This window comes from Vitis riparia, chromosome 15 (assembly GCF_004353265.1).
Source record: "Vitis riparia cultivar Riparia Gloire de Montpellier isolate 1030 chromosome 15, EGFV_Vit.rip_1.0, whole genome shotgun sequence".
Classification (NCBI taxonomy): domain Eukaryota; kingdom Viridiplantae; phylum Streptophyta; class Magnoliopsida; order Vitales; family Vitaceae; genus Vitis; species Vitis riparia.
In genome coordinates, this window is record NC_048445.1 from 16,170,121 (window position 1) to 16,232,445 (window position 62,325).

Consider the following 62,325-nt stretch of genomic DNA (forward strand, 5'->3'; position numbering starts at 1 on the left):
CGTGCATAGTGCCAGTGCATGGGAGAGAAACTTTTGATGGAGTGTCTGTATAGGAAATAGAGTTTAAAAAATAAAAAAACTAATCTGGGTAAAAATTTAAGGAATATAAAATATTGGAAACCTAAAATTTAATTATGTTAGGATTCTAGAATGAATTAAATTAGTCTAAATTAAATAAATTAAATTAAATCGATTTAATTTAATTTAATTTAGATTAGATTAATTATAAGTGAAGGAATTTGAAAAGTTGAGGACAATAAATTCAAGACAATTAAGAAATGGCACATGATATTTTTTTTTCCCCAAATGAATGAATAATTTATATATGTGTTAATATATATATATATATATAATATTATTATTAAAATATTAGTTTAAAGAACTCTTCTAATTTCTCAGGTGATTCATAGGAAATTATACCGCTTTGAGTCCAAGTAAGGGGACAAACTAAAAAATATTTCTTTTATATTGGTCAAGTATAATTTTTTTTTGAAAGTTTCAAAAATAAAATAAGATTGGTCAAGTTTGTGAGATATTGAAATTGGGAAATAATTTTTCATATTATATATTTTTGCTTACATGTGTGATATAAATTTTTGTTTAAAAAAAAAAATAGGACTAGTAATCTGACCCTTGTTAACAAGGGAAAATGTATTAACTTTCATTTAGTAAATAATAATTTGTAAACTCAGTCAATAAGATAGTTACTAATTTATGGTATACCATTAGATTGATTTTGGTTTCGCCCACCATCATGTAAGGAACACATGAGGCTAGCCACTTCTGTAAGTCCCATTACAATGGGCATCTCTATATGTCTCAATTTGATGGGCATTTTCTGTAAAATTCCAAAGTTGTTCATTTAATATGTATGTTTGCAAAATAATGTTATGCTTAAATTATTCTGAAAATGACACATGTAATATTAGTTGTTTGTTGTATATGAAAGCATGCTATAAAGATTCTCTATTTCATTTCTGGAAACACATATACTTGATCTTTATACCCCTTATTGGGCTTTAAGCTCACTCATTTTTCTAAAATGTTTTCAGGTACACCTAATTCTGGCAAGGAGTGATTTGGGTAAGAGGGGTTTTTCAGAAGTCCATTTAGTTCTTAGTTTTATGTTTGATGTCATAGTAACATTTTATGATTAGTAGTTTAATTTGCCACTACTATTTTAGATCATTTCTTATATTTTGATTATGGATTTTGTGTAAAATGATCATTTCTTATTATTTCTTGTAAGTTTTGTATGATCATTTCGTATGATCATTTTGGAAGTTTGCTTGTAAAATGACCTTGGTGCTTAGCTTGTGAGTCAAGGTCGTTACAGAGTGGTACTAAAGATATAGGATATGGTCTTTTAGACTTCTTATCATAGTTAAGGTCGAGTTAGATTATGTGTGACAAGAATCTTTATTCATTTAATTATTTTTTATCATTATTTCTTATTTGTTTTGAATTTTCAAGTTCTTTTAGTAATTAAATTATTTTATTCCAAACCCTTTTAGTATCCCTTCCATTTCTAATCCTCTCATAACTTGAGATGAATAGATTTTTATGGCTCCTAGATGTACTACTTCATCTCATGGTAGTCAAACATTAAAAGATAATGCACCATTAAGAACAATTGGAAATGTAAATGCTCCACCTAGGAACACTGAAGAAGTAGTGATACCTCCCCCAATAGTTGAGGGAATAACCCAATTTATGGGAAATTGGGAAAGATTGATTGAGCGCTAGACTCGTGCTATAAAAGTTCAATCTCAGGTTGCTAAGGCTCAAGCCTGAGCTGCTAAGATCCAATCATAGGGTTAATCATTTATTTCTAGTGAGAGCACTTTTGAGCAATTTAAGAAATTGGGTCCTCCTTTCTTCAAAGGGGAACTAGACCCAATAGTGACAGGGTCCTGGATTCTCGACCTAGAGAAGTATTTTGATGTTTTGGGTTGTTCTAAGGAGCAAAAGGTGATGTTTGCTATCTTTATGTTAAGAGAAGAGGCAGAACACTAGTGGAGAATGGAGAAAAGGCTTTTAGGGAATCAAGAACCTTTATTTTGGGATCAATTTAAGGAGGTTTTCTATAACAAATATTTTCCTAGGAGTGTTCGACGTCAAAAGGAGATTGAGTTTACACAATTGGTTCAGGGTGATATGACAGTGGTTGAGTATGAGGCTTAGTTCACCAACTCTCTCGTTTTTCTCTAAATCTTATAGCCAATGAGAAGCGTAAGGCATTTCATTTTCAAGATGGTTTAAATCCATTTTTTAAGGATAGGCTTTCTCTTCTTGAGTTGGAAAATTACTCAAAGTGGTAGACAGTGTCCTCCTAGCTAAGAGAAGTAGCAAAGAGCTTCAACAGTATAGGGAACATCAACGTAAGAAAAATAGATTTGATAATTCACAAAGTGGTTAAGCTTAGAAAAAATCTAATCAATCAGGAAATAGGAGTAAGAAGCCAGCTCAAGAAATAAACCAAGGATTTCATCCACTTTGTACTAAGTGTGGTAAGAGGCATGGTGGTACCACATGCTATAAAGAGACCAGTGCATGTTTCAATTATGGGCAGAAAGGACACTTGTTTCAATTATGTCCACTGAAAAAGGATTCTCAAGCTTAGAAATTTGAAGGAGGGAAATCTAAGTCAAAAGCTTAAGCAATAGTATTTACCATGTCATACTAGGATGCTCAAGCTTCATCAGATGTTGTCACAAGTATTGTTTAGTTCCATTAACTAATTTTTTTTATTTTTATTTTTACCCAATAGCTACTCATTCTTTTATTTTTACATCACTTGTTGATCTGTTGAATTCGTCTTCTAATTTGTTAAAGTTTGATATGTTTGTTTCCACACCAATTGGGAAGTCATTTCTGGATACTGGGGTTCTCAAAGATGATCTTATTTTCATTAGGGATGGAGAATTTCCTGTAAACTTGATCCTTTCGAATTTAAAAGAATTTGATATTATACTATAGATGGATTGGTTAGCAGCTTACCATGCCCTAATTGATTGTTTTAACAAGAAGGTAACCTTTCAAATTTCGGGTCAACTTGAATTTTGTTTTGAAGAGGGTTCTATTGATATTCCAGTGCAATTGATTTCAGTTATGAAAGCTCAATCTTTGCTAAGGAAATGGTGCCATGGATATTTGGCTTATGCTATGGATAATGACAATGAGGCAAAGTTGGATGAAATTCCTATAGTATAAGATTATGATGTTTTTCCTGAGGATTTACCTGGACTTCCACCCAAGCGAGAGGTAGAGTTCATTATTGAGTTAGTACCAGGGACGACTCCTATTTCAAAAGCACCTTATCGCATGGTGCTTTTAAAACTCAAGGAGCTGAAGTCATAACTTCAAGAGATGCTTGACAAAGGCTTTATAATGTATCACCTTGGGGAGCCCTGATGCTTTTTCTTAAAATGAAAGATGTCACGTTGAGATTATGTATTAATTATAGGGAGTTAAATAAGATGACAATTAAAAACAAGTATCCATTACCCTGAATTGATGATGTGTTTGATCAGTTGCAAAGTGCTAGTGTTTTCTCTAAGATAGATCTCCGATCTGGTTATCATCAACTTAGAGTCAAGGGTAAGGATGTACCTAAGACTGTTTTTCGTACTAGATATGGACACTATGAATTTCTTGTGATGCCCTTTGGCTTGACTAATGCACTCACAACTTTTATGGATTTGATGAATTAGGTATTTAAACCCTACTTAGATCAATTTGTGGTTGTTTTTATAGATGACATCTTGGTGTACTCACAAAGTAAGGAAGGGCATGAACAACACTTGAGGATTGTCTTACAAGTTTTGAGATAGTAAGAACTCTTTGCTAAGTTCAAGAAGTGTGAATTTTGGCTTGACAGAGTTTCCTTTCTTAGTCATGTAGTTTCTAAGAATGGGATATCAATTTATCCTAGCAAAGTGGAGGTTATGGTTAGTTGGAAAAGGCCTATCACTGTAACTGAAGTCAAAATCTTTTTAGGATTGACTGGGTATTATAAACATTTCATAGAGAGATTCTCTAAGATTGCCCTACCTCTAACTAAACTTACTCAAAAGAAAACTAAGTTTATATGGTCTGATGAATATGAGTGTTGTTTTGAAGAGCTAAAAAATAGATGGGTGACTACTCCAGAATTGACTATTCCTTTAGACTCAAGAGGTTATGTTATCTTTAGTGATGCATCAAACTAGAGACTTGGTTGTGTATTGATGCAACATGGAAAGGTTATTGCTTATGCCTTTAAACAATTGAAACCTTATGAGCGAAACTATCCTACTCATGATTTGGAGTTAATAGCTTTAGTTTTTGCTCTCAAAATTTGGAGACATTATTTGTATGGTGAAACATGTGAAATTTATACAAACCATAAGAGCTTGAAGTATTTATTCTCTTAGAAAGAATTGAATATACGACAAAGAAGGTGGATTGAACTCCTTAAGGACTATGATTGCACTATTTTGTATCACCCTAGTAAAACAAATATAGTTGTTGATGCTTTAAGTAGGAGGTTTATGGGATCTTTAGTAGCCATAGCAAGAAGACAACCACATTTATTGCATGATTTAAAGAACTTAAGAGCTCAATTTATAGTTCGGGATTCTGGGGTATTGTTAGCTAGAATTAGTGTACAATCCAATGTGGTTAAGAGAATTAAGCTATCATAAAAGGATGATCCAAAATTTATACAGATCATGGATAGTGTAAAAAGGAACACAAAGCCCAAGTTTGTACTTTCAAATGATGAAGTCTTGAAGTTCAGGAACAGACTTTGTGTTCCCCAAGTTAGGAATTTGAGAAGAGAAATTCTAGAAAAAGCTCATAACCCTAGATTTCAGTTCATCTTGGTGGGACAAAGATGTATAAAGACATGAGAAAACTCTATTGGTGGCTTGGTCTAAAGCAAGATATTGCTTGTTTTGTAGCACAGTGCTTAACTTGTCAACAAGTGAAAGCAGAGCATCAACACCCAATATGGGTGATTGTTGATAGGCTAACAAAATCAGTTCATTTCTTACCTATTCGAACTACATATCCTTCAGAAAAATTGGGTTCCTTATATGTTAAGGAAATTGTAAGATTACATGGAGTTCCAGTATCTATTGTTTCATGTAGAGATACCCACTTAACTTCTAGATTTCGAAAGAGCTTACAGAGAGCTTTAGGGAGTCAATTGAGTTTCAGTACTATCTTTCTTCCACAAACAGATGGTCAATCAGAAATAGTGATTAAGATATTGGAGGATATGCTACGAGCATGTATCCTAGAGTTGGGAGGTAGTTGGGAAGATCACATGAATTTAGTGGAGTTTGCTTAGAATCAAGCTAGTATTGGTATGGCACCATATCAGGCTTTCTATGGTAGAAGGTGTAGGTCCCTAATTTGTTGGGATGACATTGGTGAGAGGAAGCTCTTAGGTCCAAAGTTAGTTCAGGTGACTATAGAAAAAGTTGCATTGATTAGACATAGATTGAAGATTGATCAAAGCTGATAGAAAAGTTATGCAGACAAATAAAGACGGAATTTGGAGTTCCAAGTTGGGGATCATGTATTTCTCAAGGATTCACTATGAAAACAGTAATGAGGTTTGGAAAGAAAAGAAAGTTGAGTCCTAGATATGTGGGACCTTTTGATATTTTGGGAAGGATTGGCACTTTAGCCGATTGAAATGCCTTACCCCCAAGTTTGGAGAGGATTCATAATGTCTTCTATGTTTCAACTTTAAGGAAATTTGTGTATGATCCTTCTCACATAGTAGAACTTGAGCCCCTTTACCTGGAAGAAAACTTGAATTATGAAGAGTTACCTCTTCAAATTGTTGATAAGATGGACAAGGTTCTTTGACATGCAATAGTTAAGTAGGAGAAAGTTCATTGGGGTAATCACTTAGAAAGGGAGGCTACTTGGGAACTAGAGGAAGAGATAAAGGATAAATTTTGAAACATCTTTCATACTTCAAGTACGCAAGTTTAGAGGACTAAACTTTTTTTAAGGAAGAGAGGATGTAATACCCTAAGCACAAAAGGTTTTAATATTTAATTATGGGCTTAGGCTTAAAAGAAGTAGATAAATAATTAATAATTAAAACATAAATAAGTAAATAAATAATTAATAATTAAAATATAAATATTAGACTCACATTCTAAACAACCATTTCTAAACTCTCAAATGCCACAAAGAACATACGTAGAGAAATCTAGGGTTTCAGATTTAAGTGAAGAGAATGAGGATTTTGATCTTATTGTTATTCTGCAAAAATTTCAGGGTAAGTGATACTTCTTAAAAATTCTTTTTTTTATTATTTTATTTTAGTTTTTCTTCTTAGAAACTTTAGTTTCCTAATGAGATTCAGAAAGAATTAATGAAAACAAGAAATTAAGAAAATAAATTGAAAGTAATAAAATGTATAATGATGGAATAATAATAATAATAATAACAATAGAAAGCTTGATGCTTTGTTGTCAAAACCTAGAAGAAAATATCTATGTGAAGTAGTGGAGTTTATTTTTTAAAAATAATAGGATTTTTGGTAGAAATTGGTATCCTTGTAACTAGAAATTCTTATATGCAAGAGATAAGAATTGTATTTGGAAAATAAATAAACAAATACAAAAATTAAAGGCTAAAACTTAGAGATTGGTATTTGTACAATAAGATTCCAAGTATACAAGAAGTAAAATTACATGAAACCTAGAATTTGTTGCACAATAGGATTCCTTATTTAAAGAAAATAGAATTAGTTGAGAGATACATGGATTGATTGTTAAGCTAAGGCTTTTGTGTGTGGTATTGTGTATTGGTGTGCATGCATGGGAAAGAAACTTTTGATGGAGTGCTTGTACAAGAAATAGAGTTTTTTAAAAATAATTATAATAATAAAACACTAATCTGGGTAAAAATTTAAATAATAAAAAAATATTGGAGACCTAAAACTTTATTATGTTAGGACTCCAAAATGAATTAAATTTGTATAACTTAAATAAATTAAATTAAATCAAATTAAATTAATGTGATTTAGATTAGATTAATTATAAGTGAAAGAATTTAAAAAGTTTAGGACAATAAATTCAGGATAATTAAGAAATGGAGACATGATATTTTTTTTCCCAGATGAATGAATAATTTATATTTGTGTTAATATATATATATTAGAACATTAGTTTATAAAACCCTTTTAATTTCTCAGGTGATTCGTAGAAAATTCTATCACTTTGATCTTTGGAGTTTGAGTCCAGGTAAGGGGACTAACTAAAAAATATTTCTTTTATATTGGTCAAGTATAATTTCTTTTGAAAGTTTCAAAAATAAAATAAGATTGGTTAAGTTTGTGAGATATTGAAATTGGGAAATAATTTTTCACATTGTATATGTTTGCTTACATGTGTGTTATGAATTTTTTGTATTTTTTTAAAAAAAATTAGAACTCTGGTAATCTGACCCTTGTTAGCAAGAGAAAATGTTTTGACTTTCATTACCTTTGGTGGAGGTAATAATAGTTTGTAAACCCAGTCAATAGGGTAGTTACTGACCTATGGTATCATTAGATTGGTTCAGGTTCTGCCCACCATCATGTAAGGAACACATGAGGCTAGCTTCTTTTGTAAGTCCCATTATAATTGACATCTTTGTATGTCCCAAATTGATAGGCATTTTCTGTAAAAATCCAGAGTTGTTCATTTAATATGTTTGTTTTCAAAATAATGTTATGCTTCAATTATTCCGAAAATGACACATGTAATATTAGTTGTTTGTTATGTTTGAAAACATGCTATAAAGATTCCCTATTTCATTTTTGGAAACACGTATACTTGATCTTTATATCCCTTATTGGGCTTTAAGCTCACTCTTTTTACTAAAATGTTTTAAGGTACACCTAATTCTAGTAAAGAGTGATTTGGGTAGGAGGGGTTTTTCAGAAGTCCATTTAGTTTTTAGTTTTAAATTTAATGTCATAGTGACTTTTTGTTATTAGTAGTTTAATTTACCACTACTATTTTAGATAATTTGTTATATTTGGATTATGGATTTTGTGTGAAAGAATAATTTCTTATTATTTCTTTTAAGACATATGATCATTTTGGAAGTTTGCTTATAAAATGACATTGGTGCTTAGTTTGCGAGTCAAGGTCGTTACAATTATAGAATTTTAGTATAATTTTATTCTTAATTTTAAATTTTTATATAATTTTGATTAAATTGTATATGTAGAATCATATAAAGGTAGGAATTATCTTAACCTGCAACTATGAAGAACGATAGAAAACATGATAAATTTTCATAGTTTGAAGCTATTAGCTTATATATTCTTCAAAAAATTATTATATGACCTATATCCTAAAGCTATATAAATTTTATATATTTTCATAACTGGAAGTTAAGATGGAATTATACGAATATTTCATTTTTGAATCAAATTATTGAAATTCTTAATTGCTACAATTCAAATTTGATTTGATTATATCTTCACTATTCTCTTTGCTAGCTATGGAGGTTGAAAACTTTGAAATTGTAAATTTCATTTTGTGAAAAATTAAATTACATTTTTAATACATGCATATGTCATATTTATTAGTTGTGTACATATAATATCAAGTGTATGATATGTTTATTCCATGATATTTGTCTCATCAATTATGCAATATATGTAATAATTGTAACAATTGATGTTAATATATCAAGTAAACTTTATTGCAAGATCTAGAAGAGATAAAATTATGCCACTAATGACATAAAATTTCATGTGAATTACACTTTACATTTTCCTAGATTTAGAAGAATTCGATATGATCAACATGGTCCCTCGGGTAAATAATAATATATCGACTCATTACAAGTCATGTAGGCATATATTATGAAACCCAAAGTTTTTACCTAATAGTAATTTATCTATGCCCTTAAAGGGTAGTTGAAAAACCGAAAGTCCAATAGGGTAACACCTAGAGGGGGGTGAATGGGTGTATTTAAAAATTTTAAATAAATATTTATATATTATAACTAAATTTTCCCTATGAGTAGTTAAGGATTAACAATTCTTTCCTTAAGAGGCAATGCAAACAAGATAATAAAGATATGAAATGAGGCACAATATTTTTTAAATGGAAAACCCCCACATTAACTATGGAGATTAAAAAAAAAAACCATGAGGACTAAGATCACTAATCTAAATCCACCATATGAGATCAAGTTATATAGATTTACCTAGCCACTTTACCTTAAATATTTACTCTCTAGTACCTACAACTTGATCCACGTTCACAACGCAGCAACCATCAATTGCTCTAGTGAATACACTTCAGCCTCATTGAAGAAATGAAGGTCTTCAACCCAAGATTCAAAGCTTAAATCCTTTGAATGAGACATCGAGAATGGTGTGGCTTGTTAAGCTTTCTTCTCAATGAAACCCTTTCAATAAATTTTTTATCTCTAACCTTAAAAGGATTATAATGAGGTATTTATAGGTAAATATGCCGAAGAGGTTCGACATCATAAGGTTTCCAAATCCAAATTGCGTGAAATTCTAAAAAATACTCTCCGAATCTAGATAGAAAAGGCACAAGTCACTATCTAAAAAGACTTCTATGACCAAACATTAATAGGAACAAAATTGCCAACATAAAAACAAGACTCAATGTCCTAATAATCTCCCTCTTTGGCAATTTTGTGACAAAATACCATTGCATAAACCCACCCAAACTCTCATAAAGGCGTTTACATAACACACATTAATGCTCAATTAAAAATAACTTAAGGGAATGCATTGCATCATCTTGTAGTACTTATCTTCCAATCATTTAACTTGCACACATAAAGAAAACTATACCCAAGGTAAAACAATGTGTGCAATAAAGTAATATGAAGAAAGCAAAACAAAATAGTTGGAGATTTTGATTGATGCAATGTGAAAGCATGAAGAAGGAACAGATTCCTCTACCAACACCAAGTACAAAGCAAAGTTAGAGAGGAATATATATCATGCAAATCAACCAAACATAATAGAAACTTGATAAGACAATAGATTAACAATAAAACACAAAGGTCTTTCACCAAACATGATATATGTAGTGAAGAGCATGGGAAAAAGATTCTATGACTTAGAATAGTTTTATAGAGATAGACAAATCAAAAAGAAATATTTTCCAAGAAACAACTATGTCAAGAATCTCTCTTAAACTTCTATGGCATGCTTTCATCAATTGATTTGGTTTCCTTTAATGTCTCAGGATTAGTTTTCTTCCAATAGTTCAATTAATTTTCCTTAAGAATTAAATGAATTAAATCTATAAAAAAATGAATTAAACAACCAAAAGAATATCTTCCCCCCTTTTTGTCAAGACCTTTTTTTTTGTCAAGAAATATCTCAAATATCTTTTCTCAAAAGCTCTCAAAAGTAATATGCTCCCCTCATTTAAGTATGCTCCTCCTATTTAAGTGAATCAAATATTGTCAATGATCTCCCTTTTTTTTCATAAAAATGGCAAAGTATATAAAATATGAACTGGAAAACACACAAAAGACAAAAGAAAAAGATATCATATATATATATATATATATATATATATATATATATATATATATATATATATATATATATATATATATATATATATATATATATAAATTGATTCTAGATACAAGACATATAAAATGATAGAACAATCTAGATCAATAAATACAAAGATAAATATAACTAAGCATCAGGAGGAGGCGGATGAGGAGCAGAGCTCAGGGCGCCTTGAGAGTAGATCCACGAGATAATATATGAAAGCTGACCTTGGATCTCATAGAGCTGAGTGTCCTGTGAGTCCATCCTCAAGTGAAAATAGGTCATGGAATCCAACATCTCTTTGGTAGTTGGGTCAACTAAAGCTGATGCAACATGAGAAGCTCGAGAAGAACTAACATGACCACGACTAGAGCGAGTCCTCAGAGCTAGCTTTGGAAAATCTACCTGTGGAACTGGAGCATCTTGCTTCATCACTTGGAGCTCATCCTCTACAAAAGCCTCTTGTGTTGCCTCCTAAGCTAATGTGACTAGAGCAGCATCTTCAAGACCATGGGGGTGCAATGGGTGCCATGGGACTGTACACATGGCTATAGTGCTTGGCCCAAGAGCTCTCATTCAAGTAGGCATAGGAAGCCTAGACCCCTAAGGCGATATCAATCTCAAATCCAACGTCTTCCAAGATATGAGAAATAAGAATGAATGTGTTATCATTTTTTTTTAATGATTGGAGTAGAAATATTTAATTTTTCATGTTTAAATGAATTATGTTACAAAAAAATTAAGAATACAAACTAAAATTATGATATTAACTATACCTCTAAATTTAGATAATTTTAACTTTTTATTTACCTCTTAATTTTACATATTTATTTATTAGATAAATATTATCATATAATGATCATGATTTTTAACTTTTTGTTTATGATTTTAACTATACTATAGTTCTAACTTTTTGCTTGACTAAAATATTTAATTTTTTATTTATATAAAATAAAAACTTAATCATGGTTCTAAACTTTTGCTTGATTAAAATTTTTTTTTTATTTATATAAAATAAAAATCAAATATATTTTTAATAAAATTATATTTTATATTTTATATTAATTTTTTAATTCTTTTTTCACAATTTCATCCTTCATATTTATTGATTTTAATTATTTATGTACATTTCAAACACAAAATAATAAATAATTAATGAGAACAAATTTAATATAAAAATAAATACATAATGAACAAATTTAGAGATTAAAGACATAAGATTTTCTATATTTTTGCTAAATAAAATATTTATTTATTTTATAAATATTATTACATTGTCATATTATTTTATTATTTATATTTTTTTTAAATTATATTTTCATATGAAAATCAGAGTCGATGATGGTTTTAGCTTTTTGCTTATAAATCTAACTTGATTGTGGTTTTTACTTTTTTCTTGATCAAAATGTTTGATATTTTTAAACGAAGAAGATAAAAACTTGGTTATGATTCTAAAATTTTATTTTATTAAACTTTTTGAGTTTTTATTTATAGAAAATAAAAATAAAATATATTTTTCATAAAAAAAAATTTCATTTAATCATTTTTATTGATTTTTCTCTTAATTTTATTAAAAATTAAAATTTTTACATACTGAAGTTGTGCATCAATAAACACAACTCTTAAAAAAGAGAGTAACACTCTTTTATGAAAAAAAAAAGTAAAATTAAAGTGTATTAAAATTATCACTAAAGCATGTTAAAAGTACCACTATGGTGGGTAAACACCACTATTAAAAGTACCACTATGCTAAAAGAGTAATATCATTTTTTTTATTAAAAAAAATATTATTGAAATGTGCTAAAAGTACCATTAAAGTGTGCTAAAAGTACTATTGAAGTGTGTTAAAAGTACTATTGTTAAAAGTATCATTGTGCTAAAACTACCGCTATACCAAAAGTACTATTATGTTAAAAGTATCACAATACCATTTTTTTTAGTGCAATGATACTTTTAACACACTTTCAATGGTACTTTTTGAAAGAAAAGAAAAAGTGATATCACTCTTTTAGTACAACTAGTAAGTGCCCACGTGCATTGCACGTGAGCTTTGACTTTCCATAGCAATGGATGAATCCTTTATAGAACATACTATTCATGCCTTCTTGAAAACATCAAATTAATTAAATTGGATAATAATAATTTTTTTCCCCTTCTTACTTTATTAGAAGTAAAAAATAGTTTACCTTTTTTTTTTTTTTTTTTTTTGATAAAATCAATTACATGATACCTAATGAGTTTTTTAGCAGCATTGAACAAAGTTAAAGCAGCTTGGTAGGTTACATCATCAATTGTAAGTCTAAGCATATACCTATATTAATATCAAAGTTAATAAGGAATCTTGAAAATTCCAATAAATATCACTAAACTCCAATAAATATCACTACTAAAGTCATTAATCAATATGCATAAAATGATATTACCTTAGGCAATGATTTGTAGTAGTGTTGCAACATTTTGTAGATTCTACTCCTTCATCCTTTAACAACACTTTCTTGTTGCATTTTCTACATGCATTGCACCAAGGTTCATCCATATTATGAATATGGAGTATTGTTGCTTTAAAGGAACAATGCATTTTCTACACATTTACATACAAAATATTAATATTAATTGGACTATTGTAATGAATGAAATGTAGGTATAACACATTATATATATATATATATATATATCACAAATTTAAAATTCAGATAATGTTCTTTCTATCAAATTAGCAAGTGTTATTTGTTCTGAGTCAATAAACTTTGATGAACTACAAGCGCCTAACAAACTTGCACTTAAAATAGGTGTTGACCTAAAAATTGAGTTTGTTGTAATATTAATTTTAGTGCTTAACAAAATGAAATGAAACAATAATTTTTTTAAGCATACCATTCTTTGAATTTTTCAACTTCTTCAAGATTTGGGTTGATGTGAACTGTGGCAATTGCCAATGTAGAAAGACACAAATTCCTAGCATTATGAATATGGAGTATTGTTGCTTTAAAGGAACAATGCATTTTCTACACATTTACATACAAAATATTAATATTAATTTGACTATTGTAATGAATGAAATGTAGGTATAACACTTTTATATATATATATATATATATATATATATATATATATATATATATATATATCAAACACTTAAAATTCAGATAATGTTCTTTCTATCAAATTAGCAAGTGTTATTTGTTCTGAGTCAATAAACTTTGATGAACTAGAAGCGCCTAACAAACTTGCACTTAAAATAGGTGTTCACCTAAAAATTGAGTTTGTTGCAATATTAATTCTAGTGCTTAAAAAAATGAAATGAAACAGTAATTTTTTTAAGCATACCATTCTTTGAATTTTTCAGCTTCTTCAAGATTTGGGTTGATGTGAACTATGGTGATTGACAATGTAGAAAGACACAAATTCCTAGCATTATGAATATGGAGTATATTTGCTTTAAAGGAACAATGCATTTTCTACACATTTACATACAAAATATTAATATTAATTTGACTATTGTAATGAATGAAATGTAGGTATAACACTTATATATATATATCACAAACTTAAAATTCATATAATGTTCTTTCTATCAAATTAGCAAGTGTTATTTGTTCTGAGTCAATAAACTTTGATGAACTACAAGCGCCTAACAAACTTGCACTTAATATAGGTGTTCACCTAAAAATTGAGTTTGTTGCAATATTAATTTTAGTGCTTAACAAAATGAAATGAAACAGTAATTTTTTTAAGCATACCATTCTTTGAATTTTTCAGCTTCTTCAAGATTTGGGTTGATGTGAACTATGGTGATTGACAATGTAGAAAGACACAAATTCCTAGCATCTTAGAAATGAAATATGTTTATTATTATTATTATTATACACACACTTACCAACTAAATTATTAGTCTCTTAATGATGTTGAATGTCCTTAAGCTCGATGAAATTATATAAACCATGTGATATATCAATGTTAGTTGTAGCTTCCTCCACTTGACTATAGACAAATAACATCAACTCAAGGGTGTCATGTACATTTAGAAAGTTGTTGTTGACTTGCTTTGCTAATCCATTTGAAATGAAATCTATTTTCCCTTTGATAAAATCATTCTCAAACATGTCATTCACATCATTGAATAAGACAACTTGCATTTGTGTACCCTATAAGAGGATAAAAATATATTTTTAATGCAAATATGAAGTATGCAAAAGGTAAATGAAAGTAATATATATATATATTGGAAATCAACTAAGATTAAAAATAGGAGGGGGAAAGTGTCATTATAAATAAATTTCATCAAACCTTATCATCCATCAGTATTATCTTCCAAATTTTTCCAAATCCCTTTGAATTTTTATACTGCTTTATTGATCCTTGGCGGAGCACAAGCACTTTTATGGTCCAATCTCTATGAAAAGGTTTCAATAAGTTAAGAGGGATAAACCCTCGAGTATCTATTTCTTTGTTAGACATTATGCCTACATAGAAAGTGAAGAAAATAACAAATTAGTTTGAATAAAGATTATATTGGCATGTAATAAGAGAAGTAATTAATTAAAATAATGAAAACTTTAAAACATTCATGAGTCCATTACCTTTATGGAATCAGAGCTTTTTTGTACATCACATTTTTGGTAGAAGATCTATTTACAGTGTTGGCTCATATTGGATTGACATATATTTGATGAGGACTTTTGTTATTGACATTGAAGTTCCACGTGATAATGCAACATACAATTAACCATGTGAGAAGACATGTTGAGGTAAATAGACTCTAACATATGGAATTGTTTGACTTTGTGCTTTATTTATAGTCATTGCAAAACAAAAGCGAATTGGCAATTAGGCATGTCTAAAATGGAAATGATACCATTCATTTTTTGCTGGTAAAAGAGGTATTCTTGGCAGTAGCACTTGTTTTCCAGCATGTTGCCCCATTATAATTTCTGCATGTATTACATTTGACTCAAAACCTTTGCAAATCATTCTAGTCTCATTGCAAAGCCCATTTGATGGATCTAAGTTCCTTAAGAGCATGATAGGGCAATTCTTCTTTAATATCAACTTATGAGGAGAAGACCATTTGGTGTTAGCATATTCAAAAATTCTTCTTGATAATAATTTTGAGTATCATCCACTATAGAGTCAAAACTATAATATATTCTAGATTCCCCAGGGAACATTTCAATAAGCTTCTCATTTAGCATATCAACATTATCATTTGTTGTTGCAAGGATAGTTCGTTGTATGATATATTAAGCTAAGTGTGCATTCTCTTTTAGTGAAAGAAAGATGTCGTTAATCAAACAATCTTCAAGATTCTCATCATCATCATATTTAATTAACATTTCATTAGGAATCTTTATCATGTCTTCACTTGTCATGGGCTCTTCACCATTCCTAACACGTAAAAGGAAGTCAGTACAATTGGAATTAGAATGGGTTCTCATATTTATACTTAATCTTAACTTTTCCATTTTAGGCCAAAGGTAAGTGCTCACCAAACTTACATTAATACTTTTTTCTTTTGTGCCACAATGAACAACTGGAAGTACTTGACGAAAATCTCCTCCAAATACAATAACCTTTCCACCAAACAACAATCGACTATCCATAATATCTTTTAAAGTCCTATCAAATGTCTCGATGACCCATCGCTTTGCCATTGGTGCTTCATCCCATATTATTAATTTAGCTCTTCTCAGTAATGCTGCTATCCCATTTTGCTTTCTTATGTTGCCCAAACTTGAATCATCAGCGTTAATGGGTACTTTAAACCTTAAGTGTGAAGTTCGACCACCAGCATAATGGAAAAAGCTACGCCTAATGTTGTCATTGTAATAGCAATCATTTGTCTTGATCCTGTAATTTCTAATAATACACAATATAAAAATGTTTTTCCCATGCTTCCTAGACCATCGATAGAGAAAACACCACTCACACCAAAGTTGATTTGATCAAGGATAGTTGAATATGCAATTAGTTGTTATAGATTTAAAATAATCGATGCATGTAAATCCTCAAGGTTGATACTTAAAGTCAACTCATCAGAGATCTCTCTATTCTCAATGGTATTTGCATTTGGGTCACTTAAATCCATTAATGGTAAGTCATAGTCAATACTATTTTTCCCCATGCTCTATAAGAAGAAGTTTACACTTTAATGTGCTTAAAATTTGAGTTTCATATGGAAATTGATGGATGGTTCAAAAATCTTCTGACATTGAATCAAAATGAGTATCCCACAAGTTTCTAACATTAGTAGGTTGACAATAAACTAATATAGTATCAAAGAGATGACACATTGCTAAGTGCATTTGAAAATATGTAGCTTCACGTAAACATTCTGATAAAAAGTCATCAAATTGTAGCAAACCTCATTTTTGTGCAGCCTCCTTAAATGATAAATATTGAACTCCATTGTAACTTAATAAATCTTGAAAAGATGTTGGTCCTTTAATATGATTCAACAAAAGTCTCAAATAATATTGTTCGCCTTCTAATGGATTTGCTCCATTTACTCAACCAATTACCTCTCAACTTTTTCTTTTATTCCAACACTTACACTACTTATTCCAAACATAATACTCTAAGAATTCTCTATATAAATACATTTTTGCTTTCTCATCTTGAGAACATGTGTTGAAAATTTCTGTAAGCATTGTTCTAGATGCAACATCAGAGTAAAGAACATTTTCGAAATTTTGGTTTTCCCAATAAAAGACTACTTGCTTATTTGGAAAATGCAATTGTAAGTTGATAACTACCAGATATATTCCATTTAATTCAAATTCAAAAATCCTCCAAACAGCTTCTTGTGCTAATACCCATTGAGAATCTTGAAATTGTTGAATTTCATCAACTAAAATGTCATCATTACTATTAGCTGTATAAACCACAACTCTGTCATGCCCCTTATATATGTATTTGTAAAGATACTTAACTGCCTTGATGCTTGAACATACTTCCACATTAATATGATAATTATATCATGTTAAAAGATATGGACTATAAGGCGCTACCCAATGATTATCTAATGTTGCATCTATCATCTCTTCTACGGTAAATTGGATGAGAGTCTTTACTTTGCATTGTTTTATTGGAAAAAGGGCGATGATAATTGTTTCTGCATTTACCATCTCGCATGCATGGATTATTTTTCTTCAATGCTCCACAAGGACCATGCATCATGTGTTTTACAACTTTTTCCTGTAAAATTGGATATCTTATAGGATCTAGGATTTTAGCACTCACAAATTTGTCATATTGTTCAACACTCATAATTTTATATTCTGGTCTTAAAATTATCAAAATGTGTACATGAGGTATTACTCTTTTTTGGAATTCTATCACATGAACATGTGCTGTAACTTTTCCAAATGTGTTTTTCTTAAACAATTGGTCCTTCAAATCTTGTAACTTTGCTCGAACAACCCATGAAGTTAAATCTGGTCTGTTTTATGGGATTTGATTTTCTTTTAATTCATATTGAATCTCTTGTCACTCATGATTGCATGTCATTGTTATAAAAAGATCAGGTTTTCCAAATCATTGAAGCAAAGAATAGCATCTAAATATCTACGACGCATGTCTCTAGGACCACCTACAAATGATGCAAGCAAAACAATTCTTTTGTCAACTTTACTTGCCCTACTTTCTCTAGCTAGCACACTATCTACGATTCCTTGGTCCAACTCCACTGTATTTTTTTATCAATGTCTTCTATAATAATCTAATCTTGTTGTCTCAAGCTTGATATACATGTCAACTACGTATTGTTGCAATAAATGACCAAAATACAATAAGATAGACTAATCATCTCTTATTTGTAATTTATAACAATAATATTGTCGACATTATACCTTTTGGTTTCCACCATCATCTACACATCGTTGTTTTCGATTCATAATATCTTCCATAGATTCAAAATTAGCCACTCGTGAATCATCATGTGTTTGTGCTACATCATTGCTAGTCTTAGTAGAATTCCTTTCCAAGATATTTTGATGCCACCCAACATCTCCTTTAGGAAATAACAGAGGATACTGTAAAGGATCATAACAACCATAATAGTGTTTAGTAGTATGTTTGTGCCCTAAATGTGTATGAACTATAATATCACATTCATGAGAAAGATTAGGATTATTTCCTTCAACCTATATAGTAGTCACTTTATCAACTGATGAGGAATTGTAAACTCTTTGATCCAATTTAATGTCACTACGTGTACGAATTTCATAAGCATTTAATAGAGGATTCTTTAATCAATGAAAAAATTGAGCATATGGGTTTTCTAACAATATCCTCATCAATCGCTGAACAATAACCTCGCTAAGTGCAACATCTTTTAGGACTCATAACCTATTTTGAACTTCATTATCAATATCGTAGAAACATAATTGAAAGAAGCATGGGAAATCATTTGATGGTACTAAACATTGGAGGTCATGCTATATTTGTCCTTGGGCATGAAATGTATAACCCCTTTTCTTGAACTTGCGAGATCTTTGTCCATCTTTACTCCAAATGATGTAAATGAAAATATGCTATTATAAGCTTGAATATGCTAAAGAAACTCTAAAGCTTCTTTACTTTGAGAAATGTATAAATTGTATAAGTCTTTAGGAACTTGAGGAGTAAAAAATACACTACTTGCCCATTATAACAACAAATGTTTGGTGGCTCATATTGGAAACACTTCGCACCACAAAAATGACAAGATTGTTTTTTACTTAACTCATGTAATGGAGAGTATATGATGTGAGATGTTATTTCACCTAATTCAAAATATTTTAGTGTTATTTCTAAGAACATACATGTAAATAAACAAAAAAATTTGTGTAATAAATTTTTTTTGTTATGCTTCTTCTAGAATTAGATATGGTTCATTAGAGGCAACCAATTTTATTCCATCCACAACAATTGTCAAACCATGCTCCTACAAAGTAGCTTCCATCAATGTCACACTTGTCTTTCTATTTTTCTGATTATCCATAACATGTTGTATATATTCTTCTCATTGTTAAGTTGTTAACCTAGCATAGCGACTTCTTTGATAATTACTTTTTGGAGCACATCTGATCTACTATTTTGTCATACATTTAGGAAAATGCAATATATTAGTGAATTTTTAATATAGTATGATTTTAACTATTATGTGAAAGGCATACTTAATTTTTATACCTTCTTTAGATTCCATTTTGTAGTTGAGTTGAAAGGATGAGAATTTTTTGTTGATAAGTTGTTTATATAATGAAAATATATATATAAAGAGATTAATACAAGATTCTATTTTAAATATTAAAGTAGGTTAAAGTAATGAACAAGAAACAAAAGAGGGCCCTCCCTTAATATGACGTACGGGGGTTTTGACATTCATACGAACCCCATGATATCAAAATTTGGAAAAATAAGTTGATTTGAAGGTAGAAATATATAAGCAAAATGCTATAAGTTCCATCATAAGTGACTAATAAACATATTAACTACTATTAAAAAGTTGTTAAGAGGTACAAATATATAAGCAAAATGTTATAAGTAACTAATCCATACATTAACTATTCTTAAAAAAAATTCTTAAGAATATGGTAATAGAAAATGATAAATGAATGAGGACAAAACTACAAAAAGAAAAAAAAAAAAAAAATATATATATATATATATATGCATTATATTCAATAGAGAACTTAATTATAAAGAGCTTGGAAACTAACCAAAATAAGAGAGCACTAATTGAAAGGTAGAAATATATAAACAGAATGTTAAAAGTTCTATGATAAGCTCTCCAGTTTCTTTATCCTTTCTTATCTAGAACATTACCATTCATAACTCTCCACATCAAATGTTGCATTGTTTTTTAATTTTATTTCCTGATTTCTTTTCATAGTTGATAATTGAATTTATTTATTTTTTATTGCCAAGTGGGTTCTACAATTCTACCGTCATGGCCAAAAGTGAAATAATCAATTGACTTGTAAAAGTTGTTTTCTATCCCACTTTAAAGTCCAAAGGAAAATTTGCTTTTATTTGTTGTACCCTTTTTAAAAAATATTTCTATTTGTGCTAACTTTTCTAGCTTCATCAAAGAAAATATTTAGTATGTAAAATTCCTAAACTTCATTAATGTAAGGAAAATGGGGAAAAAATGAGGGAAAATGGTATAATTTATATTGGGTAGGTAATAAAATTTATTATCATAATTATATTATACACTAATGATAATAAATATTATATTATTAAACTAAAAATGTTTATGATATGTATGAAATGGATAGAAGTATAAAACATAATTTAAAAAAACAAAACAAAAAACAAACCCTAAGAAACTAGAGGAATTTTTAATGTTTGCTGAAAAAGACAGAACATATGGCTAATTGGAAGTCGAACCTTGTGGGCATGGAGTCATGAGTGTCTTAGAGAAGCATTTTTGTTCTTAGAAAAAAATGTAATTGTAGTTTTTTATGTCCTTAGACAGTTACCTATTGAGTTCTATATTTGAGAGAGCTTGACTATTTGAGATTTTTATATTAAAAGAAGGAATTTTTCAAGTTGTTGCAACCAGTTGTCCATGCTCCTGTAGTAGTAAACTGGTAAAGGTATTTTGGTTTTTGGGTTTCTATGAGCAGAGTTCTTATTAATGGTTGGGTTGAGTTTAATTTTGAGGGTTGGATTGATTGTTTATGTGTTTTATAAAAAGGTTGTAATAGTGTTTTCCTATTTTTTTTTAAATTAATATCAAAGAAACCAATTAACAATGTCTAGCAAAAGGCATAAGACAAGAATTCAAATTTATAAAGACATTGTAGAAAATATCATTCAAACACTAATATCATGAAATAGACATAAATTAATGCTTTTGCAAAAACAATTTCATCATAGAGTTGTTTGGAATTTTTTGTTTTCAACTCTTGCTAAAAATACTCACACATGCATTTTAACCATCAAACCAAAACTTGAGTAAGAAATCAAAGTACCTCCAATTGTTGGCAAATGTTTGGTTGTGGAATCAAGCTTAACAAATTGAATATAGCTCCGAAATTAGCACTCTGAAATAGAAGACAATAGAAAAATGTGAAAACATGATAAATAATAATTTTTACAAATTTACATTTAACAATAAAATATCTGAAAGATTAAAACATGAAGTAATCAGTACTAATTATACTAACAGATGGGTATTAGTAATATTGCAAATAACTAAACACCATGATCCTTTATCTATATATACATATATAGTACCTCTTTCCTGTGTTTCATCCTGATGTAATATGTAATATATATATATATATATATATATTCACCCAACAACTCAAACCACTGAAAAAACCTATTTGAAGGTGATCAAACATACACTAACTTAGGTTTGCACAAGTCACAAAGTGAATAGGAGATGAATAGAAAAGTGGGTGATGTGGGTATTTAATTACATGGTTGAAGCTATTGAACATGGAAGTTGTCACACCCCTGAAGATCTCACAAAATTTTTCACGAGTGTGCGGTGCTAAGGACCCTTCCTTAGCCAACCTTCCTTCCCAGCTTATAGAAAAACAGAGTAAAAGCAACTCAAGCAAAGTAAAAGCACAGTAATAAAGACACTAACAAATTACAGGAAACCTTTCCCAACTTGTATTAATTCACTCTACAAGACAAAATTGTTCCCCTGAATTAGAGTACAATGCTCACACCCAAGCATTACGAGAAGAACCCTTTTCCCAATCTCTCTCTCTCTCTCTCTCTCTCTCTCTCTCTCTCTCTCTCTCTATCTATCTCTCTCTCTTTGTTTCAAGGCTGCAGGAGCCCTTTTAAAAGACCTGGCCTGCAGTTACATATTTGAATTTCCAAATTCAAAAGTTAGAGCCAATATGGTGGTTATGCAACTGGCCAGAACTGCCCATAACTGCCTTGCATAACCACCCACCACCCAGATAGTGGCCAGCACATGCCACCCACTTGCACCAACCATCATCTCCTCAGCCACCTGCAAGTCAATTAGCTGCTTGACTTGATCACTTGATGTCTTAGCTAGCTGCCACTAACTAGCTACACTGCCACTAGTTAGCTGCACTGCCATCTCCTCAAGCCTTGCTCACCAAGCTATTGGAGAGTCCCCCTAACAAGTTGCCTCCTTCCCCGCAAGGTGCCTCTTGTGATCGGGTGCTCATCAGCGTGTCTTTGATCAAGGCCTTCTTATCTAGGCAGCATGCACCAACCAACTGACCAGGTGTCTGGTGCATCAGTGTGTCTTCCCCACACTGATGGTGAACCCTTGCCATGTCTAGGTGCTCATGTCTTGGGCTTGTTGCTTGCTTCCCCTGTCAGGTCCAGCTCATAGCAACGAGCCATGGCACTACGACCATGGCGGATCCCTCTTGGTGCATAGGGCATTGCGCCCATGTGATGTGCATAGGCATCATGGTGCGAGTCAGCTGTTGTCTGGTGCCCTATCAGACCATGGCATTGTGCCTATGGCTTCCTCAGCTGGCTCACCGCACAAGGCTTAGGCGCCCTCGTGCCTACGCGGGGAGGGGGTAGGCCGCACCAAGCCCCTTGCCGTTGGGGCCACGGGATGCACACCACACATGTTGTGGAGCCCATGTGTGCGTCCTCGAGTCGCGTCCGTGTGTCTTAGGCACGCCCAAAGTCGTGCCATGGTGCCCCCTTGGTGCGGTTAAGGCTTCCCTTGGTGCTCCCTCATTTGAGTCACCTACCCCCCCCCCCCCCCCCCCCCCCCCCCCCCCTCTTTAAAAAGCAATACGAGCCTTTTTCATTGTTTCTAGAGGAGACATCAATATGTCTGAGGAGACATAATGGAATAATAAATAAATATAAATTAAAATTCCAAAAGTCCCTCAACCTTCATCTGCACCACCTAAGTCAGGTTCCCCCATCTGGTGCGCATGCGGTGCACGTCTGGCTCACCCGCGACCTCCTCACTTAGCCCTTGGAGTTTGAACCACCAAACCTCCAGGCTTTCCTTGCTTTCTGCCTAGGCTCTCATGGGTGCAAGGCCTACCCATGAGGCCTTTTCCTCCATGGTTAAGTCAAGAGGCTAAGGGGCTGACAGAAGCCCAATAGGGTTGTGTTTAAAGTTAAAACCTACTTGCCTCTAACAGTCCTTCATGAAATTAATATAAAACATTCATAACAAAGGGAAAAAAATAAAGCAACATTTTTATTCTTTATCAATGTTAGTAATGGCATAGAAGAAAGAGTGTAATTGAAAGGTTGAAAATTACACTGCAATAATGCCTATAAAAAAATAACTACAATAACACTGCACTACATGAGAAAAATGCATTTCTATTGCTCTATGTCTTATACATTGAACGACATTTTTAAAAATATATTTTAAAAAATGATAATTATAAATACAATTTAAGATTTATAATAAATGAAAAAATAACAATTTATGAAATAATTTTAATTTAATTACAACTCTAGAAACAATCAGAAACAATATCAACAATATAATACAACCCAGTCAACTCCTAAACAATTGCTTGCCCATTATGAGGTTTTTTTTTGGTTCCCAGACCCTTTTTTTAAAACAGGATTTTAGATGAATAGAACTTCGAATTTGTCATTAAAATTAAAAAAAAAAAAAAAAAACTTTTTTTCTTTCTATAAAACCATTCCCACTTCATATTCCACATATATCACTTTCCACAATTTTCTCATCAACCAAACATGAATCACCACCATTAAACATACCCATAAAATGCAATATCACTTTTTATTTTAAAAAAAAAACAAAAAAAAACATGATCACACACATAACAACAACAACAATTTAAGGAAGGGAAAAAACAATAATTCTGATTCTTTAAATTCAATAGTGCATTAAAGATCAAAAACCAAACCTCAAAAAATTTACTAGGAAAAATGACATCAAGATAACATGTCACAATACTATTTAATTACCAAAAACTAAAAAATAACATGCAAATTTTCCAAAAACACAATCAAAATTTGTTTTCCAAAAACCCTCATTTAAGCATTACTCAAGATGACAAAAGATTTATATGGAGGAATATTTTCCATAATTTTCTCGTCAACCAAACATGAATCACCACCATTAAACATACCCAAAAAATGCAACATCATTTTTCATTTAAAAAAAAAAAGAAAAAAAACACATACAATGACACACACCAACAACAACAACAATTAAAGGAAGGGAAAAAAAACAATAATGTTGATTCTTTGACTTCAATAGTGCTAAAGATCAAAGAACAAACCTAAAAAAATTTACTAGGAAAAATGACATCAAGATACCATGTTACAGTACTATTTAATTACCATAAACTAAAAAAATAACATACAAATTTTTCAAAAACACAATCAAATTCTAGCACTAAAGCAACATATTCAAATTAAGTAGATATTTATCATTGAATAGAAAATTACCTCGAATTGGAAGTGGGTGTTCGTTTTCAAATTAGAATCAATGGTTGTCAAGAAAGAGGGGAAAAACAATCAAACCAATAAATAATAGATAGATAGTGGATATATATTGTAATTGAAAGTGGGTAAAATGTGGGAAGGTTGGAAGGAAAAGATTTAAAGCATGTAGTCATTTGATCTTCAAACAAAAGTATATATACATTAGACATTGAAGAGGCAAACCATAACAGATGCATGATGAATCATTCTCATTATGATGCATATCATGGAAAATCAAGTGGTTTAAATGGATAAAAATTTAATTTGAAACGGTCACATGATTAAAGAGTAATAATTGAGAAGATTGACCCAAACAAAAATGGGTATCGAAACCCATATCAGAACCAAACATTCAGAACATATCTAAAGCAAAACAAGTTTTTAATTTCTACAAATTACCACACTTTCCCTACAACTAAACAACCCACACTCTAAAGTCTGAACTTTATAATGGACTTACTTGAATCAGAAAAGCCAAAGCCTTTCCCAAACCAGTTTCTACTGCACCAAGAATATCTTGGATACAAACCATGTGGTAGCCAAGCTCTTTGAATCTCAATCATAGTCACATACTTTGAATCCTTCAATCCATCTTTTGTGTTTTACGATAGCAGTAGTAGAGTGAAATTATTCACAACCAACATATGGAGAGTATGAAACATCGCTACGACAAACGTATGTTGACCCATGGGTAAAAAACAAGATAATGAACTGAGACAAGGGTTGTGGTTGAAGAAGGGGTACTCAGTTGGGTTTGATGACGGTGATGCTTGGGATAAGCTGGTAAGTTGATTTTTTATTTTTTTATTTATTTTAAGGCTTGGGCTTGCTTAGGATAAATTGGTAAGTAGATTTAAAAAAAAAAAAAATTTAAGGATTAGGCTTGGGCTTGGGCCTGGGCCTAGGCCTAGGCATAACTATAATTTAGATGTAATGATACTGGGTTAGGGTAATTTGATTTAAGTATGGGGTAGGTTACAAACACCTGGCATAAATGATGGGTTGAGGGGTATTTTTGGAAAAAAAGAAATGGATAAGGGTAGTTTTGGAAAGAAAAGATGTAAAACATCTCGTGCTTTTATAAGTAGTACAAATGATACTTTTAATAATGATACTTTTTAAATATAAGAGTAGTACCAATTTTCTTAAGGGTCGTGTCGATCGGTGTTATTGTGTAATAACATTTGAATATGTAATGGGTAGTAACATACTTTAACATAAACAAAAGAAGAGTGATACATCCTTCCCATCACAATAATACTTTTTTCATAAAAGAGTGATACACTCTTTTCTAAGGGTTATGTTGATTGTTGGATAACTTTAGTATGTAAAAATTTTAATTTTTAATAAAATAAAGAAAAAATAATATAAATAATTAAATATAACTTTTTTATGAAAAATATTTTAATTTTTTTTTGTATAAATAAAAAATTAAAATATTTAATAAAGCAAAATATTAAAACCACAACCAAGTTTTTATCTTCTTTAATTAAAATTATTAAACATTTTAACCAAGAAAAAAATTAAAATCACAATGAAGTTAGATTCATAAGCAAAAAGTTGAAATCACATGATTTTCACATTAAAATTTAAAAATTTTTAAAATATAAACAATAAAAAAATATGACAATATAATAAGATTTATAAAATCAATAAATATTTTATTTAGTAGAAATATAGAAAATTTTATACCCTGAATCTCTAAATTTGTTCATTATGTATTTATTTTTATATTAAATTTGTTCTCATTAATTATTTATTATATATTATTATTTTATGTTTAAAAGATCCATAAATAATTAAAATCAATAAATATGAAAAGATGAAATGCTAAAAAAAATAAAATAAAATATTCCATGAAACAACACATTAAAAAAAAGGTAAAAAAAAAAAAAAAAAGTACTATGGAGGAGAAAAAAAAAAAGAAAAAAGAAAAAAAGAAAAATCATGTGACATAGTTGGTTGCCATATGTCAATTTTTTTTTAAAAAAAATTGTGGTTATTGGTGGCAAGTTGAGGCAATGTTTTAAAAATTGGAACGGTCATTAAATAAAAAAAGTTATCATTTCACGGTTCACTAGTCAGATCGGTGATGTCATAAATATATAATTTATATTTTATTAAAATTAAAAATAATTTTAAAAAATTAATCTATATATATATATATATATATATAGACACACACATATATATTGTTGAAAAATAAAATAATAAGGAGAAGAAAAGATGAGAGAATAAACTAAGATATTCAAAGAAAAGTATAATAGAATGTAGGAAGAGAACGGGATCAAATTACCTCTCCCTTTTATAGGGAGTTACAAAGAGATATACATCAATATGGATGATCATCCACAAGTTCTCATAATCTGATAAATTCTCATATTTTATAACACTCCCCCCTTGGATGATCATAAGAATATGCCTCATTAAAACCTTACTAGAAAAAACTTTATAGGAAAAACCCTAATGAAGGAAAAAGAGTATAATATTCTTTTGGATTACTATAACTGCTTCATTAAAAACCTTGCCAATAAAACTCAATGGGACAAAACTTGGACAAAGGAAAAAAGAATATAATGTAGTGATATTTTTATCAATTAGTTCCCCCTTATATTGATATGATTATATTTTCTCTAGTAGCACAACATAGAGATCTTTGAGTCAACGTATTCCAATGAGCTTCTTGAGTATTGCAGTTGACAATGCCTTTGTGAATAAATCTATTAAATTGTCACTTGATCTTATTCGTCGAATAATAATTTCATCACTCTTCTGGAGTTAATGAAAGTAAAAAAATTAGGCGATATATGCTTAAATCTATTACCCTTGATGTATCATTCTTTAATCTATGCAATGCATGTGATATTATTAACTTGGTAGCATTACCTCTGATGGAGGGTAGTCCACATGTTTCCATTATTTGCTTGATTGATCTCCATGATATTGTAGTACCACCATAGATAGATACATACCTCATTTGAGATTGAGCTTTGTAGGGGTCTAAAAGATAGTCAGCGTCTACATATTCAAGCAATTAAGATTCTAATCCTTCAAAATAACATAGACACGTGTTATTGTAGTACATGATTGATTTTATTCCAATGTCTCTAAGTTGGTGCAGAACTATATCTCACAAGTAAATTAACAAGGAATGCAATATATGGTCGTGTATAATTTGCAAGATTCATCGGTGCACCAACAACACTGTAATATGGTACTTCTGGAGCAAGTTGTTCTTCATTATCTTCTTTAGGATAGAAGAGGTCTTTTTTCATTTCAAGTGAATGAACTATCATTAGAGAACTTAACGGATGTGATTTATCCATATGAAAGTGCTTCAAGACTTTCTTTGTATATGTTGACTAATAAATTAATATTTCATTTGAAAAGTACTCAATCTATAGGCCAAGGAAAAAAAATTGTTTTCCAAGATTGTTCATTTCAAATTTACTTTTCAAATAGTTAACTATTTTTGTAAGCTCTTCAAAAGTTCCAACAAAATTCAATGTTCCACATATACTATAATAATTGCAAATATTCAACATAATGCATATGCATAGACAAATAAGGTAATACATACATACTTCTCATTTCAAATATTCATTGAAGTGATCGTACCACATGTCTTTGGATTACTTAATTGATACAAGGATCTTTGTAGCTTAATTGAGTATATGCTACAATGTTTTGAATTAGTTGCTTTAGACATTTGAAATCCTTCAGGGATTTTCATTTATGTGTGTGTGTGTGTCTGTGTGTGTCATTATCTAAAGATCCATGTAGATATACAGTAACAACATCCATGAGACGCAAATCCAGTCTTTCTAAAACTGTTAAACAAATTATATATCTAAATATGGTTGCGTCCATCATAGGAGAATATGTTTCCTTGTAGTCAATATTAGGTTTTTATGGGAAACTTAAGCTATGAGTATGTTTTATATCTTGTGATTTCATTTTTCTCATTACACTATCTTATAAAAACTCATTTATATCCAACAAGTTTAACAACTTCTGGCGTCTGGACTACAAGTCCTAATGCTTCTCATTTTTCTAATGAGTCTAAATTTTTAAGGATGTTTTCTTTCCATTTTGGCCAATCTTTTCTATGTTTACATTCATTCATAGTTTCTACTTTGGGATCCTCATCATTTCTTATGATGTCAATAGCTATTTGGAAAAAAAAATATTGTCAATGACAAGAATATTTCAATCCCATTTTTCTCCATATATAAGTAAATAACTGAGATCTCATCAATATCAAGTACTTGTACCTTTTCAGGAGCTAATTGTAAAACATATGCCTCTCATTGGGCTACTTTTTTAAACTATGCCTCTTTAAGGACTACTTGAGACTGATTGGTCATTTTAATAACTCACTTTATATGCAACTTCTTCAAGAGTGCCACATTTCATACATCTTTCCTTATGTTTTCCTCTTCTAGGGAATGTGTTTGCCTTTTCGGGGCCTACCATGCTTTAAGCATGCCTTAGACTCATTATTTAATTGTCTTTCAGGGACATTAACTCATTATTTAATTGTCCTTCAAGGACATCAACGCATTATTTAATTATCTTTCAAGAAGATCAACACCTTATTTAATTGCCCTTCAAGGACATCAATTCGTACTAGAATATTCTAGGTAAATGAAAATGATTTTATCACTTTCTTTGCATCAATGAAAGCATTTGGTAGTTGATTTGCAAGTTCTTGCAAATAAATAATCTTTTAAACTTCTAGTTCACATTGATTAGTACGAGGATTAAGATAAGTCAAAGTCAATGCATTCCAAATAACTTCACGTCGTTCTTCTGGAACTGGCTCTTCTCCTCCTAACGGCGAGAAATTTGTCTCATTAAAATGGCAATCTGCACAACATGTCATTCTACCTTTTAAGTGCATAGGTAGACTAGTCACTAGATAAAAACTTCTAGTTTTATAATGTACATCCATACGACCTTTTACCCCGAGGGACCAAGTTGGTCTTACAAGATTCTTCTAGATCTAGCATCGTATAAAGTGTCAATCACATGGAATCAAATACTACTAGTGACATAATATAAACTCTTCTGAAGCCTTTAATTAGGTTTCTATCACTTGATATAGTATTAACATCATCTGTCATCAATGTTGTGTAATTAATAAGACAAGAGTTTCATCAAAATAACAAGTCATAAAACATGTCATAAAGACCTCACCTTTACAGAGTTGAAGAAATATTATCCTATAGAAAGAGTTAAAATCAATGGAAAAATATTAATCATCGATGATAACTTAATAAGTTGTGTAAAAGCAATGAGAGCATATATAACACAATAAAACAATATGAAAAAGATAATTTAAAATTATATATTTCTTAAATAATCTCACACATTTGATTTTGTAAGTGTGAAGCAATTTATATATGAAATAACGAAGAAGTATTTCAATAATCAAACTAATTGTAGTGATGGATCAATAATTTTATTCAAAATATTATTATGATCTAAATCAATGTGAAAAAATTAATTCATAAATCAAATTTTCAAGAGAACGTATCATGATTTAAAGCATCTTGTTGTCTCAAAACTTTAATTGAAATACTACAAATTCATCTAAATATATATGTAAAGATATAACATAATATATTGAGAATAATAGTTGAACCTATTGTAATTTCAAAATTATTTTTGGATAATGAAATTATTGCATTAATAAAAATATCATATGTGGCAACATGCAATAATATATATTATTTTATATAACTAAAAAAATTTCAATCATAAAAACATGCTATAAAGAAAATTGACATGCAAAATCATTTTATTAATCATATGACCAAATTATATATTTCACATGTATCCAAAAAAATCTCAATTTTCTAAATCAAAAGATTATTGTGTGTATTGTGGCACAATCAACAAGACATGCATATACATTGGATGTTGCATGATGTATCAAGGTATGAGAAAAATTCATGTGTCTTCAAGTATAAATAAAGAAAATAATTTAAATGAAAAATAATAAAATATGAAATAAACTATAAAAGATGAATAATAAACAAAGATATTCAAAGAAAAACATAATAGAATATAGGAAGATAACGTAATCAATTTTTGTTAAAGGTATCTCCCTTTTGTAGGGAGTTACAAAAAGATATACATATTTATAAATGATCATCCATAAGTTCTCATAATCCGACAAATTTTTATATTTTATAATATATATTATAAAATGATTTATTTTTATATAAATGTATTAATAAAAATATGTATAATATTATATATATATATAATTAAAATCAATAATATTTATTTTTTCATCTATATAAATGTATTAATGTTTTAAATTTTATTAAATAAAATATGTATAATATTTAAATATAAAAATATATATTGAAAATGAAAGAAAATTTGTATTATGTAATTATATATATTATTTTATAAAAATTCGAACTTCATCTCATCTAAATCAGTTAATTTTAAACCTAATTTTAAACAAGGACTTAAATGGATATGGTACAGTTGATGAGGCATCCACCGTCGACATATGCTGCCGCCTTTTACTCTTAACCCTCAACATTCGACTCCGCCTTTCATCGGCCTGATTTTGAGGCCACCGCCTCCTCCAAGGAACTATTCAGGTAAAGATTAAAGATTGATTTCTTTTGCATTCTTTGTTTAGAAAATCTTGTGATTGTAGAGAATATTAGGGTTTAGATTTTGGTTTGAAATGTGTTGATGTTATGGCGATAGAGTTAACTGCAAAATGGAGATTAGAAATGTGATGGAGTATGAGACAGTTGCAAAGGAAAAATTGCCTAAGAAGGTATAAGGATCCCCAGGGAATCAAAATCTGGTCCTTGTCGCTCTTTTCACAGAAAATGGATAGGTGGATTAATCTCTTTATTGGATCCGTGGGAGGTGGGCAAAACTTAGCAAAATTGTGATGTTTAGTTTGACGGGTATCATCTGCTCCTTGCTCTTTTCGCAAAATCTAGAATTCCTGATGATTCCATTTCCTTCCATTCCCTTTTGTTAAAAAGTTTAAGAATTGATTGGAGCTTAAGTGAATAAAACAACTGCATTGAATCTAGCTGTTTCTTCAAATTTCTCCCTGCAGATTGTTCACAGTTCAAGAGCTAGGGATCTGATTTTTGTTCTCACTCTTCATAGTGAAGCTTCAATTCCCTTTTTTGTTCACACGTTCTCATTCTTTTCTGTTTTTGATCTTCATTTTGAATTTTTAATCACATCAATTTTTTGTTTTTTTTTTTTTTTCTGTACACTTACTTTTTTCTCGAGGCAATTGTTTTAGCAAAGTATGTAGCTAATTGTGCTATTTTTACTTTCAAATATGGATTTTATGTCCATTTCCCTTTTATCTAATTCGAGAACTGCTTGAATTTCAGGTATTTTTTTGCTGTGGTTTGTTGCCAGCGTATTGAGATCAATGAAAGGTGAAAACATGAATAAAAGATGATGACACCTTCCCTCTCCCTCTCTCTCTCTCTCTCTCTCTCTCACACACACACACACACACACACACACACATATGTCTATAAATACATGCACAAAAGAGAAGAATTGAACTGTTTTTAGGGGTTGGGGGGGAAGAAGAAGCTGAATTGAGCCACTTCAGCGGACTTCTTGGCTCATGTATTTGTTGTGCTCACTTTATTCACTGATTTGGCACAGTGTGTACTTTCTTTAGTTGTCATAACTCATGATGATTCTGATCAGTCTCATCATAATTGTGTTGATTGAAGTACCAAATCCATGTTCTATAGGTGTACTGGTAAACCAACTAGCCTTACCCAAGTTTCCTTCCTTCAATGCCTTTCCTATAACAGCCTGCAATTGGGCACTAATCATCAAAAAACAAAGCCTTTTGATTTTAGAATCTCCAACCCCTTAGCACCCGATCAGCCTCTGTAAAAGAAGCAAACTCAAACAGGAACAAGGCTCCAAATCCAGTTTGCAAGGGTAATTCTACAAACCACATCTACGGACAGTTTTATCTGAAACACAGTTCTGCAATGAATTGTTTTAGTTCCTTTCCTGTGCTTTAGTCTCTTTGGGTTGTTTATACTGCATCATTGTTGTTTTCTGCTGCTTGTATAATTATTTGAAAAGTTAATGCTGATTTTGAACCATGCCTTCTCACAGGAATGAGGTGACTTGAGGAGCTCTTTAGAGATGGAGATGACAAATAAGATTGAAAGATTTTGCCATGTCGAAATTTTAATGCATCAGTTTGGTTAGCTATCTATTGAGCATATGTGTCAACTCATTTGTAAGTTTCGTTTTGTGGATTATGTATTATTTATACGGATGAATTATATGGTAATTGAAATGTAAAATAATATAGAAAGTATGATAGATATTCATTTTTCTAAATAAATTCTCTGTAATTAGTTTAATTTATAAAAATGTTATATGTTTGAGAAACAACATGTAAAATTGCGTTTCACATAATTAGACTTTCTTGATGCAAAGTGCCAAGTCCTTCTTGATGTAAGTTGCATAGCAGCAGCTAAATGAACCATCTCGTGAATCTAGGCATGAACATCTATGCTATTTTTGGTTCTTGAAAAGTACTAAGGGAAAAAAAATATTAAGGAAAATGATTCTTTCATGTTTGGTTTACCATGTAAAATACAAAAAAAAAAAAAAAAAAAATCAAATATAATTAAAATTAGATAGAAGCTTATGCATTTTCAAATTACTTAAGCTTATTACAAAGAAAGAAAAATAAGTTTGAAGAAACATGTAAAAATAATTTATTAACTTTAAATGTACTTTTTATTTTTCTTTATTTTTTCTTTCTATTTGTTTTCTTGCATTTCTCCTTAAATTTTCTAGGAATCAAATATAAGGCTACAGTTTTTATAGTGGTACTTGATGTCGGTGAAATCTAACACTAAGGCACATGTAGGTAGGTTTTGGATGGCGCACCAATCCACTACATCATATATATATATATATATAGAAATCAATAAGAATATATTAGGCAAATAGATCGACAGAAAAAGAGAACGGGTGGCTTCTTAAGGCGGCAATCCATTTGACACTATTGATTGAGTTTCTTAATCAATATTTCAATAAATTTCTATTTGCTGAATTATGTCTCTATCAGATTGTTTGCCATTACTTAATTTATTGAGGAGATCATTTTGTTTGATTTACTTTTACAAATGAGATGGATGTTATCTCTGGGCTCATTACTAATTTGGAGATTTTTTTTTTTAACAGATCCTAGATGATTATCCATGACTCAACCCTATCGATTCACCATGTCATTTACAATGTTGTGGGAATCAACCTCCTAGAACAACAGAATCTCATGTCTATTCACACTGCCACTCTCATCGACAATGTGGGAATCAACCATGGACAACAATAAAATCTCATGCCTACTTACCTTAGTGCCATTCTTGCCCTTCTTACTATCAATGTTCCACTACTCATCAACCTCACTGATTTGAAGTTTCGGAAAGAGGCTGACTCTGTATTTCAAGCTCACCCCATAAACACCAAGGTGGCTGTTCTTAGCTTACTAGCATTTGTCTTGGCATTTGGAATTGAGTTAACCTTCCATACGCGTCATCTCTCTCCTACTTGTGTTGCTCTCCTCCGTACTACCATGGTGTTTTTCAGTTCCTTCTCATTGGCTTCATTGGCATCGCTCGTTTCTTGGTGCATTATGGCCCCTTCTATTTGTCATCTATGCCTTGCTAGCACTTTGCAACATGCAAAACCTAGTCCAGAAATGGTGTCTCTGGGTTCACCATAAACTCATGTACAACCTTGAGACTGTATTAACAGGTATGTGACAATAGAAACTGCTTTACTTTTACCCCCTAATCATAATGGGTACACATCATAGAGTGTTTATTGCTACAATTTCATGGGTTCCCCCTGTCTAATTTCTCAAGAATTTTGATTGTAGTTTTTGTTAGCTTGAGTATACAATTAAATAAGTAAAAAGAATTGATGCTTAGTGAAAACTAGGCTTGATTTCCAAATATTTAGAACCCAACCCACTAAATCTAGAGAAAGAAGCGTGGATTTCTATAACAAACATGCAGCGACTTTGTTTGGTTCCTGACATACCACTCCCATGCCACATCGAATTGTATTTCCTTAGTGGTTTGAAAGAAATGTTGGAGTGGTAATGAAATTGTATGTTGTTTTAATGGAGAGTTCTACTTATGCATCTAGTCCTTAATGATCTTCAAGGAGCCTAATTTCTCCATAATGTTTGCATATATTTTTTTCCTATTTGCTTCCATGATTGGGTAAATTAGATTTATAAGTAGAAGTGTAGTCTAACATGATCGCTTTGGCTTCAATGTTACCACTATGAGATAGAGGCAAAGAGTGTACAACCTATTGTGTTTAAGTACTTTGGTATACATCTAATTAAGATCTTAACTAAAAGGGTGTTTTTCTCTAGCCAAGTTTGAGGGGTCCTTTTCAATGCAACCCTTCCACTGTTACCTAATAGTAACAGGAACTTTATAGAGAAATGGAAAAATTAATTTAATTTAAATATGAAAACAGTTAGTGCTTTAGATGGATTGGCAATTCTGGATCAATTCCTATATATCCTCTCAATTTAGTCTTTCAAAATTTTCCATTGGATTAATTGCCTATGTAAAGGTGATTATGCTTAAGGTTGTTAGAGGATAAGGCAAATGGTTTGAGATTGGAGATGGACAAATCGAACCAATAGTTTTTTAAATTATGGGTAGATGGTTAAATTTTGTAATAAAAGATCAAGGGTGTTAAAAGGTTTCATTTTTTAGCCTAGTGTTTTTTGCTCTTTCTAATTGATCTAACATCAAAGTTGGATCTATCAACATAAAAAATTCATTGAAAATATTCTAAATGATTGTAAAGATTGTAGCTGGACAAATTGAATCAACAGTTTTTTTTTCTAAATTATGGGTATCTTGATTAAATTTTGCAATAAAAGATCAAGGGTGTTAAAAGGTGTCATTTTTTAGCCTAGTGTTTTTTGCTCTTTCTAATTGATCTAACATCAAAGTTGGATATATCAACATAAAAAATTCATTGAAGAAGACGGGGGCCTTCCTATGTTCCCTAGTGAAAGAATTTGGAGGGCAAGGGTGCCTCCCAAGGTAGCTTTCTTTGCTTGGGAGGCTTCTTGGGGTAAAGTTTTAACACAGGAGCAACTTTAAAGGAGGGGGTTCTCTTTGGCAAATAGGTGCTTTCTCTGTTTATCTGAAGAAGAAACAGTGGATCATCTCCTACTGCATTGTGTCAAGACGCGGGTCCTATGGAACCTCCTTTTCTCTCTTTTTGGAATATCTTGGACTCTCTCGTGTACAGTGAAGACTACCCTTCTTGGGTGGAATGGAGGGTTTGTGGGAAAAAGACGCAAGAAGGCTTGGCAAATGGCGCCTTTATGTATTTTTTGGTCAGTTTGGAAGGAGAGAAATAGGTTAGCATTTGGGGATGAGAAGCTTTCGCTTCAAAGGTTGAAATATTCTTTTGTATGTAATCTCTGGTTTTGGGTCAGGGGTTCCCTAGCAGAGAGTCATTCTTCTCTTGTAAGTTTTGTAGACTGGATAGGCTCCTAGTTAGGGAAGGTGGTGTGCATACTCCCTGTATACTTAGAGGGCACTGATTTTTGGTGTTTCCTCTTTTAGTTTAATATACTTCTTTTACTTATCTCAAAAAAAAAAAAAACATAAAAAATTCATTGAAAATATTCTTGCTGAATTACAATCATTACAGTTTCTACTATTTAAAGCTAAATTTCCAAATTAGGGTTTGAAGAAACAGAGTGGTCATTAAGACTCCCTTTTTTAGCATCTTCTTCTCACCAAATTGGCAGTGTTTGTTTCCTAAGAAAATCTACTCCTGTTTGAAGCTGGAAAACATGTTTTAGTTTAGTTTTCTTTCAAAAAGGGGATTGATTAATCTTGTCATTCTATCCTTTCTCTCATTGTTGTTTGTATATTGGAATGAAACCCTTACTTCTTGATTGGGCATCAAGAAGTTACCAAGATCAAGCTTGGTGGTAACTCCAAGTTTGGCCTTGATGAAGGTGTATAGTTGAAGTTCAAAGGTACTTGTTATGTAGTCCAAAAGAAGATTGGTAAACTTGAGTTAGGTAATACCTAGTTAAAAGGCTATTGAGGCTTTAGTTATTTTTTTTTTCATAAAGGAATTTTTAAATCGCTTGTGAGCTTGTGGTTTTTTGTTAATTTAAAGATCTTCCACATAGTGTTTTAAAAGGCTATTGGGGCTTATGCCTTAAGGCTCATCTCAAGACGAGGCTCTATAACTTAGCCTTGAGGCTTATAGCCTTAGCCTAAGCCTCAAATATCCAAAATTCAGCCTTTATAGGCTTTTGGTATATATCTTGTAAGATCCTTAAGTCTCAATATTCGATGAGTTTTAATGGGTTCTATCATTTTTGCTTTTGTGGGCTTTTGATATAGATTTCATAAATTATGTATTGAGTCTAACTTGGTTACAAAATAAGGTTAGTTGACTTCTAGTTAACAATTTAAATAGAAGGGAAAAAGAAAGATCGAGAAGCATTGGGGCATTGACTGCCCTAATGGCTGATCTCATGTATAATCACTATCTTATTATTGATAAATAAAAAATAATACTACCACAATTGGTGGACGAAGAAGAAGAATAGGAAGATATTAACACCGATAGAGAGCATAATATAGCAATTGGATGTGATTATATTCCTTAGGGGATCCTACTAGTGATAATGATAGTAATGTTAAAAATTAGTTGATAAAACTATGAAAGAGCATTGGATCAAAAACAAAAATTAGAAACTATTAACAATGACAAATAATTAATTTTATCATTATAAAGTTTATACCTTTTTTATTATTTAATTTTCTTGCGACTTTATGAGTAATTATTTTTTAAAATTTTTTGATATAATTTTTTTTTATTATTATTTACTTGTTTAAGTTGAGGTTTATGCCTCATTCTACCTTATTTACCCTTTGCCTCATTTGGGAAAAATTCTTCTAGAACACCTTTAGCCTTTAAAGCATTGCTTCCACATAAAACCCTTGTGTCATTATCACTTTTTTTTTTCTTCATTTGGTTATCTTTATCTATTTATCTATGATTGTGAATTTTCAGCTGCTACAATGATTTGGATTGTTGATGACATTGGCTGAATTTTGTCAATTGTGCTCTAAAATAATTTCATATTTGTCTAAGGATTGGTTGGGCACGTGAATATTTGATGCTTCTCATTGAAAGGTTAAATAGCTCTTGATTGGGGAGTGTTGGTTCATTGCATGTGACTTGCATTTCTTTAATTGTGAGGAGAGTGTTAGTGCATCCATTCTTGCATGTGTTTTGATTGTTTGCTGAAAATATAATAAGGTAAAAACAAGGAAAAAAAAATCAAGGGAGTGATAGCCCTTTCATTGGGAAACATCCCAAAGTTCAAAAGGCGCTTATTTACCTCTATCTAGGTGTAATCCATAGTTGATATTCATCTACAAAAAAAAAAAAAAAGAAAAAAAAAGAATTGATTGCTAATACTTTTCTTTGCAAAAACATTATATAGAAATAAAAAAATAAAAGCAAATGGAACCAAACAAGTTTAAATAGTAGAGGTTAAAGAAAAGGCCAATCCAATAATTTATGGAACCTTCTACATTATTGTTGCTTGCAAGGTCCAAAGAGACTTGGAGAAGAATGGAAACACTAAAAGAACTCTTCACATGGAATAAAGAACTTGGAGAAGATTACAAATAGGCACAATCATGTAAAGAATTTCAGTTTTCTCTAAGGGGAGAGAACATACATGTGTCTAAGCTTCTAATTATGCTGTACTTCTACTTTTCTTTAAGTGTTGTGAGATGAGCAAAAACCTCATCATAATCCGGTAGCTTTAGATGTATGTGGTTCAATCAGTTCAACATGTCTAGTTTAGAGGAAGTTGCATGAATATGACCTTCTATCATCTCAGTTGAACTAGTTGGTCCCAATAAAATCAGTGCTTACTACCAGAGTTTCTAGCCCAAAGTTGTTCAGAGAATGTCCTTCATGAAGGGTGTGGTTCTTTAATCATGTGAGTCAACCACCAAAAAGGGATAATTGATCTACAAGGTTGGACGATATTCCTTGGAGGCTGCAAACCTTTTATCATGACCTCCAGAGATGGACCATTGTCAAAAGAATGAGAATTGAAGCATAGGCCAGTTCGATACATCCTAGCCATCCATGCTCATCAACAACATGAAAAAAATGAATGCCCCTAAGGGGCAGGCATGGCAATGCTCAAACGATCTATGAAATTGGCTAAAGGGTATTAGGCTGAGATAAAGTGATGTTGAGGAATATGCTAAGGGATGACTGGCTAATGGGACTACGCCATATTGACAAGCAGTGAAGTCAAACCAATTGGGGTTGGTCCATTTTGAATAGATTTGTGATACTACCTTCTGAATATCCCAAGAGGTTTGCACCTGTACAGGGACATTGCTGTCAACCTCTTGACGGATACTACTCTTGATCAACATAGGATACTACTACTCTTGCTACCACTCTCAAACTATCCATCAATATTTTTCTTTGACTTATTTAAGGATAAATTCGACTGCTAAAGATGTTTTTCTTGATCACTCGAATAGAATTATTATCATGAGTTGCATTAAATAAATGCAAGACATGTTGAGGCCATTGTTTAAGTCGTGATTTACAAGTCTAGGAGACTTGCACTTGATGAATATGTGGTCAAGGATGGGGCAACATCAGATGGTGGTCACATGAAAATATTCTTGAGCAGAAAGAGATTCCAAGTGCCTTAGTGTTTGCTTAAAGTAGATTTTGTAAGGTAGAGCATACCCTGTGTTGTGCCTATTGCCCAAGTCCAATTATATTTGATGGGACCTTGTCCATTTGGTTTCTTAGAACCTGAATTCTGCAGGAGATGGTGATTGCAGTAAGCCACTTCTCAATCCTGAGAGAACTGTGGACAATGTAGGTCCTCCAGAGTTTTGGTCTAACAGAACGACCTTGATTTTAATGGAAAAGGAGGCAAAGGGGGAAGATTTTATGTAGAAAAGGGAACTGAAATGGAAAAATTATATAAATAACTACAACACAAACATCCTCTAGGTGCAAAACTCTTTGCATGCTACTTTTACATTTTTGTTCTTCATTCACTTGCTCTATTGCTTTAGGTTTTGTTGTTCATTTTCTTTTAGTTGTATAATTGACATGTGTGTACTCCTAGGATTTGGGCAATTCCACACTTGGGGCCTTGATTCTAATGGAGAAAGCAACTCAATCAGGAAAAGACGAAAGCAAAGTACATTTTCTTTAGAACCAATGGAACCTGTTTGTTCATTAATACTGGAGGGGGGAGCCAGCAATGCGACATGATGCCAGCCCAAGAAAGCACCAACTCAGCATGAGCAGCATGAGGAACTGGGCTCTCATACAGGTATTAGATCTATCATCCATCAGTATACATAGTATGCATGCATATTATATTTTAATAGTGATATTAGAAGAAAAATTATCTGATACTGTCCTTACACATCATAATTTGAGAGGTGGTGTAATCATTCATTTCCAAATCCCAACTAGGTGAACTTAGCTCTCACAACTTAAAAAAATAAGTAAAAAGGAAAATTATTCAGATTTCAAGATAATTAAGTGAAATCTTTGCTATTAGATAAATATTTTTCATCCACCTCTTTTACTATATTTTATATCATCCACTTACATGGTAAGGATGACAACGGGGCAGGTTTTCTTTTGACAAGTAACCAATCTACTGTTAGATATAAGAGTCATAAACAAGTTAAGGACAAGTTCAAAAATTTTTGTTTATTGGGAAACCAAACTCAGGGAACCTGCAACTATATGAAGTCAGTAACATGCATCCATGATGGTTAAGGGTAAAGTTGGAGGGCTTCTTCTCATGTGCCATTGTTGCATTCCGGTGAGTACAGTCTGTTCGTGCCATCCTACGCAAGTTGTCAACAGAGAGAGCATGACATAGGTGACATATAGAAGGGGTCGCCTTGCATTTGATGCAAGAAAACCCATGAAAGGGAATTAGAAAACACCATGGGAGTGCAGAGGGGAGCAGCAGAAGAAGAATGGAAAGTGAAGTCAATTCCTAATGCCAAGACAAATGCTAGTAAGTTAGCAACAGCCACCTTGGTGGTTATGGAGTGGGCTTGAAATGCAGAGTTTGGCTTATTCTGAAACACTCCAAATCAGTGAGGTAGGGAAGCAGGGGAAGAATAATTTCAATGTCCAAACTATATCTGGTTAAGGACATACTTTCAATGTCCAACCTTATAGGTCTTATAGGTCGGGATATACCACAAAATCATTTCCTTTTTATTTCACTTTTTCGAAATTGCTCATTTCTAACTTTTCAACTCTCTTTACAATATTTTTTTTTATTATCAAATTTAAGATAAATCATAAACCCTAAATTGTATTCATATGGCATATAATATTTTTGTGTAAATTAATTTTTTTTTTTTAAATGTTGGAATTTACTTTGAACTTATCTCAAAATACTTTATTGAACAAAAATTTGCCCTAAGATTTGTTATTAAGAAAAAAAATTAACAAAAGAAGGTAAATGTGGAAAAGAATAACAAGGAAAGTATTTACATATATTAACATTTTTTAAATGAATGTATTAATGAGATTAATGTTTTAAAATGGATCTATAAATAGGATGGATGTGTAAAGTAAGTATGTTTTTGACTGATTTTAGTATTTTTAATACTTGAAAGATAAAAACTTTTGAGTATAATAAAGATTAAAAATATTTCTTAAAATCGATAGTAAATACATTCTAAGTAGGTAGATGCAAATATAAAATTTTGTATGTAAAGTGTTTTTAAAAATAGTTTTTTAAAATTATTTTCTAATATTTTGTAAAATAAAATTATGTTCGAAAACTTGAAATGTCTTGATTTATTTTTTATTTTTTTATTTTATGTTTTTAAATATATTTTAGAAATAACTTTAAGTAGTGTTTTATATTTAATCATTTTTTATAATTATATAATTATTTTGTAAAGTAATTCTTTAAAAACAAGTAACAATGTTATTTGAAAACACTTTTTTCAGAACAGAAAATTATTTTTTAGCAATAAAACTTGTTTTTTTTTTTGGAGAATAAAAAATGATAGTAAAAACATTTTCCAAACACCGGGTAAATCAGTGGGAAACCAATTAGTCGGTAAAATCAACCGGAAACCCTTTCTTCCATTGAGGTGAGGCCTTGTGTAGTGTTTGGCAAAGGTTGCCACATTTTAGTGGTGGGGTCAAACAGCAAATTCGCTTTCCACCAGGGATTTGTTCAGGAAATTTATCACTTTGTGACTCACCCTTATTTTTGTGAAGGAATCATAGTCGGTTGAAACGATAAAGGCAATTCAGACTGTCATCTTTTTTCCGATGTGGGATTAAAAAATTTGTCCTATGTTACAAAATTTACTCCACAAATTTTCCAAATTATTAGGCCTTTGATAATATCAATTAGTGCTGAAAATTTATAAAATAGAAGCACTCCTATTTATTCTATATATTTTGATAATCAATTGAATGAATCAAAGTTAAGAATATATTTGACAATAATTTTATGAAGTGTTTTTAATTTTTCTAAAGATAAAAAATTTTAAATATGAAAAAAATTAAAAATATTTATTAAAATTTTTGTCAAACACATTTTAAGACAATGATAAATGGTTTTAAGATTTTACGATTTTACAATTTCATTTTTACCTTTATGTTAAAATTTTCCTTCCTAAATACTTCTTATTTTCTTATAAATTTGAGTTTTAAACCATAATTAAATTGTAATCATTTTAGAATTGAGCTTGATTTTAAAATCTTACCTATAAATACAAATAATAAATATTTATTAATATTAAAATGAGAGAACTTTGTTAAGAAGAATTCTTAGATTTAAAAATAAAATAAAATATGTCATCATGTGAGTTAAACAATGTATATTAATGTATGAAGATGCATAATATTGAAATGGGGATTAATGGAAACAATGTACATGAAGTAGATCAATAATAAATATGATAATTAAACAAGTGAAAATAGGTTCAACTAGTCGAGATTTTACACCTAATATAATGAGTTTATTTGGAAACTATTTTTAATCACAGTTTCTTGTTCTCCATAACAAAAAAGTAAAAAAATATTTTTAAAAAAGAAAAATGATGTTTTCTGATAACATCTTTTAATTATTTTATGTTATTTTAATTTGTTTTTTTGAGAGCTATTTAAAAAATAATTATAAAAATATGTAAAATAATTAAAAACAAAACATCACTTATAAAAATTATTTTTAAAACATATTTAGAAATATTAAAAACAAGTTAATAACATTGTAGAGCCCCACTTGGGGCTCACTTTCATGCAGCTTGGTTTGCCAGGTGTCGCAACCTTGGGGGACCACATGGCATCTTTTAGTTGGCTGCTATGGAATCACAGTGGTGCTTAAGAGAGCCCATGAAAGGTGGACAGAGGAAAAGGGACGTTCAGAGTCTGTTATAGAGGGGCGTCTCCTGCAGCCTGCAGGTGAGGAAGGGGCTTTTCAGAGAGGAAGAGAGATTTTTTTTTGGGGTGAGGGGATCCTTCTCTGGAGGAAGCTAAGTGTGAGGAGGGGCATTGGGTTTTACTGGAGTAGTAAGCCAGGCGGAAGAGAGGGATTCTGGGATCTTCAGGGGATATATTTTTGAAAGGGGACATTCTAGCAGAGGAAGGAAGAAAACCAGCTTGAAGGTGAGTAGTTTCGGAGGAAACTTGGAGTCAGGCTAGTCTTGCTGGAAAGGGATCTTCTCAGGTATGAAGGCTACAGGCTTGTTAATTGTTTTTGGCTGTTTATCACTCTCCTGTGTTTATTGTTAATATTTGAATATTCATTGATTTACTTGGGGTGGATAATGAAGGCCACTGCTTGCTTGTTGAGATATAATCCTGCATTCATGTTTTTCATTTTTAACCTTAAGATGCCTTGCTTCTATTGTGAAAACACACATAGTTGCATGTGAGGTAGTCTTTCTCACCTAAACAGAGGGCTCACTGATGACCTGTGAAGTGAAGACCCATTTGAAGATATTTTTACCTATTTTCTTTCATGCTTTGCCTCCATGGTTTCCTCTCTGTTGTGGTTACATCCTCGTTTTTTTTTTTTTTTTGATCTTGTTCTATGCATGGGCTGTGAGTGAGTGAGAGGGTTTGGGTTCAGCTGCTAAGTCCTGCAAGGATACACGCCCTCATAGGCGAGATGATACAGATTAAAGGAATAAATCAGAGTTCAAGTAATTCAGTAACTTCAACCTTGTCAATGACACCTTGAAATCATCTTTGACTGGGAGGTTCCCATGTGCTAAGAAGATGACGATCCTGGATGTGGTGGACTGGTGGGAAAGGAATGAAAATGCTTAGAAGGTATGGGAACACTGAGGGATTTCCTCTTTAATGTATGATAGAATGAGGAAGCTTTCCTTGATGAGGAAACAGAATGTTCAAGCTACTCTTACAGAAATCAATCGGGTCCTAGGTTTCAAGCTAGCATTAGAATATTTGGAACTCCGGTTTTGTTTCTATATGGCGGTTGAGAATTATGAAGCGGCATTTTGTGATGTTCAGATAATTCTTACGCTCTCCCTAGACTATAAGGTGTTTGAGGGATGGGTCACAGCCTCCCAACTTCGCATGTCTGTACGTGCGCATGTTGAGAGTTAGACAACAACAGATTGCTGGCTCCAGTTGTATGATCGGTGGTCTTCAGTTGATGATATCGGGTCCCTCTATGTTATCTACCAGGTGCTTAAATCTGATGCTGCAAAAGGTATTCTTTACTTTCAAACAGTCTTTGTTCCTCCTGAGGTTGAACTACCCAGAAGCAGCCGTGCGAAGTTCATAGCTTGCCCGTCAACATGAATGTCTAGTGTGAGGGAGGGATCTTATATGATACAGGTCATTGTGAGGAAGGGCTTCGGAAAGCAGAGGAGTCTATTAGTCTTAAAAGGTCTTTTGAGGCCTTCTTTTTGAAAGCTCATGCATTGGCTGATTTTAGCCAAGATCCATCATGCTCATCAACTGTTGTTTCGCTCCTTGAAGATGCCTTAAAGTGTCCCTCAAATAGGCTTCGCAAAGGTCGGACCCTGAACAATCCCGGCAGTGTGTACGTTGACTGTGGGATATTAGATTTGGCTGCTGATTGCTACATCAATGCCCTCAAAATCCAGTACACCCGAGCCCACCATGGTGTTGCTAGGGTTCATTTCCTAAAAAATGATAAGACTGTTGCATACCTCGGAACGACCAAACTGATTGAGAAAGCCAGGAACAATGCTTCTGCCTGTGAGAAAAGGTTCGAGTATTGTGAGCGTGAACTCACAAAGGCAGATCTGGAGATGGTCACTAGATTAGACCCGCTTCGGGTTTACCTTTGCAGATATCAAGCTGCAGTTCTGATGGAAAGCCACAAAGAGAAGAAAGCAATACCAGAACTGTCAAGGGCAATAGTGTTCAAGGCAGATCTTCACCTTCTACACCTGAGGACAGCCTTTCATGAGCACATTGGAGATGTGTTGGGGTGCACTACGAGAATATAGAGGCGTCATCTCTGTAGATCCTGACCATCAAGAGACATTGGAACTTCATAGCCGTGTCAATAGTCATTACCCATTCCATCTATGATGCCCATTACCTCCATTCATTACACCCATCTGCTACAATCCATTCCACATAGCCGTATCCTTTATACCCATTTTCTCACTACCCGTATATATGCTTCATATCCTTTATCCCTATTCCCATGCACATACCTCACTAATCACCACCCTACTCTCCAATACCCAGCTCATCCATCTTTTCCTCACCATGTCCCATGTCATCCATTTTCGTTCCCTCACTTAATACCCACAAAGTCCTTTGCTCTCATTATTCAACCTTCTCATACCCATCTCCTGCACCACGTATCCTTCACATTCATACCCACTTCTCTCTAAACCTTCCCATGCCTTGCCATTACTCACTTCCAATAATCTAAACCTTCTTTCATACCCAGCTGAATTTGTTAGCCACATCCTCACAATCACCATGCCCACGTTGCATTCCTTTTTCATTAGTCTTGAACACACCGCACCACCCCTTTCTCTCATCATTCCACTCCTTCCAATTTCTCAAGTCCCATGTGCACGTAGTCATCATGCATGCTCCTATGCCCATCAAATCCATCGCCTCGTACCCACCAAACTCCTAAGACCCATTTCACACACCACCCATGGTTATGCTTTGCACCAATCCCACGCGCATGGCCGACTTCATGCTCATTCCTCCCATTCAGCACTTCCAGGTGCACCACTACAGGATTTCGGCATTTGCTAGAGGAAACGATGCATGTAATTTGTGCACTAGTTGACATGATTGGCTCAAAGTTTAGGATATTGGATATGATGCTCATTGCCAATCCCTTAAAGGTTACTGCTGTTAGTTCATTTACTGAAATGAAATCGGGTTATTGCTAAGCCCGCATGCAAGCTTACTCCTCATCTCGATGTCTTCAACATTTGAATGGCTTTACACTGAAGGACGGAAGTCAGGAGCTAAAAACAAGAGAAACTGTGGATTGATTTGATAATGGCAGAGAAGGGCAGAGAGTGTGTGACAGGCGCCGATGGGTTCATTGCTTCATAGGTCGTCAAGCTTCTTCTCTCCAAGGGCTACATTGTCCATGGAACTGTTAGAGATCCCAGTGATGGAAAGGATGCTCATTTGAAGAAACTTGAGAAAGCATCTGAGAACCTGAAACTCTTTTAAGGCAGATTTGCTGGAGTACGGAGCTCTTTGTTCTGCCTTTGAAGGATGTGGTGGAGTGTTCCATACTGCCAGTCCCGTCCCCCCCTACAACTGTAGCGAATCCCGAGGTAGAATTAATGGAGCATGCTGTGAAGGGCACACTTAATGTACTTAAGGCATGTGCTGAAGCAAAAGTTAAACGAGTTGTTCAGGCACGGAGTAAGAGACTGCCACAGTAAGCTATTTCAGAATGTCGTGTCTTCGACGGGAGTGGTGGAGGTGAAGTTCAAAGAGGTTCACGGGAACGCGAACACAACAATAATACTTGTGATGGGAAAAGGGTGGTGCCGGAATCCGCAATTGTAAATCCAATCAAGGGAAAAAGAGCCGTTACAGTTAGCGCCTTTCAAGCTTCATGAACAGGTAGGGGAACTTGCGGAGCAGTTTGTTTCATTTCAAAGAGGAGTCTATTCCTCTAACGGGAAAGAAACAGAAGGGTTTGACGTTGATGTTTTGGTATATGGAGAGCCAGAGAGAAATGGTATGGTTGAGCACTTTGGGAAGCAACTATCAGGTTCCGCCTTCACCATCAGTAGGTGGGTCCAACCTTACGGTCCCGTTATATCAAGCCACCTATCATCTATGGTGATAAATGACCAGCCCAGATTCGAGACTTGCTATCAGATTGCTTTGGCCATCCTGAGGAGTGTCAGTGTGAGAATTGAGAAGCAGTGAAGAGAAGAGAAAGGACACGAGGCTATGGAACTTCTAGCCATATTACCTTTACTCTCAGATAGTCTATCAGAATAGACTTGCAATTCAGTTACCCAAATGGTGAATAACTTAGCGTAAATGGTGGACTTTCTTATGATGGCATACGTCATAATGTTGATATCTTCTTGGACATAGATGATCAGTGCACCTCCCCAGCTTCCAGTTGTGGCAAAACCTCTACTGCATTAAGGCGTATATTCCCTCTGGAAAGTAGGAGTTTGTACAAATCAGCTTCTGATATCCAGAATTCTAAGTCTGAATTACTTTAAGCTGTTCCAGAAGCAAATGGAAGTGATGCCCATGTGGCTTTGGATCTGTCCTCATGGCCAGGTGGTTGCACCCGCTCCAAGGATGAAACCAGTAAATCTGATGCAAGCCCAGTTAGACAAGTTATGGATCATGGTTTTCCATTGGCTTCAGTGCATTATTCAGGTGCAATTTCTGGGGAGATAAGAAGCAATAGCCTTAAAGCATACGTTCATCTGTATCTTGCTGCACTCAATGGTGATTGGAAAAGTGCAAAAGCATTCCTGGAGTCAAATCCACAAACAGTGAGAGTGAGGATCACAAGGCTTTCAGAAACCGCTCTTCATATTGCTGCTATGGCAAGATTTGCATCTGCAAGTGATAGAGGTATCAGGAGAAGCAGATAAACAGAGTTTTGGTAGGAGGATCAAGCTCTGCTACCTAGTCAAGATCTACCAGAGCCCGGTACTGGAGGGTTTGAATCAACTTGCGCCTCGCTTAAGAGTCCAGGCAATATCTGATGATTTCTCTGAATGGAAGATTTCTTCTCTGAATGAGCTTAGTGTAATTGGTGCTGGGGTTCCACAAGAGGAATTTATCAACAGCAAGCTAACTCTGAAGTTGGCTTGAAGGAACTAGGATGCTGCCAACACCTCCTCTGTCCCCATCTCCGTGGTTGTCATTCCCCATCTCTTTCCACTTATGCATGGACTGGGTGTCCACCTTTAGTATGGCCACCTTTGGGCCATGTGTTTCCTCGTCCCCTGTTTTTGAAAATGATTTTCCCAAACTCTATCTTGTAAATAATTTATTGAATTTTGATTTTCAAATAATTTCAACTCTCCTATCTTTCATCCTTAGAATTTTTTAGGTCCAAAAATTCCATTTTTAATAAAAATTGGTTGTCACTTTCTTTCTGGCAAGCCATTTTCACACCTCCTCTATTTTTAAAAAAATGTTTTGAAATAAGCAAAGATTAAATTCCGTAATTCCGAATAATGGAATTTATGAGATTAATTCATGCAAAAATAAACGGGCTTTGGTGGGGGCCCAACACATGTGATTTTATTGATTGATTGATTGATTGATTTGATTGTCATGCACGAGATTATTCCTTAATTGTGCACTAACCCCATTTCTTGATAGCGCATGGTGGTTCGTTGCTCAGGTACATATTTACTCGCATCTTGATCATTTCCTCTGTATGTCTTGATTCTCACATGTGCATGATCATTCAAGATACTCATTGATTTTCTTATTGATTGTCACGTCAGCTTCATTTTATTAGTAGAGACCCGACTTTAGGGACTTAGAGCGGTGCTACAATCGTTACCGTACCTTCCTAATAAGTAATCTGACCCCCGAACCCGATCCGGTTTTTCACAAACCACCTTTTCCAAATAAGGAGTCACATTTAGGGTTTTCTTTCTTATTTTGTTTACCCTTTTAAAAATAAAACAAAAATAAGTGGCGACTCCAAGTCATTTTCTAATAAATAAATAGAAAATCATTTTTCAAATAGAATCGAGCTCGCCATCGAATGGGAAACGCATAAGCCGAAATGCGGTGTCCACAAACATTTTATATTTTCAAACATATTTTTATTTTTCAAAAATCTGATAATAGTTTTCAAAATTATTTTTGAAAGTAGTTATCAAACATACCCATTATATTTAAAATAATTTTTTTTTTCATTTTCAAAAAATTTTATAATTCATTTTAAGAATTGCCACTCTTAAATTTCAACACAAATAATTCCCATAAAGTAAATTATTTTCAGATTTTAATTTTTGTTTTGTCTTTTATCAATAATATACTTATATTAAAGATATGTTTGATTGCACTTTTATTTTTTAATTAAAAAATTGAAAATAATTTTAAAAACATATTTTATATATATATATTTTTTATTTTAAAATTTGATAGAAGAAATTCAATCTTTTATTTTATTTTACTTTATTTTATTTCAAACTCTTTTTTTTTTATTTAAAAAAACAAAAACTTAAAATAAGATATTACACTCATACGCCACCCCATATCTTATTTATTTTTGTCAAACTCTACATACCTGAAATTTTGAGAAACCCTCCATACTCATTGAAAAATTACCAAAAATGATTATTATTATTAAATATGATTTTTTTTCTATTTCTAAAGAGAGAAAAAAAATATTGAACATGTACAATATTATTTAAATTCAAATATAATTTATATTTTCTATTTTGAAAAATATTAGAAATATTTTCATTACTTAAATTTTACTTGATTCATTTACCTTAAATACTTAATTTTTGTTATTTGACTTATTTATAATTTTTTTTTTTATAGAATGTGAGATGAAAGAAGAAAAACCATAAGTTGAAAGGCCTGTCATCTTAATGTCATCTCATCCGTTATATATATATATTATATATATATATATATATATAATATATTATATATATATAAATATTTTAATTTAAAGTCCTAATTTATTTTTGATTTATTAAATGTGTTTAACTTGAATTTTATTTTGTTTTAACTTGTTAAGGTTAGAGAGAGAGAATGGATAAGAAATTCAACAAAAAGGAAGGGAAAAGTGGGGTTTAATGATAATTAAGTACGACAATTTGTGGGGATGTATCATGGTCAACAAGACCCAAACTGAAAATCCCAAACGGAAAAGGGGAAAGCAAGACAGACCACCAGAAGCCGCAAAAACAAAATCCCAAACCGAAAAGGGGAAAGCAAGGCAGACCGCCAGAAGCCGCGTAGGTCAGGTTGCGGGGCCGCCTTGGCACGGATCCCTCTTTGCCCGTAACTGCCACGATGGTGACCACATGCATATATAAATATAAGTTAAATGAGTTTGAAGTAAGTGAAATGAGTTTGAAGTAATATATAAAAATAATTTATTGATTTTATATTTATTTTTTATTTTTCATCAAATTTTTATTTTTTTTTTTACTTTTTCTCTCTATTTTCTTACCATCATATTTTTCTCAAAATTTTTTAGAATCAAACATAGCTTAAAAGTAATTTTTTGGGGAATCGCCAATTAAGTATTTTTCTAGAAAGCATTACAAGTATTTCTTCAACATTTTAAAATTATTTTCAAAATTTTCTCAAACACCTAATTTGTTTGTAAAAATGTTTTTTATGCTAGAATTATTTTCTAAAAGCAATGCCAAAAAAAAAAAAAGGTTCACTGAGAAGTATCAGAAGTGATTTTTATAATTTTTAAAAATACTTTCCAAAATTTACCATACATTTGAGTTTTTCCTAAAAATATATTTTTTTACCCAAGAAGTATTTTCAAAACTATACTTTCAATGTCCAACCTTATAGGTCCTCGGATACCACAAAATCATTTCTTTTTTCTTTCACTTTTTCGATTGCTCATTTCTAAAATACTTCTAAATTATTCCTAACTACTTTTCAACTCTCTTTACAAATTTTTTTTTTTTTTTTTATCAAATTTAAGATTAACCATAAACCCTAAAGTGTATTCATATGGCATATAATATTTATGTGTGAATTAAAAAAAATTAAGTAATGTTGGAATTTACTTTGAATTTATCTCAAAATACTTTATCGTGAACAAATAAACTTTGAACAAAAATTTGCCCTAAGGTTTGTTATTAAGAAAAAAAATCTTAACAAAAGAAGGTAAATGTGGAAAAGAATAATGAGGAAAGTATTTTAGATATATTAAATTTTTTAAATGAATGTATTAATGAGATTAATGTTTTAAAATGGATCTATAAATAAAATGAATGTGTAAAATAAGAATACTTTGTGGATGATTTTAATAAGTGTTTTTAGTATTCTAATACTTGAAAGATAAAATTTTTTAAATGTAAAAAATATTAAAAATATTTCCTAAAATCATCCATAAACACATTCTAAGTATGTAGAGGTAAATATAAGATTTTGTTTGCAAAGTGTTTTTAAAAATAATTTTTTTAAGTTATTTTTTAATATTTTGTAAAACAAAATTATGTTTAAAAACTTGAAATGTTTTTAATCTATTTTTTATTATATGTTTTAAAATAAATTTTAGAAATAACTTTAAGTAGTGTTTTATATTTAATCACTTTTTATATTTATATAATTATTTTGTAAAATAATTCTTTAAAAACAAGTTACGATGTTATTTGAAAACACTTTTTTCATAACAGAAAATTATTTTTTAGCAATAAAACTTGTATTTTTTTTTCTTTTTGGAGAAAAAAAAAATTGAAAAAACATTTTCCAAACAGCGGGTAAATTCTCCGTTCCCCGTGGGAAACGAATCAGCCGGAAACCCTTTCTTCCATTCAGGTGAGGGCTTGTGTGGTGTTTGGCAAAGGTTGCCGCATTTTAGTGGTGGGGTCACACAGCAAATTCGCTTTCCACCAGGGATTTGTTCAGGAAATTTATCACTTTGTGACTCACCCTTATTTTTGTGAAAGAAATAGAATCATACTCAGTTGAAACAATAAAGGCAATTCAGACTGTCATCTTTTCTCCGATGTGGGATTGAAAAATTTGACCTATGTTACAGAATTTACTCCTACAAATTTTTCGAAACTATTTTAGGCTTTTGATAATATCAATTAGTGCTGAAAATTATAAAATAGAAGCACTCCTATTTATTCTATACATTTTGATAATCAATTAAATGAATCAAAGTTAAGAGTATATTTGACAATAATTTTATGAAGTGTTTTTTATTTTTTTAATAGTTGAAAGATAAAAAATTTTAAATATAAGAAAAATTAAAAATATTTATTAAAATTATTATCAAACACACTTTAAGACGATGTGTGGACCTCGCATTTTGGCTCATGCGTTTGCCACTCGATGGTGAGCTTGATTTTATTTGAAAAATGATTTTTATTTATTAAAAAAATAACTTGGAGTCACTATTTATTTTTGTTTTATTTTTAAAAGGGTAAACAAAATAAAAAAGAAAACTCTAAGTATGACTCCTTATTTGGAAAAGGTGGTTTGTGAAAACCAAAAATGGGCTCGGGAGTCAGGTTACTTATCGGGAAGGTATGGTGACCGTAGCACCCCTCTAAGTCCCTAAAGTCGGGTCTCTACTAATAAAATGAAACAATCAAGACAATTGATGAGTAAATCAATGAATACCTAGAACGATCATGCACGTTTGAGAGTCAGAACATACACAAAGAATGACTAGGATGCGAGTAGATACATACCTGAGTAACGAGTCACAATGAGCTATCAAGAAATGAGGTTAGTGCACAAATAATGGACATAAACATAGCTCATATGCCACTAAATCGAGTACGAAGTCATCACATATCACAATTCAATCAAATGGATTTTCAAAGGAAACATCCAATAATGTTGGGCCCCCACCAAAGCCCGTTTTATTTTGCATGAATCAATTCTAATAACTCCATTATTCAGAATTACGAGATTTGATTTCTTGCTTATTTTAAAACATTTTAAAAACAGAGGAGATATGAAAATTGCTTGCCAGAAAGAAAGATGGCAGCAAATTCTATTTAAAAAAATGGAATTTTTGATGAAGGAACATGTGGAGTTGAGATTATTTAAAAATATTAAAATCCAAAAGGTTATTTGAATAAAGGGATTTGAAAAATTATTTTCAAAACTAAGGATGGTGAAATGAGAGAAATAGAAGGAGGTGACACGTGATGGCCATTAAGATTTGCATGCCAAAGTGGCCATGCAAAGGAAATTCCCTTCTGAGCCCGTTCTGAAGGAGTATTCTTTCTTTTATTTCCTTTCTTTCTTTCATTTCCTTTCTCAGTACAGCGAGCCCGATTTGAAAAAAACTGAGCCAACTTCCGAATTTGTGACCTTTCAGCATTTTCACTCACCCTGCGCAGTTCATCACAAAGAATAGCAACTGGTGATCCAGTACCTTCATCAGACCCGACCAATCCATCTTTACTCTGGCATAGTTCTGCATTTGTGTTTGATGCCATATTCACCCACAAAATATCATTTTTTACCTTTACTTTCTTGTCAGGGTGGTCATGCTTTTCAGGGTGTGGAGGAGAAGATCTAGAGAATGTAACGACAGAATCTTCAAAAGAACCACCACTGAGCTTAACCGAAGGAGTTCTAGGTGCCGGTGGTTGTATAATGGAGCTCTTCATGCCGGCTTCGGACGATCCCTCAGTTTCCTTGTTCCCTGCATGAGAAATTTCATAAGACACTGCCTTTGTTTGCCATGAAACACTGCGACTTGACCCAGATTTTGCATCATCAATGTTCATTTCAGCTTCAACTCGTCTCTTCCATGTGCCAACTAAACACTTAGCTTTCTTCTGAATTTCAGAATTTTATGGCTGTGTAAATGATTCATAAACTTGCTAACATTGCAAGTCTGTAGCGCATGGAGATTCACAGGCAACTTGTCTAGTGCACTTCTTGCATCCACATCCAGTTCATTGCCCCCAATGATTTAACCTGGACACCATCCTTCTGTCCAGATCTCTGCAACTGTTTATCCCCTCATTTACAAGAATACATACTGCCAAAGGTTCTTTGCACTTTCCATCTCAATCGGCTTCTTCTTATATACATGGCACCCTTATTAAAACTCCTCAACATGGCATCGTTGTCAGCATCAGCCGACATAAACAGAATCTTCAATTCCTATAATGACCGGGTATTTTATGACATGTTATTTTTAGTTTGAAAAGTCTTATTTTGTGTGATGGTTGAAAAGTAAAAAAGAAAAGTGTTTGGAGAACACTTGTCAATTTCAGATTGGTGAATTTCATTTTATTATGTTGGTCAATTAGACAAGTTGAAATTTTATGCCATGTCAACCTTAGGGTAGAAAATTTCTTAAGATTTTAGAAATTGAAAACTTCCGGAAACGAAAAACGAAAACGAAAAAAAAAGAAAGAATTAATTAAAATTAATTAAGAAAAAATTAATTAAAATTAATTAAGAAAATATTAAATTAAATTGATGAATAATAAAATTGAGAAAATTAGTTTTGGATTGGTGTTAATAAATGAATTTGTGTGTTAAAAAAAATGAATTGGAAATCAAATAAAACAAATAGAATAAACAAAAGAAAAGTAAAATAAAAGAAAGTAAATGAAAATATTCAATGGGCTATTAAACTTGGGTCATGTAAAGGTAGTATGGATTGTCAAAATGAAATGAAATGGAATTGGGCCTTTGGTTTTGGGCTTAAGTGGCTGGTGAAATTTTTTAAAGAAAAAAAAGGGGAAAAGGGGGAGAATTAGAAATTGGCAGCACGCGGAGAGAGAGAAGGGCACTATGTAGAAATTTGATCACTCGCCGGATCTTTGACCGGCCGTTTGAACGGCCAAACGACCTCTGTTTCAGTCCAAATTCGAAGGAAGTGCTTTATTCGACTAGAGGAACAAGTCTACGGTGGCTGATTTCATTTTTAATGGTCAACTTCTCAGATTTGTGGTAGGGGAAACTAACCCTAAAACTCAAATTTAATGTATTTTTCATTGGAAAAAAAAATTATAAATCTGATAATTATGAGTTAAGTAGATAATTTTAATGTTGTGTGAATTTTCTGGAATGATTTGGGATTTTTTTGGATTTTTTTTGTAATTTCCGGAATTCTTTGCAATTGATAATTAATCGTTTTAGGTTGTTAAATTTTTTTAGAAATATAGGAAAATTCCAGAATTAGGGCAAGAATTCAAATCTAGTGATTAATGAATTTTTGAAAATTGATTGGAATATTTGCGGTAATTTTATTGTGGAAAATTAGTTATTTCCAAATATTGGGAATTATTAAAATTATTGAAAAATTATGAAATTGTGATATAAATTCAAGTATATTGATGGGTGAATTTCTGAAAATTTGTTGGTGTATTTTCGGGAATTTTTAGGTGAAAATTTTATTTTGTTGGGTTATTGAGAATGTTGGAATTATTGGAATTGTAGAAATTATTGAGGAATTTTGGAGTTTGTGGCATTCACTTGCATTATGGTTGTATGAAAAAAAAAAAATAATTGTGAAAAGTGTATGAAATGGAAAAAAAAAATAAAATAGGGATGAAAAGTGAAAGCCCGTATGAGGCGAATTAAGAAGGGAGAGAGATCCCTAGGGTGAAAGACCCAAATGTTTACCTCGGGAAGACTCCGAATGGGGAGTATATTTGGGTGCGGACGCGTATCCTTTCGGTGAAAGCCCGAGAACGATAATGCATTGTATGACTGTGTGTCACACATTCATATGCATTCATTTAATGATTGGATGTTGTGGGATTGAGTATAATGTTATATGTTAAATTGTGTGACTTGATTTATATTGGTAAACTGTTGTGTTTGGGTTATTGAAATATAGTAATCCCCCATGTGGACCCCGTATTTCGGCTCATGCATTTCCCACTCGATGGCGAGCTCGATTTTTATTTGAAAAATTGATTTTATTTATTGTTTGAAAAAATGACTTGGAGTTGCCACTTATTTTTGTTTTATTTTTAAAGGGTAAACAAAATAAGAAAAAAAACCTTAAGTGTGACTCCTTATTTTGGAAAAGGTGGTCTGTGAAAAACCGGATCAGGTTCGGGGGTCAGGTTACTTATTGGGAAGGTACGGTAAAGACCGTAACACCCCTCTAAGTCCCTAAAGTCGGGTCTTTACTAATGAGATGAAGCAATTATGGCAATGATGAGGAAAACAATGAATACTCGAATTGATCATGCACATATGAGTATCAAAACATGCATATAGAGAGACTAGAATAAGAATGAGTGTGTACCTGGGCAACGAGTCATCATGCGCTATCAAGAGAGGGGGGTTAGTGCACAATTAAAGAATAATCTCATGCATGTCATAAAGCAGAATGGATCAATCAAGTGTGATACTCCAGTCAATCAATCAACTAATCAATCATTAAAATCATGTATGTAGGCCCCCCACCAAAACCCTTTTATTTTTGCATGAATTAATTTCGTAAATTCCATCAATTGGAATTACAAAATTAAATCCTTGCTTATTTCAAAACGTTTTAAAACAAAAGAGATGTTGAAATTGTTTGCCAGAAGGAAAGATGACAGCAAAGTTTGATTAAAAATGGGATTCTTGGGTGATCCTAAAAATCATAAGGATGAAAGATGAGAAAATTGGAATTATTTGAAAATCAGAATTTTGAGAAAGATATTTACAAAATGGGATTTGAGAAAACATTTTCAAAATCAAATAAAAATAAATCCCAGAATGTCACATGGTGTAAAGCATTCCACTTCCAGTCTGTTGTGCTTCTGAATTATGGAGTTCCGCAAATTCAGCTTGTAAATTCAGCTAGCTCAGTCTCCTCAAATTCTGGGTTGACTTGTGAAGCCTCTTCAACTTCTTCATGTGTTCCAGTGACTAGATTACCTTGCTCTTTCATTCGAACAGTTCCAACCTCTAGCTCCTTCATAGGCCACTGCAAATTTTGTTGACTTTCCTTCACCAGATATGCACTGCCCACAATGTCCACTTGTGAATCTGTAAAGTTACCAAATGCGAGAGACCCCATTCATTTGATTCTCAAAACCCATAAGACATACCGGGTTGCAATTTCACCTTGCTCATGCTTCTTTCCCATCTCTTGGAAACCTCATCTTTCTTGGAAATCTAGCATGTGTCTCCATCAGCACTGGGATTATTTAGATGAGATGAATCACTGAATTTCGTGGCCGCAAATCCATCCATGCCCAAGCCTTGGGAGGCGTCATACTCACACAGACGATGTTTCCCTTCTGCCCATGTGATCTCCAGTTCAAAGCAATATTTGGCTCCATATATCAACCTTTATTCCATCCGCGACATGATCACTTCTCCTCTTCACAACATCTTTATATTTCCAGAAGAAACTCCATGACCAGGTAACTAGATAAAATCCCTAGTGCTAGATATTTACAAGACGAGTAATAAGCGTAGCCCCTACATGAAGCCCAGGATTTTACCATCCTTGTCATCTACTGCCACTTGGAACTTTGACCTCTGATTTTGAGCCTTGGTTATCAGTTTTGTTTCTTCATCAACCCCAACTTCAGGATCAGGTCTAGAGGTTTCACAATTCTCTTCGCATGAAGCAACACCCCAAGTGGGATGTCGATATTTGAAGTCTTGAACGTGCCATCGTATGGATTCCAGCTGGGGAAGATAGCAACCGCACGCAAGCATGGTGTGGGTCTCCATTGACAGCACTCCATAGACGGGACTGTAGTCTGGGGACGAGGCTCTCCGATGTGAATAATCGATATCTTGAAGGCAGTCTCATCAGTTATAACTTGGGGATTCAAGCCGCACACCCATATCAATGAAACCAATGATAACATACTCTTGATCCTTGATGGAGCATCAATCTGACGACGTAGGAATCTCGGGTCAACCTGTGAAACAAAGGGACCTCAAGGTGAATGGTCAGCGGTGCATTCTCGTCGTCCTCACGGAAGTTGATGTCACAAACGGGCCCATCATGCATGCCCTTGAAGGAAACAATTAAGTTCAGCTACAGGTAGATTGAGAGAAGACTTCCTAGGCCTAACATTGCTGAAGCTTGGCTGCACTTGAGAGATGCAGAAAGAGATGGAATATGAGGCAAGCCTTCCGTCACTGGAGACCACAACGATGACGTCCGGGATGGGTTTTATAGGGGTGTGAACACAGCTCCAAAAACGGTTCACGTTTGGACCTTTCTTTCCGTCAATATGTAGTCTCTATACCCGTCTTCATCCAAGTTTCAAACAACTCTTTCATATTGCATACCATTAAATTTAAAAGCTCAGGGAACTCAATGATGCCATCTTGATCAACATCAACTTCATTAACTTGCACCCATATTCTTGCCCTTCTTCACAAGCACTCCACATCTTAGCTCTGACCAGCACCTCACGTGGTCATGATAGGATGGGTGTGTAGTGAAAAACATGTGGATAGGATGGGTATAGAGGTTAGAGGTGCGGAAAATGGGTATTCATGGATATGATTATTGAAGGAAGTATATGGTGGTGAGAGGAAGATAGGTAGGACGGATGGGTATGATGGTATGGGGTTGAGTGAAATGGGTTTAGTGGAGTAGCTTAATGGGTATGTAGAGGTTAGTGAGAGAAAAGGTGGCGCGGATAAGAGAAATGTGTTAGATGGATAGGCATGAGTGGTGCGGAAAATGGATATGAGAAGGTGGTGAAATGAGGAATAGAAGTGCACGTCCGTGATCGGTATGGGAGTGAGAATGAGTTTTGTGAAGGCTTGATTGGAATGGCTTGGCTTGATAGATAGTGAGATTGATGGGTTCTATTGTTGCAGATGCTTCATGACCCGTCTTTATAGCTGCCTGCAGTGTCTCCAAGATCAAGTGCAGTGTTTCATCGGATGCTTGATTGAGGAGATTTTCACAGGTGGGGACACAGCTGTGCCAATTGCCTCGATAGCAGCATAGAAAACATATTCAAAGACTCCATGGCTGATCACAGAGGAGAACTTGGCCACGTGAAAATAAAAGAGCATGAAGAAATGGATATTCATCTACTCCGGTTCCAATGTCTTCAGCTATTAATCGTTCCAACATCCCACCAGATTTTATTCCGGTATGAAATGGCAAAAACAACAATCAGTGATGACGATCATCATCACCATCCCAATGTGGTGGTGGTCCTCCTGGGCCTATGACTTCCAGCGTGAAATACTGTGATCATACAGGGCATTCATGTGGCTTGCCTTTCTCCAGCTGAAATCAAACAACTTCATGCTCATCCTCGCCTTCACCTCCAAGGCACCCAACTATTCTTTCTATCATTGTCAGACTGAACCACAGCAGCTGCTTCCTTTGTACCAAACGGACCAACAGGATGGTCTGCATCCAGAATGTCCCTTCCATCAAGCGCAGCTTCAAGTTCTTCACGCTCATGCCCGGTCGCAATAGACATTACCTCTTCAACTCTCTTCTGAATGGGCTCTGTCAATCTTATCAAAATTAGCATTTTCATTCCTGTGCTGATGCCTCCAAGGCATTCTCCGGATATCCACAACAATCATTTGTTTAATGCCCTCTGCCATACAGGTCACTGACAATAATAGTATCCACAGTGCGGACCACTTCCTGTTCATATGCCTAAACGTTGATCTACCAAAGCTCTTAGTATCCTCTTCAGGATAAACAAGTTCAAGGAGTCCCAGTCCCTCATAGCCTCATCATCCCATAATTTCACTCCCCATTATGGCTTCATGTCTAAGAAAGTCCAAACACGAAGAAGAGAGAGAAAAGTAGCAAAAACAGAGCAATGGAGGAAGAAAATAAGATGAAGCATTAAGAACTATGCTTCACTTCTTCATTAGTGGGTTTGCAGATGGGTGAATTAAAAGGTCTTTTGCTTTCTTTAAAATGCCACAGAGGAGCTAAAATGGAGTTAAATCAATTTTTCAAACACAAACAGGAGCAAAAGAGGAACAGTCAGCCATGAAGAACAAAGCATAAATGGTCCAAAGATCAACAACAATGCATCTCGATAATAATATATGAAGAGAAAAAGAAAGAAGCAAAAACACAATGGAAAACTTACTCTCGGAAAAATAATCTTGGAGGCTCTCCCTCCTTTTCTGTTCCTCTCTGCAACCTCTAAACTCTGCTTCTCGCTTCCTCCTCAAACCCAGACCTTTTCTCTCCAAACTCCCAGCATCCTCCCTCCAGCTTGCTTCCTCCGGAATCTCTATTTTTCCCCCAAAAACAACCCCAACAAAAGCTCCGCCTCCTTGAAGATTTTCCTGCCACCTTCCTCTTCTAGGCAGATATCTCCACTACATGCTTTGCCCCTACAACAATATCTCTGGAAAAAGCCACCCCAGCAGCCCTACTCTCCTGCAGCCCCCTTAACAGAAAAAGATCCCCTCAAAATATCTCTCAGCCGGTAGAAAAAGCACCCTTCTCCTACGCTCCTCTCAACAGCCAAATATTCTTCTGATTCCCTTTTTCCAGGTGTCAATCTCTGATTGGTCCATCAATTCCACTATTTTGATCCCATATTGACTAATCCGGGAGTGACACGTGGTCATGCAAGATGGTGACACTTGTCAAACATCAGTTGCAAGAATGACTCCCATAATGGGGGTCTACATCCCCATTAACCCTTTGGGTGTTAGGCACCCTACTGAGCAATGTGGAAATGCTCACCCCTTCCTTTTTATATCTTTTTAGATGCAGATATCACTCCTGAGGATTCACAAGTGGGACAAGGAGGATTTCAGGATGCCCCTGGAGTGGTTTAGTGGAATGTGTTTTATTTTTTTATTGTGTTTATGGTATTGAGACCTTGTAATAAGTGAATTATGGATAATGTAATAAGACCTTAATTTGATTAAGGGGATTTTTATGAAATTTTATTTTGGAATGCAATGATGTTTATTAAATCTTGATGTGTTTGAATAAGGTTTGAAATATTGTTAATTGGTGAGAACCTAGTAGGACTTATATGTGAAAAAAATAAAAAATAAAAAATAAAAAAATTTCAGAGTGTTTTAGTTGTCTATCAACGTGGAATAAGAGAAACCCTTAGGGTCAAACCTTTGACCTGGGGTCACGGGCCAAATTTTGGGTCGCTCGGAATTTGGGTCGTGACAGTTCCAATTGCTTTTGGAACAACTTGAAGCAGTGCAGACTTAGAGTTCTGGATATCAGAAACTGATCTGCACAGACTCCTGCTTTCTAAAGGGAATATACGCTTTGATGTAGTAGAGGTTTTGCCACAACTGGAAGCTGGGGAAATGCACTGATCATCTATGTCCAAGCAGGTATCAACATTATGACGTATGTCATCACAAGAACGTCCACCATTTACGCTTGAGGCATTGTCATCAGGAGATTTGCAACCAGATGCCTCTGAAGACCTCATGTTGAGATATTAGGAATGCTTTCCTTATATCATTCTTTCCTTATATCATTTAGTGTTGAGATATTAGGAATGTTTAGATATTAGGAAAGTTGAGATATTAGGAATATTGAGATATTAGGAAAGTTGAGATATTAGGATCTTAGTTGTTATTTCCTTATATCATTCTTTCCTTGTATCATTCTTTCACATTCTTAGAATGACGATTACCCTCTATATATATTCTGTACATGAACGAATGAGAAATATTAAAATGAAAAAACTATTATTTATCAATTTGAAGATGGTATCAGAGCCATGGAATTGAAATCTTGGATATTTTGTCGCTATGGTAGTCCGACAGCGATCAACCATCCTAAGACAAGCCTTAATATTGATAAGTCAACCTTCAAATGCACTCACTGCAATAAGACTGATCCCACCAGTCTGGATATCCCACAATTTCAAAGCAACGACTCTTGGTATGACCAGGAAAATAATGAGGAACCGAGGGTTTGAACCATGGACCTTTAGATCATGTTTAGGCTATCACCACTTTGTTATTAATGATAATAATCGTGATCAACGGAAGAAGGATTCCAAGAAAACCTCGACTGCAACTGTTGCCGAAATAAAAACAAAGGCTAATGTTGCTAAGAAAGCCTCTGCATTGGTAGCCGCTACAGATTA

At 32.8% G+C, this 62,325-nt stretch overlaps 1 pseudogene; it reads left to right on the top strand.

Annotated features, from left to right (window-relative positions):
* Nucleotides 1-31,513: 31,513 nt before the first annotated feature.
* LOC117932391 lies at nucleotides 31,514-46,441 on the top strand (annotated as a pseudogene).
* The last annotated feature ends 15,884 nt before the right edge of the window (nucleotides 46,442-62,325 follow it).